The sequence below is a fragment of the Bubalus kerabau genome, chromosome 22 (assembly GCF_029407905.1).
Source record: "Bubalus kerabau isolate K-KA32 ecotype Philippines breed swamp buffalo chromosome 22, PCC_UOA_SB_1v2, whole genome shotgun sequence".
Taxonomy (NCBI): domain Eukaryota; kingdom Metazoa; phylum Chordata; class Mammalia; order Artiodactyla; family Bovidae; genus Bubalus; species Bubalus kerabau.
This window is the reverse complement of record NC_073645.1, coordinates 51,073,169-51,145,257: the sequence shown is the minus strand read 5'-3', so window position 1 is coordinate 51,145,257 and position 72,089 is coordinate 51,073,169. Positions and strand designations below refer to the sequence as shown.

Below are 72,089 nucleotides of genomic sequence, written 5' to 3'. Positions count from 1 at the left end.
TTATCATCCCCAGACTGCTTAACCAGCAAAACTGTTCAAGTCTGCAAACACAGAAAACTTTCCATGCAAGCAAATTTTCTTAGACACAATTTGTCAAAAAGTAAAAGAAAAAAGAAAACTATTAACATGTCACATGCTAAAGTAACTTTAAGGGTTTTGTAATAATAGATGCAGATGGGACCCCACCTTAAGAAAATTTTATTGCTTATAGTTTAAATTCAGGAACCCCATAAATCTTGAATATGCTTTTGGCCCTCAGATATTAAGTCTAAAAATGCAATTATAAAGTTGTTTGTCAATTTCTCCTCCAGAAGGCAATTTACAGCTGACGGGATTATGTCTATGGCATATGGAACTTTAGGCAATAAAAATCTGGAGAGCTCTTGAAAACTCAGATGCAAAAAACAAGATATCACATGATTAATTGACCCCTTTAATAAGGGATCCCTGGAGCTGGCATGATAAAGTGAAGGGAAGAAGGGCTGAAAAAGCGAACAAGTTGATGAGATGGATAAACAAGTTGTGGGCAGAAGTCCAGTCCTCTAATAATCATCCACAGGACGGGGTGTGGCGCAGAGGCAGGACACACTGAAATTACAAAACACTCCCTTCTCTCCTTCAACATACTCGCCAATGTAATACGTGAGTTCTAATAAGGAAACCAACTGGCCGCAGTTTGCCACTTTTTGAAATGAAACACTACAGCCCATTACAAGGCGGGTCCACAGTGGGCCGTGCCCACGGGCTGCCTGCACTCAGGGGCCAGGGCTGCGCTCGGCAGGGAAGAAGCGGCCGCATCCGCCGCAGGCCGCTCCTCGCCTCCTGCCCATCTGCCACTCCCTGAGGACTCGGACTCCAGCAACCAGGACCTGACCAGAACCCCTGTCCTTCCACACCAGGTGTTCTTCCTGCTCTTGGCCTGGAACCTCCACCACCCAACTGGACCCGCCTTGAAGATGGGGAGAGACGGAGAGCCGAATGCCTTGTGAAGCTCCAGGACGACCCTCCAGACCCCACCGCCGCCCGAGGATGGGCTGTCGGATGCTGACCAACAGGGTCAGGCAAGCGAAGCTGCTCAGCTGGCGAGCACATGGGGAACAAGAGATGGCTGCAGCCCGGGAGCCCTCCCCAAGCAGGCCTCGAGGACAGCAGAGGGAGCCGCAGATGGGGAGCCTTCACCAGGCTGCATGGCATCCCCACAGCACACTCAGTCCCTGGCCTTTGGTTCCTTTACCTGGAAAATAACAGGGCTGGTCTGGACAGTGCCCAAGGTCCCTCACAATGCTCAAGGTCCAGGGATCCAGGAGGTTTCGAGAGTCAGCTGCAGAGAAGCACTCAGAATGTATTAACATCTGTTCATTGGAATCCCTGCCATTCACCTGCACGAGTCTTAGTTAACATTTGAAGTAAACGTCAGCATTTCTTCAAGTCCTTGAAAAGAAGTTCACAGCTATGTCCAAACTGACGGAAGCCAACAGACAGACAGACAGACCCAGACAGCCTGGCAGAGGAGGCTGAGGTCTGAGCAGAGGTTGGGTCAGACAGACAGAATCGCCCATCTGGCTCTACCTCCTTCCCTGGACAGGCACAAGGCCACCTGCGGGCCTCGGGTTTAACTGTTCCGCCCAACAACGCCACACACAGATCATGCGGTCCAGATTCCACTTCTGCCTTTTTTTTCATTGAAGTACAGTTGATGTACAATGTCATATAAGTTACAGGTGTACAATTCCCAACTTTTAAAGGTCATATTTCATCTATGGCTTAAGAGCCCACCTGCCAATGCAGGAGACGTGGGTTAGATTCCTGGCTCAGGAAGATCCCCTGGAGAAGGAAATGGCAACCCACTCCAGTATTCTTGCCTGGAAAATCCCATGGACAGAGGAGCCTGGTGGGCTACAGTCCATGGAGTCACAAGAGTTGGACATGACTTAGTCACTAAGCACCAGCTCCATTTATAGTTATTATAAAGCACTGGGTTTATTCCTCGTGTTATAAATGTATCCTTGTAGGTTACTTTATACAGAACAGTTTGTGCCTCTTAATCCCCTACCCCTATTGTGCCCCTCCCCCTCCTCTCCACGGATAACCACTAGTTTGTTCTCTACACCTGTGAGCCTGCTTTTCTGTTATATTCAGTATTTGTCTTCCTCTGTCAGACTTACTTCACTTAGCATAATGCCCTCCAGGTCCACCCATGGTGCTGTGAATGACAAAATTTCGTTGTTTTTTTTTTTTTTTTATGGCTGAGTAATATTCCATTGTGTGTGTGCGCGCACGCACATATATACATTTTCTTTGTTCATTTATCTGCTAATGGAAATCTACGTTGCTTCCATATCTTGGCAACTGTAAATAATGCTGCTATGAATACTAGGGTGCATGTACTTTTTTGGATTAGTGTTTTCCTTTTTTTCAGATATATTCCTAGGAATGAAAATGTTAGGTCATATGGTAGTTCTGTTTTTATTTTTTTGAAAAATCTCCATACTGTTTTCGACAGTGGTTGCACCAATTTACATTCCCACAGACAATATAGGAGGGTTCCCTTTTCTCCACACTCTCATCAAAATGTGTTCTTTGTGCTCTTTTTGAGGACAGCTGTTCTAACAGGCATGAGGTAGTATCTCATTGTGGTTTTGATTTGCATTTCCCTAATGATTCGTGATGTCCAGCATCTTTTTCATGTGCCTAATGGCCATTTGGAAAAATGTCTATTCAGTTCTTCCTGTCCATTTTTAAGGAAACCATCAACAAAACAAAAAGACAATGTACTGAACAGGAGAAAAATATTTGCAAATGGTAATGATTGATAAGGGGGTTAATAGCCAATATATATAAACATACAATTCAAGATTCAAAAGCCAAACAATCCAATTAAAAAACAGACCTGGCCTCCTGACACTCACTGCGCTTGTGTCCACGTCGGGTCCCATCTCCCCCACCACCTCCCGAGAGCCAGAAGAGGGCCGAGCGCCTCTCTCCCCTCAGTCTAGCCCCACCAACCAGCCCCCAGCGCTCCAGACGGTCCCACAGACACCCGGGAGTTGCACATGGGCTCAGACAGCACATAAGACCAGCAGACAGCAGAGGGCTTTCAGCGTCACTGGTGGTGACAAGGGCGTTAGTCTCAAAATATTATCATCAATAAAAGTTTTGTTTACCTAGAAAAGATGTAAACACAGCAGAAACTCTAAGGCAAATAAGTGGCCCAGTTCTTTTTAATAAAAGCACTGCTCAGTTATACAATAACTCTTCCTAACAGTCTTGAACTGGATAAAATCAAGATCAGAAACTTAAGTGTTTTTCCAGATGAATTTTAGAAAGGAAAAACCACCATGGGGGGGAGTTACTTCTGGAGGAGCTTCAATAACTGAGAACAATTTTTTTATTCCTACACTTAAAAGTACGTATTTTTGGTGGAAACATTAAAGAAGAAATGTCTAGAATATATATATTTATATATGCATGTGTGCACACGTTAACACTCACGTACAAATACTAGACAAAAACAACTATTTGAGAAATGAACGACAACAACAGAGAGCCATCACCTCCCTACTGCAATGGGCTAAGGCGTACATTTGCCGACTGCAACGGGTTAGTTCTTAGAAATGTTTCTCCTCCTAACTGCATCCTTCTGCAACTGTTTATATTCCATTTTTAGCTGGTCTAAACAGCCTGGCAGAAACCTGCGGTTGGGATGTGCAGAATTTGCACATGGAAACTCTTTGCCTAGTGACCCTGCCCCTACATTCTGCTGCAGGGGTACGGCTCCCAGCGACACAGCTTCTTCAGGATGAGAGGAAACATCTTCCCCAAGCTGTGTGTTCAGCCCAGGAACCCCCAAGCCCAGCCTGACCTGTGTGAGACCATGTACAGAAACAGCAGAACACTTGTTGCCCCAGCTGAAGGTTTCCATGGCGGCTCCCTCAGGAGCGACGGACACACCCACTGTCCCGTGAAGGAGCCGCAGAGCAAGGGCACTTTCACCTCTGTCGGCCACTGAGGACGGAGAGGCGGGCCTTCTGGAGAAAGGCATACGAGCAGCAGCTTTACAAGCACCATCACAGCAAGAAGGCTCTAATTCTCCCAACACACAGTACATGTGAGCATTCTGCCAATGGATGCCAAAAGTTAAAGTACATGCCGGTCCAGGAGGACCAACGTTCTTCCAAGGAACCCCTCAGAATCTGCAGGTGTGCTGAACACAGTCTGTAAGCCAAGGTTTGGGTGTATATGCATGTGTGTAGATCACATGGACGGTGTCAGGGAAATGCTTCTAAATAGACATATTGGGGCTCTCAGTTCAGTTCAGTCACTCAGTCATGTCCGACTCTTTGCGACCCCATGAATCGCAGCACGCCAGGCCTCCCTGTCCATCACCAACTCCCGGAGTTCACTCAGACTCACGTCCATTGAGTCAGTGATGCCATCCAGCCATCTCATCCTCTGTTGTCCCCTTCTCCTCCTGCCCCCCAATCCCTCCTAGCATCAGAGTCTTTTCCAATGAGTCAACTCTTTCGCATGAGGTGGCCAAAGTGCTGGAGTTTCAGCTTTAGCATCATTCCTTCTGAAGAAATCCCAGGGCTGATCTCCTTCAGAATGGACTGGTTGCATCTCCTTGCAGTCCAAGGGACTCTCAAGAGTCTTCTCCAACACCACAGTTCAAAAGCATCAATTCTTCGGCGCTCAGCCTTCTTCACAGTCCAACTCTCACATCCATACATGACCACAGGAAAAACCATAGCCTTGACTATGCTATGCTAAGTTGCTTCAGTCGTGTCTGACTCTGTGCGACTCCATAGACGGCAGCCCACCAGGCTCCATCGTCCCTGGGATTCTCCAGGCAAGAATACTGGAGTGGGTTGCCATTTCCTTCTCCAGTGCATGAAAAGAGAAAAGTGAAAGTGAAGTCGCTCAGTCGTGTCCGACTCTTAGCAACCCCATGGACTGCAGCCTACCAGGCTCCTCCGTCCATGGGATTTTCCAGGCAAAAGTAGTACTGGAGTGGGGTGCCATTGTCTTCTCCAAGCCTTGACTAGACAGACCTTAGTTGGCAAAGTAATGTCCATGCTTTTGAATATGTTATCTAGGTTGGTCATAACTTTTCTTCCAAGGAGTAAGTGTCTTTTAATTTCATGGCTGCAGTCAACCAACTGCAGTGATTTTGGAGCCCAAAAAAATAAAGTCTGACACTGTTTCCACTGTTTCCCCATCTATTTCCCATGAAGTGATGGGACCTGATGCCTTGATCTTCGTTTTCTGAATGTTGAGCTTTAAGCCAACTTTTTCACTCTCCTCTTTCACTTTCATCAAGAGGCTTTTTAGTTCCTCTTCACTTTCTGCCATAAGGGTGGTGTCATCTGCATATCTGAGGTTATTGCTATTTCTCCCAGCAATCTTGATTCTAGCTTGTGCTTCTTCCAGCCCAGCGTTTCTCATGATGTACTCTGCATAGAAGTTAAATAAGCAGGGTGACAATAGACAGCCTTGATGTACTCCTTTTCTTGTTTGGAACCAGTCTGTTGTTCCATGTCCAGTTCTAACTGTTGCTTCCTGACCTGCATACAAATTTCTCAAGAGGCAGGTCAGGTGGTCTGGTATTCCCATCTCTTTCAGAATTTTCCACAGTTGATTGTGATCCACACAGTCAAAGGCTTTGGCATAGTCAATAAAGCAGAAATAGATGTTTTTCTGGAACTCTCTTGCTTTTTTGATGATCCAGCAGATGTTGGCAATTTGAACTCTGGTTCCTCTGCCTTTTCTAAAACCAGCTTGAACATCTGGAAGTTCACGGTTCACATATTGCTGAAGCCTGGCTTGGAGAATTTTGAGCATTACTTGACTAGCGGGGACACACTAGTAAAATGAAACCAGGAAAGACCTGTAATATAGTGGGTGACAGCTCCGGAAGCAAGCAGCACGGAGGAGGTAAAGCCAAGACACAGACGCTGGGCAGAGAGCAGGCTGAGCGCTTCTCCCCACTGCCTCGAGCTGCAGTGGTGAGGCGGCTCAGCCCAAAGGGACACTGCAGAGAAGAGTGCACTCAGAGGCCAGGAACCACAGAGACACTCTCTGGCTCCTGTCCCCCAGCCCGACACGAAGCTCCGTGCACTGAAAGAGGGAGACAGACACTGGGCGTGCACTTGCCAGCACTGTGGGTCTAGGTCCCTGCTGGGCCCCTTGCACAGCACTTCCACGCTATGGGGGACCCATCTCAACTTTGGATCGAGCCATTTTCACTGCAGACACCTGGTGAACCACCACCACTGCCCCGAATTCCACCAGTAAAGCTGAAACTAGCTGGCTGGGAAGTGCTAGTTTCTGAGATCAGAGACTGGAAGAAACTGGAAGTCAGTATTAGACCCCCGCGAGTCTGACGCCAAGGGAGCAGAGGCCCACAGCAATTTCAACACAACCACCAAATGGCCTGTCCCTCACCTCCCCCACCTCCATCCTCCTCCATTCTCCCGTGTCTTCTCTCTCCTTCAGTTTTCTTTGGTGCTGCTGCTTGACCAGCTCCCTACTCAACTGTCCCTCCAGATGGTCCTCTCCTCCTTGTGGCGTCCCCATAGCCTACCCCGAGAGCTGGCACCATCGCCCGGTCATGACAAGCTGGGGCCTGGGCCCTTGCACACACCTCCCCCCGCCAGGCCCCCGCGGCCCTCGGACACTGGCCCCGCTGGCCAACCACAGACAACGTCGCAATCTGGCTCTACCGTCAAGGCACTGGGCTCAGGCCTGCACCCCGGCCCCTGACCACTGCAGCCGCCTCCACGTCTGTGCACACACCCCCCCCACGAAGGACTGAATACAGCTGACCGCCCACCAGGCCTGTCCTGTGCTGGGCGAGGGCTCCGTGTAGGTGGAGCCGTCTCGCTCATTACTGCACCATGCCCGACGCGTGTCCCCACGGCACGAGGCCTGTCACACAGCAGGCGCTCATGTGCTGTGAGTGAACAAACAAGTGACTCTAACTTAATCCTAAATTTATTCAACGTTTTCATTACAGCAAGACCCACTTCTGTCGCTTGATACAGCAACTGGAAATAAAAATTCTAGATGAATCTGACACCAGACAATGCTTCAGTTCAACTCAAAAATTAAACTCATTTAACCTTTAACTCAATTTAAATTCTAAACTGATCAGCATTCAAGAATGATCCTGTACGTTCGTATCAAGGAGCTGACCTAATTACTGACACAATTTAAAGAAAATAAATTTAACAAACCAAGTGTATTTTGAGAGTTTACAGCTTAAACCACAGTAACATTTTGAAAACAAAAGCTGAACATTATTCACTAATCGCAGATGGTTTAAATACCAGAAAATATTAGATATACATGAACAACAAAAAAACTCTGGAAATAAAATCCAAAGGCAAAACATCAGAAGCATAGTCAGTGGTCTCAGACCCCACACAGCTCTATGTTCACAAAGCGGAGTGGGGGCGCCGTGAGGCCCAGAGCAGAGAGTCTGAAGGAGCGGCTCTAAGCTCTAGCCACCAAGCCCGTGTGTGGCATCATCAGCTCCGTCCCCCATGAAACCGGCACAGCATCACCAGACAAGCTTGAAACACCAACACGTAAGCGTGAACATCCTGTATGTCCGTGGTACACACATCACATGTTAGGAAGGCAAATACATGAAAGACGCACCACCATATCTGTTTTATTCTGAGAACACTAATTTTGAGCCGAAATTTTCAAATGAGACATGAACTGGTGAACATTCTACTTCAAAGACATTCACATCCAGGCAGGGAAGCCCAAGAATACTGGAGTGGGTAGCCTATCCCTTCTCCAGGGGGATCTTCCCGACCCAGGAATCAAAGCAAGGTCTCCTGCATTGCAGGCAGATTCTTTACCAGCTGAGCCCCCAGGGAAGCCCCCACATCCAGGCACCCAGCACAAAAGTGACCCCAATTCTCACTGTTAAACCCTGACCAGGCCTGTCTCCAGGCCCTGCTCCACCGCTCATGTCAAGCAGCAGCACCAGGGAAGGAAAGGTCAGCTCTGTCGTGGAGTCAGTGCTGAGAACCAGAGTAAGTACAGAGATCACGTCTTCCCCCGCAGCCTTCCCCCAGGACTCTGGGAGCAGCCCCCTCACCCCCCCCACTCCTCTGCTGACAAAGGGGCCCTTGTGTGGGGCCGCGGAGCTGCCCAGGGGCTGCACGCGGCAGCCGGCACTCAGTTCCTTGCGTGAGGCCCGGCCCATCCGAGTGGAGCCCTGACATCTGACTCCTGGCAAGCCAACCCCTCTGGAAAAGGGCTCTAGAAGAAAATGGAAATGACCTCCGAGGTGTTACAACACGGTCATAAACTCCACTGCTTCTCTCAGAGTTTAACCGCCTTTCTCTCACAATCTGAACAAGCCTTTTAACCAACTTTCCCAACCACAGCTAGTTAGAGTATGGAATAGGGTGCAGAGTGCCAACAGGCTGGCCAGAGGGGGCTGGCCAGCAGGCAAGTGACACGGGCGGCACCAAGGCAGAGGAGCCGGGAGGCAGCGGGAGGCCTGCCGCGTCCAGGCCCAACCACCACATGGCAGGGACGCCTCCCGGGGCCACGGGGGCACTGCTGACTCGGCCAATTCCACCAGAACAGGCCCTGCGAGACCACAGGTCCCGAGGGGACCCCACGAGAGCACACGGTCTAGGCCCTGTGAGCCTCAGGGTGAGGCCCACACATCAGCACCCTTTCCTTAAGGTGAGAGTTGCTCCTTGGAGAAAACGTGGAAGAGCCCTCTGGCTTTTCTGGAAACTTTTTATCTTGTATTGGGGTATAAATGATTAACATGTGATAAGTTTCAGGTGAACAGCAAAAGGACTCAGTCATATACACACACGTGACCCCCCCAAATGCCTCCCACCCGGGCTGCACGCAACCCTGAGCGGGTCCATGTGCTGCACAGGAGGGCCTTGTAGGGCCATACACGTGACATATGGCTGCCCTGGCAGCTCAGTGGTGAAGAATCTGCATGCCAATGCAGGCGAGCGGGTTTGATCCCTGGGTCGAGAAGAGCCCCCTGGAGAAGGGAATGGCTACCTGTTCCAGTAGTCTTGTCTGGCGAATCCCATGGACAGAGGAGCCTGGCGGGCTACAGTCCATGGGGCTGCAAGAGTTGGACGCGACTTAGAAACTAAACAACAGGCGACTCGGAGTTCCTTCTCTAAGTCTATGAGTCTCTTTCCATTTTCTAAGTTCACTTGTATCATTTATTTTTAGATTCGACATAATGCCATTTGCAGCAACATAGGTGGACCCAGAAACTGTCATACTGAGTGAAGAAAGTCAGAGAAGGAGAAATACTGTACGACATCCCTTATACGGGAACGCCCAAGGCTTTTAACCAGGTTACGACTGCCCTCCTGGCGAGGGTAAACCCAGTGTGGTATGACTCTCGAGTCCTGCGCCCAGTGAGGGTGCTGCCAGGAACGTCCTCCAGGGAGCACACACCGCTCAGCCTGCGTCTCCTCCTCAAGGGCAAGGCCTCGCAGCAGTCGAGGCTTCTCGCAGCTGTGTCACGGCCACAGGAGACCTGCTTCTTTGGGAAAACTGCAGTGCCAGCCTTTCAAAAGCAGGCATATGGACAGAGGGGAGGTTCAACACCTAGAGGATTTCAGGACTTTTCCCACGCTACAGAGCAAAGCACCCACTCCCTCTGCTTGAAATCAGCCAACATACCTCCTTTACTCTTAAGTGCTCCTGTACTTCAAATGTTGGAAACTTGTTTAAAAAAAAAAAAAAAACTCATTCTGAAAGTTTGGAGTTCATATTTAGAACTCATATATTTGTAGCTGTTACTCAACTGTTCATTTCTTCCTTCTAAGAGGACCCTGGCAAACTGAATGTTAAATGAACTCACCCACGGACACAGGCGTGGAAGTCTTGTCATTTCTGCCACCCTAAAATGCAGCAGTAAGACTGACAGATAAAACTCTCGCCTTGCTCTTTTCTCTTACGTGGATCTGGAAAGTTCTAAATCTCAGTGACATTTGCTTAAAAATGTCCAGTCACCCTGCTCCCACCTTTCGCCCTGCCCAGTCAACAGAAAGCCTGTGCAACAGGCTAAAAACTTAGGGGAAAGGGGAAAAGAAAGAGAAGACGGTGAAAGCCAGTGAAGCCATGAGAAGCCTGTTTGTTCTGTTCTGGGTCAGAAACCGCACAGTAACATGCACATCACTCCTTTCTGTGGTCATGTGGCACCAGCCTGTGGTGCGGGGGCCTGTACCCACTTTCTCTGCGGTACAAGCTGCAGAGCCGACCCAGGAGGAGCCCCCCAGGGCCCTGCACGGAGGGCCGGTCACCCACCATGCGGCCCTGCGGTCACCCGAAGGCACACCGTGCGCTCGCTCACCTGTGCCTCACGAAGCGGCCCCGAGACGCTGCCGCACAGCCACCCCAGACGGCCCGTGTGGGGACAGGGACTCCTCCCGAGACACTCCCCGAGAGCTCCACCTCCGCTCCCCCTCACCACGTCAGCCATCTGCCTGAAGATGCCAGAGTCTCACTTGTACAGGACCCTGGGAGTGAAGTGCCTGCACAATCTGACCTGGGCTACTGACGACCTAAGTCAGGAGAGGGACTCCCCACACGCTCCTGATAACTCAGCCCTGAGCCAGAAACCGCGCAGAGGGAGGCCCCTCGACACGGCCAGGCCCCAGGCTCACCAGGGCATCCAAGCACTTGCTCTAAAAACAGACTATTTGTGTGAAGCCACAGAGCCTGGCAAGTTCTCCTCTCAGAGACATGCTTATTAGACTCCAGAGACCTCCTTAAGGAGCATTCTGTAAAATAAAATAATTATATTTTTCAGCACACACAACACAAATCATTATTTCGAGCTACTGGAGAATAGCCGTGAGACACCTAAACTGGCTGCAGGTAACTTCCTGTGGTGCCCGTCCCAGCGCCCCTTCCCAGGAGAACTTCTTCAGGTGTTTATCCTTAAGAATACCCTTCTCTTCCTGAAAGACCAATTACAATAAAGCAAGTGCTATGTCTGTATTAAAATTACCCAATCTGTTGAGATGAATTAGCTCAGCAGCATCCAGGGAAGGTTTTCATGCTGTGCAGACTCTCAGGATCTATCCTGACCTGGAACCAGCAGACCAAAGGGCACCGAGGTCCCACTCAGCGCACAGCAGCCCCAGGCTGAGCAGGGTCGACAACCCCAGACAGACCCCCGACAGCCTCACGTTCTCTTGATGGTCCCCTTAAATATTTAAAGATAAACAGAAAAGCAGCAAATGCATGCAGAAACCAGCAGTCACTGTCCGTTCAAACCAATGGACTCAATCAGATGTTGAGTCCAACTTCCCTTCATGAAGGCCTCAAAGGTATTTTCCTTCCTTCAGGGGAGTGAGGGCGTTAGCACCTTCCAAGGTGAAAGCCTGGCAGTGTACCCGAGGGTCAACCTCCTCCCAGGAGGAACACAGAGGCCCTGCCATGACACTCTCTCAGGCCCCAGGGAGTTCTGGTGCATCCCCTTCGGCTGGCTGGCCACCCAAGTCCTCAGAGGAGGTAACGCCTAACCTCCATGCTCCTCCCAATCCTCAACACCAGAGGTGGCGAGGCCAGACACCAGGAGGCAGGGATGACAACATTGTCCCGAACTATATATTCTTATCAAGCAGAAAACAGCCTGCATGTGCTTTTAAATTTTCCAACACACAGAAAGCTTTACAATGGTTTGCTTTGGCTGGCCTATCAACTTTTTCACTTGCATTTGGTATTTTTCTAAAAAGCTTTATATAGAACAAATTAAAAAATGAAAAATAAAGATAACTCTTTGACAGACATGAAAGTACATCCACTTAGTTCTCTCTAGCCTCCCAGATTCAAAAGTCCTACTACTATTTCCATAACATTAAGTATAATCCAGGGTGGTAGAGTCCATTTTTAAGTAATCAAATACTATGATCAACTTTATGGAAAATCAAACAAGCCCAAAATAACCTTAGAAATACAAATATATCCTCCTACCCTTATTTTAGATTTTAGACATTGTGGCGAATAATGATGAATCCAAAGCTTTGCTGCCACAGGAAGACGGTGTGGAGGGCATCAGTCAAGCTCTTGCAAAAAGCCTGAACGAGACAGTTGTTAATGGAAACCTGACACTGGCAGCAAGCTACAAGAGTGGGACTATTACACCACTTTCCAAACTGCTATTCCTCACTCCCATTTTTAGGAAAGGTGAGTAATGGATCTTATGCAAAAATGAAATCAAAGACCACTGTATGAAGTCATAGGCACAAGTAAACAGACTAATACAGGAAGCAGGAATCCTACTTTGTACAGAAGGGTGGAAGGAATTCCACTACAGACAGATGCCGGGGGCCAACTTCTAACTGACCTACTGAAGAACGCAGCAAGGCCTCAGAGGAAACCGATGCCGGACTCACAAGCACTCAGGATGGAGGGTGAGAACAGGGACCACCATCCTGAGGACGCTCTGCTCAACAGCCCCTTGGCCACCCCCACCGCAGTAGCTGGAGGACACAGCCCTGGAGGGTGCAAATGGCTCTACCCACAAAAAGCAAGTGGTGGGAGAGCCCCCTAGAGGTGGGCAAGGGCAGCACCCCCTTCTCTCAAACAGCAGTTACTACCAGAAGCCTCCCTTCCAGACCCAGAGGGCACCAAACTTGACGAAAAAGCTCCAGGACACGACTCTTCTGGAAAGCAGAGGAGGGGCCACTTTCAAATTCACTTCATGTAGACAGAAAAACCCAAATGCCCAAACCTCACAAAGACATCACCAGAAAAAGTTATATACAACACCCTTCATGAACTTAAAATACACAAATCCTAAACAGCAAATTTATCTTTCAATTATTTATTTTTGGCTGTGCTGGCTTTCTGTTGCCACGCGCGGACTCGTCTCTAGATGGGCACGTGGCTTCTCTCTGAGGCGGCCTCTCTCGTCGAGGCCCGCAGGCTCCAAGCGCGTGGGCTTCAGTAGTTGTGGCCCATGGGCTTAGTTGCTCCACAGCATATGGGATCTTCCTGGACCACAGAACCAGTCTCCCCTGAGTTGACCCACAGATTCTTAACCACTGGACCACCAGGGAAGTCCCAAAATAGCATTTTTAAACCAGCAATATGTAAGGGGAAAAAAAAGATTATACCATGAATTAAATGATGTGGTACAAAGGTTCAAGGTTGATATAGGCTCCTAAAATTAACTTATTGTACATTTAAAGAACAAAGGAGAAAAACATGATTATGTTGACAAATCCACAAAAACTGTTTAACAAAATTCAACAGATTGAAGAAGCACTTTCAGAGTGAGAGGGGTCACCTACTAAAGCCAACAAGGGCAGCAGTCACCTGCTGTTCCCCCACGACTGGGAACACGTACAGAGGTCCACTGCGATGATTTTTATTCACTGTCAGACTGGAGGTTCTAGTCAGTGCAACAAAAGTAACAGAAGGCAAAAAGACCAGAAAGAAAGAAGCAAGGTGCCTTTACTCACAGACATTATGATTTTCTACAGAGAAAACCCTAAGGAAACTGCAAAAGAATCCCTGGAACTAAGAAGTGGGCTCAGTGTTACGCCAGCAGCAGCGCACTGCGGCTGCTGAGCCGCTCAGCCGTGCCCACCTCTGTGCGACCCCACAGACGGCAGCCCACCAGGCCCCCCGTCCCTGGGATTCTCCAGGCAAGAACACTGGAGTGGGGTGCCATTGCCTTCTCCAATCCAGGAAAGGAAAAGTGAAAGCGAGGTCGCTGAGTCTTGTCCGACTCTTAGCGACCCCATGGACTGCGGCCTACCAGGCTCCTCCATCCATGGGATTTTCCAGGCAAGACCACTGGAGTTGGGCAGCAGTAGTTTAAAAGTAAAAAAAAGAAAAAAAAAAAGAAAGAAATTAAGTGGATTTAGAGTATCATCAAAAAACAAAGTATTTAAAAATGTTTTACAAAATACACACAGATCTTCAAGCTGGAAACTACCAAACATTACTGAGAAAAATTAAATAGAATCTAAACAAATGCAGAGATAAACCACAATCATGAACTGGAAACATCAATTTAAGATGTCAACCCTCCCATAATTGATACATAGATTCAATGAACTCCAATCAAAATCCCAGTAGGCATTTTTCGAGAAACTGACACCTTGATTCTAAAAGTCATATGGGAAATTGAAACCTAGAAACCAAGACAATCTTTCAGAAAAAAAAGAGGGGGTGGGGGGCTTAGCACAAAGCTACCCCAAGCCGGAGCGGCACTGGCACAGAACGCATGAAGGTCAGCGGGACAGACACTGTCCACACGCACAGCCCACACGTGTATGGCCATGTGACTGCTCTTCAACAAAAGCACCGAGGCAATTCCCTGGACAAAGGAATTGGTTCCCCACTCCCTTCCCTCAGCAAATGATGCTGAAACAACTAAGTAACTTGGGAAAAATTGAGAACCTCACAAGTGAATTCGAGATGATGGAATACCTATCTAAACAGGAAAAGCTAAAATTATGTTTTTCAAATAATTGAGAATGTGAAATCAGAGCAGGCAAATATTTCTTAGGGACACAAAATACGCTGAACAGAAAGAAAAAAATAGTTGGTCTTCCTCAAAATTAAAAACTATTCACTAAAGACATTAGTAGAAAAATAAAAACATGTCCCCAAATGTGAGAAAATGATCAGTACAAATATCTGATCACCAAATTGTAAAGAGAACCACAAATTTAAAAAATACCAATTAAAAACACACAAGAGACCTGCCTCACAATGAATACTTACTGAGAACAGTGTTCAAAGATCAGTCAGCAGGAAAGGGCAGGTCACCACAAAGAGAGTGCAGACTTCATACCCACCAGGGTGACTAAACCTCTAAAAACTACCATCACCAAGCACGAGGGCACAACACAAACTCTCCAACATTCCTGGTAAAAACACAAAAATGGTGAACTGGGGAAAGTGCTGGCAATTTCTTAGCAGGTTACACATCCATTTGCCATGCAATCCAACCATGCAATTCACACCTAGGAATTCACTCAAGAGAAATGAAAACATCTGTCCATAAAGAGGCTTGAACAAGAATTCTCTTAGCAGTTTTATTAATGGTGGCACCAAATTGGGCAATTCAGCTGTCCAGCAACATGAGAATGAACAAGCAAGCTGTGGTATAGTCACAGAACAGACTGCTGCTTCTTAAAGCATGAACTACTTACTGATGCACAGAACAATGTGGGAGAACTCTGACAACATCACTGAATCAAATGAAAAAACAGTGTATGTTGTATGGCTCCATGTGTGTAAATTTCAAGAACTGGCAAAACTAACCCAACATGACAGAAATCAGAACACTGGATGCCAACGGGAGGGGCTGACTGAGCGGGGGCATGAGGGAACTTCCTGGAGTGTTTTATATCTTGCTTTGGGTTGGTGGTTGCATGGCTTTACATATCTGCAAAACCTCACTGAACTTTATGACTTAAAAATCTATGGATTTTACAATATTATGCAATTTTTGCCTTGGTTTTGTAAATGAAATTGTTAATTCTGAGTATTCACAGAGATAATTTTTATGCTATTCTAATTCTGAACTCCCCTTCCCTAGAAATTAACCACATGTAACAGACCCCTGGTTTGCCCCCCCCAACACACACACCAATCGCCTCCATGCAGAAGCCTTAACTTCAGCCAGCACCCAACCACCTCCATACTCCAGCCTGGTGTGGCCAGTGAGGTAAGACAGGAGCCAGGGCTGCTCTGAAACGGGAGGGCCTCCTCTCCTCTCCCCCGTCTGCTCGGGAGCGGGCTGTGGCACTCTGCACCCAGAGCCCAGCCTGCAGATGCCGAGGGGAAGCTGGGGGCCGGACTCCAGGGGCCATCCCCCAGCAGACTCAGCTTACTGCCCACCCACCTGTGCTTCTCCCCCAGAGAAATGGGCCGCGTCTTGCGAAGCCCTTGGTGGAGAAGCTTGCTTTCTGCAGCACAGCCTAATCCTGACTCGACGCAGCAAGCACAGAGGGCAGAAGCAAGGCTAAGCCGCGTCCTCCCTCTGCGCTCTCACTTGGGAACAGGCACTCGGGGCACTTTAAGAGGCGCTTTTCCTCCTACCTTTTCTTCCCCAAATTCACTGTGTCTTTAAAAAAAAGAAAAAAAAAATTCAACGCATAATTTCTGTGACTTACTGTGCAATGAACATGCTAAAAGACAAAACGACATTCTCTCTACTAAGTATTCGGTGCCTGTGGCTTTCTGAGCACTACAGCCAGATGGTTCTCAGAGAAACAGAGAAGACCGTATTCATACAGTTCAAAGGTTTGCTTATTTTTTAGTCTTAAAAAAAGACTATTGATTGTAACACGCAGCTCTACAGGAAAAATCTCGACAGAGGCGGCGAAAGCTGGTATTTATTACTGCACTTGCGCTCATTACGGCCGTCTCTGACAGGGGTCCATTAAATCAATTTTTATGTTTCTTATGTATTTTCTTTATCTAACGTTCCTGGCATTGTGTTTATTAGCCAGTTAAGACAAACACAGAGCAGAGGAGTGGGTGGTTTTTCCCCCTCTTCTGTCAGAAATAACAAGAACTGCAATTTTAATACAACTGCTATTCACAATCAATGAATGAAGGAAATGGAATGTTACATTTCACAAGAAAACATTAAAAAGTGCTTTAACTTTATGTTTTTACAATTAGAGAAAATACCAGAAAGCATTCAAAAAAAGGGAGAAGGGAGTTCCATTAGAAACGGTAACATGCTAAACTTCCTCTGAAAAGGGGATTTTCCACCCTTCCCCTCAGCCACACACACACGCCAATGTCAGACACCACTTCCAAGAGCCCCAGTGGGGCTCCTGATTAAGCGATTCCAGGACTCTGGAATAAAACTCACCTGGCAAACTGATGAACAGTGAAGGCTGGTCCCGATTTAAAAATCAAGACTAGGCAAGCAGCTCCCTGTCACCAAATTTCCAGAGGGATGCCCCCAGCCTACTTGCTTAAGAATCAAAGTGTTCAATGCTCACGGTACCTCTGTGTACGTACACATTAATATGTCTTGGGGCTCCTAATTCCAGGTTATGCTGCTATGGTTAATCAGAGGTGGAAGGGGCCTGGGCAACAAGCACAGGTGCTGAAAATAACACTCACGGCCCTACCATTTCTAGCGAGATGCTACTCTCTGTGATTTGTAGCGTGGGGCTCCTGTTACCCTGTGATCAGTGGCAAACAAGCAATACCCATATGCTCTCTGTTGCTCTAAACACAGGCCATGGGCGTCACACAGGACGTTCACTCACTCAGTGTCTGGGGTCTTCCCGCCATGCAGCTTTATCCCATGCAGACCCTGCTCACAACCAGAGATCTCCAACTTCCCCAGAGGGCTGTCCACCACTTTGTATTTCATTTCACAGGTCTTGTCCATTCTCCCAAGTACCTAAAGAGAACAATTACTACAGTTAAGCCTATGTGAAAGAGTTTGGTCACTTCTAAAGCATAACAGAAGCCCCAGCTATATAAGACATAAAACATCTTCTGAAGCTTGCTTTCCCATTTTTTGAATTTAATCATAATGTGTCATTTTTATAACACAGTTACTTTGGAGACAGAAAATTACCGTAATTGCACAGAACAGCAATGCATTCTCCTTTCATTTCCTTAAATTACTATCTCCCTTTCTTCTCATTTATCTTTAACCAATGCATAGTCAAAGATGAAATTAAAGCTCCTCTTAAATAGTCCCTAAAACTATTTAAAATAAAACAATTACCAACAACTTTTTCAATGACAACTAAAGACAAACCATTTAATACTTTGAATAAAGTATATTTAACAATAGAGCATTATGGAGTGAACTTACAGAAACAGTGCAATTCAACTCCGCTCTTAAAACAATGGTACCCGTGTAAGCAGGTGGCTGGCCAGGCAGACGCACGCTGGACACAGCTCTTTCGCTCTGGAAAGCACACAAATTTTAGCTACAAACTGAAGTCGCTCAGTCGTATCCAACTCTTTGTGACCCCATGGACTGGAGCCTACCAGGAATTCCTCCATCCATGGAATTCTCCAGGCAAGAAAACTGCAGTGGGTTGCCATTTCCTTCTCCAGGGGATTTTCCTGACCCAGGGATCAAACTCGGGTCTCTACATTGTAGGCAGACACTTTACCATCTGAGCCACCTGGGAAGCTGTCAGGGTAATCCCCTCTTTTCAATTTTTAAAGGGACCCAAAATGTAAGGACTTGAGCAATAGGGCAGCCCTTCATCCCTTCTCACCTCTTAGAACAGGAGGGACACAGCTGGGAACAAGATCTGTGTCTCTGACCTTCTGCATATGACCTTCTCCATTTCAGGAGAAGGGCTTCGGAGGGGGGTCTAGTGGTAATCAGGAGGGTGAGGAAGAACTTGTCCAAAGAAGCATACAACAGCTATCCTATGATGTATCATCCATGTGAATTTTGAGGGACGTTAATTTTGGCCAACTCAGCAAAGGTTTACAAGAAAGAAAAGCTGTACTAAGAGCAGTGAGAAGCCAGGACCACAGTTTAGGCTGACTGACATTAAAAACAAAGCTCTCAACTCCAGAGGCGAGGGCTGTGGGAAGCCCACCTGGCCCGGAGCAGCACTGGGCAGCTTCCTCCCCGCATGGACCCCTGCCCCGCCTCTAATACTCCTCTCTCCAGAGCTCCACCCTCAGCCACAGCGGTCTAGGGTACACCAAGCTCCCAGGCAAGGCCTCCCTCTGAGCTCGCCTGCTTACCTGCTCTCTCGACCTCTGTGTCCCGAAAACACTCCAAATGAACTTGACCAAAACTGTCACCTTGCATAAATTCTCCTGTACACAGCACTTCCACCCATCCCTGCCCTCACCCAGGCCCGGATTTGCCCCGGACGACGCGTTCCCTTGCACCTCGCCAGCTGCGCCTCCACAGGCACTCATCTCTCACTGTCAGCTCTTTCGTTCCCACCCCATCCTCCAGGACTCCCCACCAACTCTCACCTTACTGAGGAAGGGTGCCCGGCACTCATTAATTACACTTGGGCTCTTCCCACGCCAACCACCCCCAGCTAAAACACTAACGACGTGAAGGGGCCACAGCAGGGCCAGCGAACTGCAGCCCATGGACCAAACCCAGCCCAGTACCTGCTTTGTAAATAAAGCTTTATTGGGATACACCCATGCTCGCCACTTGCAGGCTGCTGGCCGTGGCTGCCTTCACGCTCCAGGGGCCGAGCCAACTGGCTGTCCTGTAGCCCTATAAGCCACAGGCGCTCCTCACACACATTGAGGGCTCCAGTCTCCGGGTGTGGACACCAGAGACTGCCCCGTCCCTGACTGTCCAGTCTGCACCACGCAGCCTGCTGTCTGCCTTACTGGGAAACCTCAGCACACCTCCACCACTCTTGCCCCAGATTCTTCTCCCTTCCCTGTGCCTTCCACCTGCTCCTAATGTCTCTTGCTGTACCTCTGTTCGCTGAACCCAGGGTAGGCCAGGCGAGAGCAGGGAAGCTGGAAGAAAACTTGAAGAGCCACAGGAACTGCAGACATGTTTAATCTCTGCAGGCTGGCACAGCAGCCGCAGCAGCAGCAGCAGACATGCTGGAGCCTCTCCTCTCGAGGTTGACCCAGCAGACGCAGCCACAAGGCAGCCGCAAGGGCATCTCAGGTGGTGTTTACACAGGGTACTGCGCATGTGCGGTGCTGTAAGTGACCTCAGCTGTTACATAACCACATATTCACAAAACATGGGGCAGGAGCCGGCAGCCACAGGGCGAGAGAGAGCCTGACCACCACCACCACCTGGCCAACTGTTCTTTCCCTATGTAAGGCCACGCTGATCGCCGCCTCTGCTCCCCAAGAGCCCAGGACAGAAGAACGAGCCATGCCTTGAAGACATCAAGCGGCATTCCCCAAACCCCATGGTGCTCCAGCATCACTCCAAAGGCTCAAGGGCGCATTAGCAGAATAAGAAGAAAGCAGCTTTGTTTCTCTACCAAGTAAGTACTCGCCAATTGTTCACCGACCCCTGCCCCCTACTCATTCCTGCTCAGAAGCACTGGCCTCCGTCAGGCTGTTTCGCAGGCAGGACTCCTGCTTACAGGCATGGGAAACGGGTACTGGCTAATTTAAGCACAAAAGCAACTTACTGAAAGACTCACAGAAGTTCTGGGAAGAAGCTCAGAAAACAGTAGGAACCAAGACTGGCCACCGTCCAGCCACAGGCGGTACCAAGCCTCAGGATACACCTGTGGGAGCTCCGGGGACTGCAGGCACGCGGCAGGCCCCGCAGGCACCGCCGCCCACAGAGAACAGGATGCTGTGACCACTGTCGTGCCCTGCTGCCTGGGCTCCCTCTCACGTGTCCCGGGACTCGAGGCCCAGGCAGGAGCTCAGAGCTGGCGTTCGGCCAGGCCCGTAGCACCTGCATCGAGCATCCAGGAAGAAGGACAGCTGCCAGAAGGGCTTTGTCCGTGTTGGACCCCCTCAAGGACACGGACCGGCACTGCTACAGAAAGTAAGACTGGCACAGTGCCAACCAAGAGAAAGGTCAAACGGTGAAGTCCTTTCCAGGCCTCAATTTTCTCAACAATAAATAGGGATAGTAATATTGTTTTCGCCAACCTCACTGGGGTATTCTGTGGGCCCAGCTGGAGAAGATGGGAAAAGCCATGAATGGGGTGGGCCACATACTCTTGCATTTGGAAAGGACCTCTGTCCGGCTCGGCACAAACCCAACCCTCACCCTTACTCCAAGCAAAGGCTGGAGAGACACGTCCAGGTGTGCAGAGCAAGCCAGGGGCAGGCAACGAAGGTGACTCAGGGCGCAGGGGCACGAGGGATCCCCCCACTTGGGAGGACGAGCGAGCTTGGGCCCCTCCTTGCTCCTCTGGGAGAAGGGCCTTGCATGTCATGCCAGCTTCCTGAGCACAGCCCAGACTGGCTGCACTTCGGAGGCCACTGGCCTGGAATGCAGGGAAAGGGCAGCCAGCCAGCTTCTTGAGCTGGAAGGGCTGCCTCTGGACCGAATAACAGCCACACACTCCAGCTCCTCCACCTCTGAGGGGACCACGAGGACTCCGAAGCTCGGCCCGAAGCCGCCGTGCTGCCCCGTGGTCTGCAGCGGCACACACCTGGCAACACAGCACTGCCCGGACCACCACCTGGGCTCAACTCACAGCCTGCGTGCGGCTGACTTCTCACTCTCAGAACCAGCTCCACCGGCCTGCACAGAGCGTGGGGGCCAACCACAAATCACGCCAAGAACCAACAAAGGGCAGCTCGTTCTTAACAGGAATAACTGGCAAGTTCAAAATCTCAGTTCTGAACAAGTGGCATGTCACTTCCAGCCATATCCATGTAGCAGATCATGTAGTTACGTGAAGTCTGAGGGAGTGAGCTCCTTAGACTTCCTTACTGGGTAAACAGGATGGAAATCAAAGCCTACTTCAGTGTTCCTGAACGTGAGGACTCCCTGAGGACTCGGGCCTGGTACCCGCGGCCCAGCCCCTCCGGCCTCAGCCTGGCTGTCCTTTCAGGAGCGCCTGTAGGCTTTCAAGCCCATTAGCAGCACCCTGCTCGTCAGATAATGCACCATAACCCACTGACGGCTACTTTGCCAGAAAAAGAAAAGCTGCAATTTTTACAAAATTTTATACCAACTCTGCCAGAAATGGCATTTGAGACTCCACAGAAGCCTGTGCACAACTTCCTTTCCTGTAGACAACCAGGACATTCTGTACAGAGTCCTTCCATGAGCAAGAGTAAAAATTAGCTGAATACTGAATCCTACTATGTAATGGATAATGTGTCCCCAGGACAGAAGCGCTGGGCCATTTGGCGTGGAGTGTGTGCTGAAGACAAGCCCAGGCTGAAATAGCAGGCGTGCTACAGGTCCCGTGGAGCTGGCAGGCCTCGCAGAGGGGTCGGGGGAAGCCAGCAGGAGAGATGGGGGTGTCACAGACACCAGGAGGGACCCTCAGAGGCTGGAACCGGGCAGCAAGAAGGGCGCGGTTTCAATAGCAGGCGAACGCATCAGGGAGCCAGGGCGTCTCAACACAGGCTGGTGGGAGGTACCGTCTGGAAAACAACAATGCCAGACACACACGGGGCTGCCATGCACACGGCGGCACAAAGAAGCTGACGGAATCCTGAGCCCTACAAACGTGGCAGGCCTGCCCAACACCCCCACAGCAACGCCCCCAGGCCCCGGAGGCCAAACCACCGCCAGCTCTGAGAGGGAATCCCATCAACGGACGCCCGCTCAGAGAAGGCCATGACTGTGACCCCAACAAGCGAGCTGCAAAGGGAACGAGACCCAGGAAACACACTGCTCACTGCAGACTCTCCAACATTCACAGCCCAAGCACCAAGCCTAGGGCCAAGCAGGCTTCTGGCAGCCTGGCAGGACTCACGGCCAGGCTGCTGCCAGGCAGGGAGGGCGGCTGCCCCAGGGGAGCACGGCCGCCTGCTGTAGGGGAACAGCTGAGAAGGTCTGGAGAACATGACATCTACACAGAGACCGGAATCACAACAAGGAGCTGGCCAGGCGAGAAGGTGTGCTTGGGAAGCCGGCCGGGTGGGGAGGGAGCCCAGCAGCAGAGCGGGGGGCCGGGGAGAAGGCCCAGCCGCTGCAGAGAGAACCGCAGGCAGATACACGGCCTCTGTGGGTCAGCGTCAAGCCTTGCTTTGTCCCTGAGGCGCCCCAGAGCTTTACGCTGGGGACAAATCCACCAGGTTGGCCTTTTCAAAGACATCCTCTGGCCGCTGTGTAAAGAATGGGTGGGCACGGAGGTTGGGAGTTGTGGTGGAGACCACGGAGACAGTTCGAGGACTGAGGATGAGCTCAACCCGTGCAGGAGAGAAGGCAGACTGCATAATGTGCCATGAGTAAGGATTAATAGTAAATGTCTAACAATACTCGAGGGCCCTACACATGAGCCCCCAGGCTCAGGGGCTCACAACTGGAATAGGACAAACGCGGTCCACTGGGGGAGGAAAACTACCCACAGAAAGCAAATCCTGCTGAACAATCTCTGCAGCCTTTGTCTAGATCCAAAAGTGCTCTGAAGTAAAAGTGTGCTTTAGACTATTAATATAGATATGGTAGAATGACTTAAAGTATCTACCTGCATCTCTTACCTGCATGTTCTGAGTTTTCTACAGTAAATTTGAAATTCTTTTCCAAGGATAAAAACTGTATTAAAATTCAACATAATATACAGAAGATGTCAGCAAATGTTCTACATTTATCATTGTCTCAATCTCACAGTCATCAAACAAAGGACTGTTACTACTTTTCTTTGTAAAATAAAAACTCTGGGGTATGAAATTTTATTTGACTTACAAAAAAATGGGGGGGGGGGGGAGTTCTTCCCTGTTAGTCCAGTGGTTAAGAATCTGCCTTGCAACGCAAGGGACACCAGTTTGATCCCTGGTCCAGGGGACGATTCAGCCTGGGCTCCACGACTGCTGAAGTCCGGACACCTAGAGCCTGCGCTCTGCAACAAGAGAAGCCACCGCCATGAGAGAGGAGCCCCCACCCGCCACAACCAGAGAAAGCCTGTGCGCAGCAATGAAGACCCATCAGAGCCAAGAACAACTAAATCTTAAAAAAAAAAAAAAAAAAAATGGTTGAACAAAATAAAGACCCAAGGAAGAAATCACCTCTCCTCCTTTCCCATCACTAGCTCCTACACAGGAGGCCTACACAGCCCCCCAGCACCCTGGGGCCCTCCCGTCCTGCCTGACCGCACCTCTGGCTGGTGAGCGCAACTCACCCGCATCTACTGCGCCTGCACACAGACACGGCTCTGGCCTCAGCGCCGGCACCGCCACTCATGCCGCTCGAAACGCCTGCCCTTCATTCTGGTACCGCGGCCTCCATCACTTAGTTCACAATCCTGCTCAAAGGTCACTGTCTCAGAGAAATCTTCCTGAAACAGTCCATCTCCTTTACCCATCCTTTCCCATTCTTTTCCTTCATAGCACTTGCGTCATATAAAATTATACTAGATTTATTTTATTTGCCATGTGTTGCCTTCACTAGGATGTAAGCTCCAATACAGGTAGCAAATGTTATGTGACAACTCTGGCCAATGAATAAGGAGAAGTCTGCTTGTTTTAACTTTAAAAAAGTTTTTGTGTGGCCAGCACCATCTCCTCCCCTCTCTCCCTTTCTTGACACTGCAGATGTGATGCCTGGAGCTGCAGCAGCCGTCGAGTAAAAGCCGAGACTACAGAGCCTCTGGCCCCGACACTGCCGTCCCCCCTACGCCAGTGCGTCTGTGGCCAGGAGACCAGAGAGCCTCCAGCCCCGACACTGCCGGCCCCACCACGCCAGTGCTGTCTGTGGCCAGACTTGTACTTGTGTGAGAAAAAGAAAGCTCTATTTGTTTCAAGCCAAGGTTGTGAGGATTTCCTGTTTTCTTCAACTTGAAAAGTGAAAGTGTAGTCTCTCATTCATAGCTGACTCTTTGTGACTCTATGGACTGTAACCCTCCAGGCTCCTCTGTCCATGGAATTCTCCAGGCAAGGATACTGGAGTGGATTGCCATTTCCTTCTCCAGGAGATCCTCCCAACCCAGGGATCGAACCTCGGGTTTCCTGCGTTGCAGGCACATTCTTTACAGTCTGAGCCACCAAGGAAGCTGACGCTGTATACTAACACTTAGAATGCATCATAGGTGCTCAGTAAATAGCTGTTGAATAAATTAGGTAATTATCCAAATCAGTCAAGTATGCTTGATGTGAGGACTCAGAAGAAGAACTCCAGGATTAATGACAGGCTGGGGTCTGAGGGCCAGAGGATTCCTGGAAGAGGTGCCTACACAAAAAGGCGAGTCACGTTTTCTGAGGGAGGGGTGGAGGAGGGGGCATTCCTGGCGGGCAGGTCTGCGTGCTAAGGCCCTGAGCCAGAGGGAGCACAGGGTGCCTGGGAGCTCGGGAGGCCGCAGACACGGGAGGACAAGGACCCCTGTCAGAGGGAGCCCACGGCAGTAGCTCCTGTAGGGACACGAGCAGGGGGACAAACGGAAGCACCAAGGACCCAAGAGCCTCCCAAGCAGGGGAGGGGCATGCGGTGTCTGGGGTGCTGTAACCACCCCGCAGGGTTATGATGCGTTCATAACAGAATCTGCTCCAGTAACAGCAGGCCATGCTGGTTTCCAAGCCAGAAAGAGGAGGAAAAGTTACCACCCAACCATCATTACTCCTAAGCACCAGCTTTACAGCTGAGGAAAACAGGGGCCTGTCCTGGAAATGGCGATCTGCAGGCCCTTCTTCCAGAAGCAGCCAAGTGGAGGCCTGGGGAGCCCCGTGGGAGGACAGGAGGAAGCCCACCATCCAAAGCCCACCATCAGTTCCCAACATGCCAAACCCACACGTGTGATCTGAGAGCGAGGCTACAGGGTCCTGCGGAGGCTGTGACAAGTCAGTTCTTTGAATATTTCCCAAGAGCCACAGGGGCCTGCTCACATGGTGGGAAACCTGACTTCCTTAATGGAGGCCCCAGCCGCAGGCAGAACCAGGCCCACACGCTTTCAGGGGGACAGCACCATGGGCCATGTTCAGGACACAGAAGGGCTAAGCAGCCAGCCCTCCCCACTTTCCACTCCCGTGATGCACAAGCCCACGACCCCACGCTTTCAGGGGGACAGCACCATGGGCCATGTCCAGGACAAAGAAGGACTAAGCAGCCAGCCCACCCCGCTTTCCACTCTCGTGAAGCACAAGCCCGCGACCCCATGCTTTCAGGGGGACAGCACCACAGGCCACGTTCAGGACACAGAAGGGGTTAAGCAGCCAGCCCGCCCCCCTTTCCACTCCCATGAAGCACAAGCCCGCGACCCCAGCCTGGAGGCCTGGCAGGCCCAGCTCCCTGCATCATCATGGCAGCCACCTAAAGCCACAGAGTGGCTGACATTAATTGGTGGCAGAAAAAAATTGATTTTTCATGGCTATTTGGAGACCTCTGAAAAAACTAAGTGAATTTCGTTTCATCTCCCTTTCAACATGAATGGTATTTAATGTTCTGAATTAAGCAGTTGGCGCCAGAGGCCGGGTTCCCACTATATCAAAAGCAAGAAACCCAGTAACAAGCTGTCTTCCTCCTCCTTTGCTTGTAGCGTTCCAGGCCAGCCACGCCTGTTTAAACACTGTCCTTCCAGAACCATCTTCACAGTCCTATATCTTCTACTTTTAACCATTTCTAGTATTGGTATCCTGCACAATGAAAATGACCAGAGAGAGGCTAGAAAAAGAAAACCTGCCTGCCTTCTTCCTCGCAGTGCACAAACACGGAGCTCAGACGTGTGCTCCTGAGGCCGCCCTCGAGCCAGTGCTCAGCCCACAGCAGAGCTCAGGCCTCCCCAGGAGCCGCATTTCAGGCCTCCCGGCCTTTCCATCTGCTACGTGTGTGAAGTGGGAGCCCGCTGGCACTGAGGACTGATGTAGGAAAGGGGTGCAACCCAGCTGCAGCTCCTTCTGACATCAATAAAGCCATCACGAAAAGATGACCAGCAACCCAGCTCCAGCTCCTTCTGACATCAACAAAGTCATCATGAAAAGATGACCAGTTTTACAATCACCCTGCTGAACAGAGGATAAGAAAAAAGGCATCAGGGAAGCACCTTTGTCCTCGTTACTCAAGATCAGCCCACCTAACAATCAGGTGTGAGGGATTCTTTTAACTAGGAAAAAAACGTGTCAAACCCCTACAAGAGAGAAAATACGCCTACCGATCACTTCTTAATAAGCCTGGCCAAAGAGGGTGGAGAAGAAAGTGGACAGGACTGGTCCCCGCCAGGTGTGTGAGTCAAGAAGGAAAACACCAGGGAAAAACCCAGGCCCGTGGCTAAGACCCAGCTCACAGTGCCACCAGGCCGGGGTCTCCACTGTGGAATTTCATCAGGTCACTTTCCACCAAAAGAGTCAAAATATGGCTCAATTATGCCCTAACAACCAAGAAGAAGGCTTCAATTTGGTTGAAATGATTTTACCAAACAAAATACTGGCACTGCCACCTGGTATATCAAATTTAGAACAGATCCAGAAGTTGTGACAAAACATCACTTCACACACTTCACATCTATACAAAAGCCTGCAAGTGGATGTTTATGGCCGCTTTATTACACTGCTAAAGCCTGGAAGCAATCAACACGCTCCTCACTCAGGGAGCGGCTCAAGTGCTGCACGAGACAACGGACCATCAGTCACTGTGAGGAAGAAACGTGGCATCAAGCCATGAGGAGACACGGAAGGAACTTAGATGAATGCTACTATGTGAAAGAAGACAGAAAAGACTGCGTACTCTGTGATCATTCCAAGTATGTGGAGACAGTAAAAAAGCCAGTGGTTCCCAGGGTTGGGGGAGAGAGGGAGGAACGGTAGAACACAGAGTAGGGTGGGGAACCGTTCTGGAGGCTACGGTGGCGGTGGATGCAGGACATTACACTGAACACAGCTGTCCAAACCCGTGCAGAGCACCACCGAGAGTACACCCTGACGTAAACAAAGGACAAAGGTACCATTGTGTGTGTGTGGGGGGGGGATGGTGGGGAGGGGCAAGGGCTGTATGGGAACTCCCTGTACCTTCTGCTCAACTTTGCTGTGAACCTGAAACTGCTCTAAAAAATAAAGTTTATCTTCATAATTAAAAAAATATATCACCCCAAAGCTTTCTGCTATGGCCCTGACATGTATGTTTCTGCATCACAGATACCCGGCTAGGCTTTCAAATGAGACCTGCTGGTGTGCGGGTCCCATACATACTGCGCTCTGCCTGTTCCCAGCATACACAGACTTTGAGAACACGCGATCTGTGCTTTTTTTCATTCTCATCACTGGAGCCGACCCTGCGTGGCAGAGCACCATCCTGATTAACCACACTTTGGTCTTGAAGAATACTCGTCACAACAACGGTTGGGGAGTCAGGGCCAGGGCGGAGCTCAGCCCCGCAGCATCACACACACGTGCGTCTTGTTAAATAAGCGTTCACCAGTCATCTAAACAACCCAGCTACAAGCAGCATGTTATAAAAACAGCTGAGAAAATGCCTGCCTGTCAGAGCTGCCGTGTTAGAGGGACGTTTAGGAAATTTGTTTACTGGTCTTTACCACCACCATTTCTAGAAAAGAGGCACCATCTACATTTTAAAACTATACTTAAAACTCAGATTTCTTTTTGTTCCTGTTAGCAAAGTAAGGTATACACCACGCAGGAAGGTAACTGCTTTTCTGTTCTGAAGCTCAAAGGCTGTTATGAATTTGTGCAAATACACGGAAATTAGTTAGGAAGCAGTTGGAATATAAACTCGTGTGTGTGTGTGTAAAAGAAACAGACCACAGAGAAAGTGCAGAAAACTAACACATGTACAACTTAACAAACTACTCCAGAAATTTCTTGGAACTTCAGGCATTTTTGAAAACTATTTCCGGGTGCAATACCAAAGCGACAACTACCGCACACCCCTCCAGCAGCTTGCTACAATGCCGCTGCAGCTTGCCAGGAACTGTGCATGATACCAGAACCATCTGCAGTGACACCAATCAAGGTCTTTCCAGAAGTGTATTAGCGACGACCATTAAAAATGTTCCCCACAAAGCTTTCCTACTAACCAAAGCACTGAAGACCAGACTCAAATCTACACAAAGCAGTGAAGTGGGAGGCTGGGGTCGCAGCATGCTCACACCTGAGTGTACACACTCTCCAGGTACACAGGGGAGCCTACCCACACAAAACTACAAGTGAAACGCTGTACACCTGCCCAGCTGATTAATTTCAGGGAAGAAAAACTGAACACCAAAATGAGAATGATACACGAAAACCACATTTTTATTAAGGTGAAAAAGGAGACTTCAAAGATGTTTCTCACTTGCTGGGTTCCCAGACCCGGGAAGCACTAGCCACTGCCCCCAGCCCCCCTCCTCTCAGGGGGCTTAGGGTGAAAGATGGGAGAAGCTCCATTCCAAGGCGTTAGTTTGAGCAGGTTATGAAGAGCTATTCTTTAATAACCAATGTACCAGGAGCCAGAAGGCCAGATGCACCAATGATCAGAGGAAGCAGGTTACAAAGAGGACCGAGGCCCAGACCTCCTGCGAGGAGCCCAGAGAGTCAGAGGCAAGATGTGAACTTTGTATCCACAGCCACTGGAGCAGGATTTGGAAACACGGCCCGGAAGTCTTAATTCTGCAGGACGACCCCTCCTTCCAGCTGCTCCTCTGCTCTAACGGGCCGGGCCTCTGAGCTCGGCTGGGAGCAGCGCTGGGCGGACACGACGCGCCAGAGGGCAGCATGCGCACCGCAGGTCTCCTCCGCGTGGCCGAGCCTGCCGCCTGGTCCTCGGGGTCCCACGCGGCCTGAGTCTGGCCGACTCAGCCCCGCACGCCAGGGCCCGGGCCCCGAGAAGGGGGACGGAGATTGCAGGTGACCCTGAGCGGCCGCTCACGCCCGGTCCCAGGTCCCCTCGCCGCTCCAGAAGCGGCACAACACCCCTGGGGGCTCCTGAGGTGGGAGCAACGGCCACGGCGGGGAGGCCCCCCAGGGCTGTGGGCGCACAGGAGCCGGCCTCCCAGGGCAGCGTTGCGGGACACCCCACTGCTGACCGCAGCCGTCCTGGGGGAGGCGCGCGCGCACAGCGGACCCTGCCTCCGAACGCGCCCCTCCACAGCTCCTTGCGCTCAAGGCTGACTCGTCTCTCCTGCCCCTTTAACCTAGAAGGCGCATCCGACGCTGTTACAAGAAGACGCCCTCGGGGTTCTGGGCACTCACCTCAGGGAGAGCAGCCGACTCCACAGCGCCGTGAACCCTGAGTCTCGCGGGAACCCCGAGTCCCGAGGAAACCCCAGGTCTCGTAAGAACCCCAATTCTCACGGGAACCTGAGTTCCGCGAGAATGCCACATCTCGCGTGAACTCTGCGTCCCCACCGGGACCCAGAGTCTCGCGAGAACTCCGCGTCCCACGGAAACCCTGAGTCCCAAGGGAATCCCGAGCACCCTGTGGATCCCGAAATCTCGCGGGAAGCCTGAGTCCTGGGGAAACCCCCGAGTCTCACAGGTACCTCAAGTCCCCGTGAGGACTCAAGCTACTCATGTGAACCCTGAGTCCCACGCGGACCCGGAGCCACGGTGCCCTGTGCACAGAATGTGACCCAGTGGGCAGGGATCCACATCAGCCACAGGATCCCAGCCACGGGCGGACACCTGAGCCCCTGACTCCCCAAATCTCACAGCATCCCCACGTCAGTCATGGCATGGAACGTCAGTAAGAACAGAGAATGAGCTGCTTATAATTTACTGTGAAGAAAAAAAATGAAAAAATGCCACCTTTTCCCTAACTTTTAACTACTGTTAGGACTGCTCGTGTGAACATCCGCCAGGAAAGTAGTCGTGCGGCGGTCTGACGGCGGGGGCTCTGGCCCGGGTCACCCCTGGGTCCTCAGCCCACACTGCCCACAGCGCCCGCCTCACAACCTGAAGACGTTCCCCAACTTGAGGCACCAACTCAGTCCCGGGCTCTGTGGTGACAGCCTGTCACGGAGCAGGAGAGGCTGGCAGGCTGGTGCTCACAATGAAGTGTCAGGTCTCGAGACAACTGTGATGTCTTGGGAAGCTTCAGCTTAAATATGTCATAGCAGAAAATAACCTCATTCTTTATCCACCCCTACAGTTGGGCAAAGTTTAACTGACTTAAGAGAATAAGAAACATGTGAGAACAGGCGGGAAGATCTGAGAGAAACACTTTTCAATCTGGCAAAGCAGCCAAACCCAAGAGATGCCTGCTGCAGAGCGGGACAGGACAGGCCACTGGCTGCAGCCACGGCAGAGCTGGGCCAGCAGGGCTGGTGGGGAAGTGCAAAGCTCTCACACTTGTCTTCCTGACAGCAAGATGTGAATCAGAATCGTCCTCACCCCCGAAGAACCCCAGAGTATCAAAGTATCAGAGGTTTGTCTGCAATCAAGCCAGGAGAAAGACGTTCTAGTCAATAAAGTTTCCCACCTGTGTGTGGATAGAACCTCTATGTTATAAACACATGCTTTTTGTGTTGCTGATGTAATTAGCCTCCACAGGGGACTCACTGTAATTCTGTCCCCTGGTTCAATAACCCAATCCCTGTTTGCACTGATTCATACAGCGCAGTGAGTACAGTTAGATCCAGACTCCATAACAGGCTCTGCCGAAATTCTCAAGAGACGGCTCCAGCAAACAGCCAGGAAGCGCATCCCCACACCTGGAAGGTGAGTCAACGCTGGCTCTTGGGGAGGCCTATAGAAATGTCCCTGCCAAAGTGAAGGTCCCGCCAGGACCCACTGACCAGATGTAGACAATTACTCCCTGACTCCACCCTTCATCAGCCTTTCCCGGGTTCAGTTCAGTCGCTCAGTCATGTCTGACTCTTTGCAACCCCATGAATTGCAGCACGCCAGGCCTCCCTGCGGAGAAGGCAATGGCACCCCACTCCAGTACTATTGCCTGGAAAATCCCATGGGCAGAGCAGCCTGGTAGGCTGCAGTCCATGGGGTCGCTAGGAGTCGGGCACGACTGAGTGACTTCACTTTTACTTTTCACTTTCACACATTGGAGAAGGAAATGGCAACCCACTCCAGTGTTCTTGCCTAGAGAATCCCAGGGATGGGGGAGGCTGGTGGGCTGCTGTCTATGGGGTTGCACAGAGTCGGACACGACTGAAGTGACTTGACAGTAGCAGTAGCAGGCCTCCCTGTCCATCACCAACTCCCGGAGTTCACTCAAACTCATGTCCATCGAGTCGGTGATGCCATCCAGCCATCTCATCCTCCGTCGTCCCCTTCTCCTCCTGCCCCCAATCCCTCCCAGCATCAGAGTATTTTCCAATGAGTCAACTCTTCGCATGAGGTGGCCAAAGTACTGGAGTTTCAGCTTTAGCATCATTCCTTCCAAAGAATACCCAGGACTGATCTCCTTTAGAATGGACTGGTTGGATCTCCTTGCAGTCCAAGGGACTCTCAAGAGTCTTCTCCAACACCACAGTTCAAAAGCATCATTTCCCGGGTGCATTCCACAAATAAGGCAAGGTGCTCAACACCAAGAAGGGCTGAGAGTAAAGAGCAGGGACATGTGTGAGCGAAGAGACTGTGTACCTGACGATGATCAGGGCCGGCAGGGTGCAGGGCATTTTTAAATGGTTGGGGAAAGTCCAAATAAAAACACTTCAGGATGTGCGAAAATGACATGAAATTCACATTTAACAGTCTATAAATAGTTTCAGTAGAATGTAGCCAGGCTCATTTTGTGTTGTCTACAGAAGCTCTAGTGAGTACAGCTGACCCTTGAATAACATTGATTTGAACCATGTGGATCCACTTATACGCAGATTTTTTTCAACAGTAAATGCTATAGGACTGCACAACCCTTGGTTGGTGGAAATGGTGAATGCAGAACCATGATATGGAGGGCTGACTATAAATTATGCCTGGATTTTCAACTGTGTGGGATGGGGGATGGGGGTGGGGGTGTCCCTAACCCCCATGTTGTTGAAGGGTCAGCTGTAGTTGTGATAGGACCATACAGCTTGCAAAGCCAGCAACATTTACCATATAGTTTATTTTAGGAAAAGTCTGCCACCTCCTGACCTCAAAGTACATAAGTGATTAACAGACTGTCCCAGGTTTTGTCCTGTGGGATCCTTCTCTCCCACCTGCTAATAAACAAATCACAAGATCCACTTTGATCACATATGCTCACCCCCTGTCTCTGACAGTACAACCTTGAGCAAGAAGTAGGTACCAAAGTTCTCTGGCATTTCTTAAGTACTGGCTTAGAAAAACCAGCCACTAGGTCTTCAGGAGTGCTAAGTCTGGCCACCACTAAGGACCACAGGATTAGGGCCTCTTTATCCCTAATAAAGAATCCGTTGCAGACTGTTTCTGCGGTGAAGGATTCTTGGGTGAGAAGTGCGCTGTGATTGATGACTTGTATCCCAAATGAAAGAGTCTTATGTTCCAGATACGCTCCGGCGGCCGAGAACGAGCCAGCCTTGATGGCACAAGGCTCTTGGAGGGACAGACACCATCCCCACCGCAAGGCCAAGCAGCCACTGACACGCACACTGCTGCTGCTGAACGATTAACCCAAGGCAGGAAATTTTATGTTCTAAATTAGCTACATTATGCCCAAAACCTATCAGTGGCTTGATAACTTGAACTATATTCTATACCTTTTACTCTTTAAACAATAATTCAGTCTGATCCCGTGGCTGAAGCCAAGATTTCCAGACCAAAAGTGCACTTTCCATTTGATTAAATACTAATAAATGCAAGAATAAAATACTAGTCTTTTATCTTACAGTAAATTCTTCAAAAACCATATACTCTAAGAATTAATTATCTCTCTGGAGAAGGAGATAGGTTCTTCCCCTCAAAGACAGCTGAGTAGTCTCAAACTCTTAATTACAACATTTAAAACATAACTGATAGCAGTCCAGGGCTTACAGAAAGATGACATCATAGTGATCTGTCAGTCAGCACGGCCTCAGGTGGAGCACTGGACAGTCGGTGAAGGGATGCAGAGAATCAGGCAGGATCTCCCTGCAGAAAAGACCGCACAGAGCTACGACCCTCAACAAAGCATGTAAGCTGGTATCATACACCCTTGGCCTTTTTCCCATGTGTGTTTGGTACTTTAAAATTTAGAAAGTATCTTCATATATTTCATCCATTAAGAAGTAAACAGAGTTAAACACTGTCCAAAGAAAGATGGTACTCAATAGAATTCACCACGTAAGGGGTTTTGTTTTCTACCTTATAAACAGGGTATCGAGACAGAGCATTGACACCAGTCTCTGTAATGGTTCTGTGCCCAGGGGTAGCACCCAGGGCCGGTGCCAGCTCACACCATGTGACCACAGTGATCTCCAGCCTGAGATTCAGCACAGGAAACCGGCCTTGGCCGTGAGGAGGGAAAGGGGACGCCCTGCAAGGGGATGTTGTTGCTCAGTCGGTCAGTCGTGTCCAACTCTGCAACCGCATGGACTGCTGCACGCCAGCCCTCTCTGTCCTTCACCATCTCCTGGAGTTTGCTCAAACTCGTCCATTGAGTCGGTGATGCCATCCAACCATCTCATCCTCTGTCGTCCCCGTCTCCTCCTACCTTCAATCTTTCCCAGCATCAGGGACTTTTCCAATGAGTCAGCTCCTCCCATCAGGTGGCCAAAGTATTGGAGCTTCAGCATCAGACCTTCCAATGGCTAGGGCTGAAGCCACAGACATGTCAGACATTGCCCCATGAGGCAGGCAGGAGGGTGCAGGAACCACACTCCTTCTGCCCAAGTGTCCTCTGCACAGGGTCCCATCCTCAGTGTAGGTGACAGAGAAACAATCCATCCTTCTAGGAAGCTGGAGGAAGACTCTGTGGAAAACCTGAAGGGAGACACCCACTCAGCACCAGTCCCAGTCTGTGGGGCCACAGGTTCCATTTGGGAACATGCTTTCCACAGGGTGCCAGCGAGAGTGGGCCTGGAGAGAGAAATGCAGAGCGGGCCCTTGGCAACCCCTCCAGTCCCATGCCCTCCTCTGCGATGGGGATACCATGTGGACTGATGAGATAGTCGGGGCTACCTGTGGGTCAGGCAACATTACCCATGGCCCCTTAGAAAATCAAGGCAAGGCTGCTGGCCTGTGGGGCAGCCAAACCGCCTCTGCCTGCCTGTGAGTTTGCCCTGCACACATGTCCTCCCAGAAAAGACGACAGGCCATAATGCAGCAAAGTCTCTGAGCCTCCCTTACCACTCTGGTCCAGAGTTAACTCCCCTCCCCTCCCCCAGCAAAGAAGGGGCAGGTCCCCTGTCTTTCCCGTGCCAAGTCAGCAGGCTGGGAACGGGTTAGAATCAGACTACAGCCCAGGACTGACCCGGCTCAGAAGTGCTGGGCCACACGGGCCAGCCCAGGACGAGGCCGTCTCTGGGTACTGAGATCTATGCACTGGAGGAAAATGAGGATGAAGCTGTGGGATCAAACCAGGTTCAAATGAAATTCATTGTTTAATATAGAAAAATCATTTTGCTCAAGTTCTCTGATTTCAGACACTTGTGATACACATAGAGAAGATATACCTAAAATCCACATTTACACACAGAATCTATGTTTCAATAAAAACAAAGACCAACTCATAACCAATTTATCTACAAATGACACAATGAGTAAGTACTCTGCAAATATTTTTCCTTGGAAATAGGGATTATTACAAAATCATATGTAAGCTATACCCAATCTTTGTTCAAATAATTGATTGATGTAATCATCTCTCTGTCGAATATTCCCACCACTATGAGGAAAAATCTCTATTGTCTATTTCAAAAATGTAAAACTTCTCACTACAAAATTTAGCTGATACATTTTATCTAAGTTACAACAGATTGCTTCAGATAATATTCACAGATGAATATCTTATCAATCTGTCATGTTAATTTCAAGGGTAACTTGAATTAAAAGAAAAATCGAGACTGTAACAGAGTAAAATATAATTAACTTTTAACTTTGATAATTAACTACTACTTTGAACACTAAGAATGCTACCTATTAGCAAGCAAACTAACATTTATAAAGAACGTTTAAAGTTTTCTCCCTTTCTACAAGACTATCCACAAGACCTGGAACACAGCAACCCCAAGGAGGACAGAAGGTGAGACGGGCGGGGCTGGAAGAGCCCCCTCCAGAAGAAAGACGCCACGCACGTGTAGTCACTGGGGCAATGACGAGCATCCTGATGGAAACACCGTCAACTTCCTCTGTTTCACGACGTTCTTGACAAAGTCAAGACGTTTTCTTTCTCGTTTTTTCCTATACAGAACACCAAGGCTGGGGCAGTTTCTGGAATTGGCTCCTGTGGTCCCCGGGGTCCCAAGACGCCACCTGATGACCCACCTCCCCCACCCACAGGGACAGCGACGTGCTGGGCACCGTCCTCCTGCCCAGGAATGGTGTCCAAGGTGCGGGTCCAGGAGACTAGGGCGGCCCAGGATGAGCCAGTGACCAAGTGCGATAGATACAACATCCCAAACTGTTTAAAAGTTACCAGATATACGTCTTCCTACGGTGGTAAAATACACATCTCTAGATTTGACGCTTGTGAGAGTACAATTCAGTGTCATCAAATCCATTCACATTATCATGTGGCTGTCACCACTAACCAGACCAAACTTCATCATCTGCCACAGAAACCCCACTTCCACCAGCTCCCCTACCCCAGCCCCAGAAACCAGCACACTTTCATCTCTGTGAAGGTGACGACTCAAGGCCCATCGTGGAGACAAGAGTCCTTGCCAGCTGTGTCTGGCTTCACTACAAGCCTCATCCATGTGGAATGCTGTGCTGGCATTCCCTTTTAGGGCTGAGCAGCACTCCATTGTGGGGAAGAGCCCCACTCTGTGGTTCATCAGTTCGTTCCTCCACGGACATCTGAGCTGTTTCCAGTGTCTGACTGCTGTGCCCATGTGGAGCCATGGTGGCACCGGTGTACACACAGCTGTTTGGGTGCTTGCTCTGGGCCCTCACCAGGGAGCAGGGCTGCTGGACCAACGACAATTCTACGTCTGACTTGGAAAGGAGCCACCGGACCGTTTCCTAGTTCACATTCCCACAATGCACTAGCATTCCAGCTTCTCCGCATCCTAGCCAACTCTTATTTATAAAGTTATATACACTTCTTCCACGTAGGAAATGTAGTGGTGTGTGGACTATAATTCGATAGATCCTCATCCCAGTTCCCAAGCAGGGGAGTACTAAAGAATGTGCTAACGGTTGGACAATTGCACTCATCTCCCATGCTCATAAGGTCATACTGAAAATCTTGCATGCTAGGCTTCAGCATTCTGCGAACCAAGAACTTCCAGATGGCCAAGCTGGATTTAGAAAAGGATGATGAACCAGAGATCAAAGTGCCAACATTCAGTGGATCATGGAGAAAGCTAGGGAATTCAAAAAAAAACCATCTACCTCTGTTTCATCCATTATGCCATCGAAAAGCCTTTGACTGTGTGGATCATAATAAACTACAGAAAGCTCTTACAAAGATCCTCTTTAAGATGGAATACCAGATCATCTCACCTGTCTCCTGAGAAATCTGTATGCAGGTAAAAAAGCAACAATTAGAACCCTGTATGGAACAACAGATTGGTTCAAGATTGAGAAAGGAGTACGACAGGGCTGTCTGCTGTCACCCTGTTTGTTTAACCTATATGCTGAGCACATCACGAGAAATGCCAGGCTGGATAAGTTACAAGCTGGAATCAAGATAGGTGGGAGAAACATCAGCCACCTCAGATATGCAGATGATACCACTCAAAGACACAAGAGCCAGTCTTCCTGAGCACCATGGGTGAGGGAAGAGGCCTTCTGACCAGAGTGCTGAGCTGGGGTAAGATTAGCTGAGATACAAGTCTATAACTATGTGGTAAATTAACCTGTAACAGAAAAATAAATGATTATGTATCAAACTCTTGTCCTCACTGGATTCCTTAGGACAAGGCTGAAGCTGGTGTTTAAATTAGAACTAAGCTGATACAAAGTAAATGTTAAGCAACAAAATCGTCCCCCAGTTAGAGCCACTGGTCTAATGGGGGGATACTGACAACAGCTGGGAATTTCCGGGCCAGGCAAGGCAGGGCTGAGCCCCAGACAGGCGAGTGACCCCAGCCCCTGGCGCAGTCACCACCGCCCCTTCGCACACCCGAGGCTCCGTGCCACTCTTACGGGCAAGTCATGAAGAATCTTCCCATCGTAACATCCAGTGTGATCCGAGGACAGGACACACGCAGAAATAAGACACCATGAGCAAGAGCAAGCAAAACCAGAACAGCAGCCCTGGAGAGAAGGGATCCCTCAGCCACAGGCAAGACGCAACACAGCCCCTTTAAAAAAAGAAGACCGTGGTGACAGGTTAATGAGGCTTACTGTGGTGACGATTCAGTGATACACACAAGCGTCATCATGTTGTAAACCTGAAATGAATATAACGTGATTTCAATTACAGCTCAATAAATAAATGAACAATCAGCTTAAACATGCCCACAAGTTCTTAAGACCAAGAACGACCATGTAAATCAGCTCCACGATAATTTTATAGCCCCCGAACTTCAGCCTGAAGTATTAAAAAATAAAAAATAAAAATACTCCATTTTTATTTTACAAGATATGTATTACATAACACTAAAGCACACTGCTTGCTATTTCATACTTACAGGCCCATATCTTGATGCAGAAAGGCATGCTAGGCTGGTCACAAAGCCCCTTCTGTATTATTGTGTTTGCATTTTCATCTAAACCAAGGGAGCCCAACAGGCTAAGATAACAGGATGCCACCTGTCAGAGGACTGGAAGGCCACTGGTGCAAAAGAGGGCCAGCAAGAGATGCCCATCTAACACAGAACCCCCTTATTTCACTTACATCTTCCAGATTCCACTTACTGCTTCTGGAAAGATTGCCACTGGCTCTATTTTGGGGCAAATCCCACGGTCTCTATTTTCCCCAGGCCTACCTGCTCCCAACTCTGCATTCTCTTCAGGAACACAGCAGACCCGTGTTAGCCTCCCAGTCAGCAGCTCTGTTACGTTAACCCCGTCCAACTCTTCCTCAAGCTGGCCTTTTCTCAAAGCGTCTTCCGTGATCTTCACTGGATATCATACGAATTACCAAATCAGAAAAAAAGGGGGAAGAAAATGAAACCTCACACCTGACACAAGTCTCAACTGGACGAAGACAACCGAATGGTGGTGGAGGGCCCCACGGTGCAACCACTGCCCACAGAGATGCCCCCCAACTCATGCAGAAACCTGGGTGTCTGCTGCCCCACGTGAGATGCGATGGTGCGGACCCCCATCAGGAGGGCACTTACGGGGGGCCGATGACATCATCATGCTTCTAGCCCTCAGTTCAGTTCAGTTGCTCAGTCGTGTCTGACTCTTTGCAACCCCATGGACTGCGGCACGCCAGGTTTCCCTGTGTCCAACACCATCTCTTGGAGCTTGCTCAAACTCATGTCCATCGAGTTGGTGATGCCATCCAACCATCTCATCCCTCCGTCATCCTCTTCTCCTGCCTTCAATCCTTCCCAGCATCAGGGTTTTTTCCAATGAGTCAGCTCTTCGCATCAGGTGGCCAAAGTACTGGAGTTTCAGCTTCAGCATCAGTCCTTCTGATGAATATTCAGGACTGATTTCCTTTAGGATAGACTGGTTGGACCAAAAGTCTTCTCCAGCACCACTGTTCAAAAGCATCAATTCTTTCAGCTTTCTTTATGGTCCAACACTCACATCCATACATGACTACTGGAAAAACTATAGCTTTGACTAGATGGACCTTTGTTGGCAAAGTAAGGTCTGTGCTTTTTTAATTCACTATCTAGGTTGGTCATAGCTTTTCTTCCAAGGAGCAAGTGTCTTTTAATTTCATGGCTACAGTCACCATCTGCAGTGATTTTGGAGCCTAAGAAAAGTCTGTTTCCCCATCTATTTGCCATTTAGTGATGGGACCAGATGCCATGATCATAGTTTTTTGAATGTTGAGTGTAAGCCAGGTTTTTCACTTCTCCTTCACCTTATTCAAGAGGCTCTTTAGTACCTCTTCACTTTCTGCTATAAGGTTATTGCTTTCTGCATATCTGACATTATTAATATTTCTCCCTGAAATCTTGATTCCAGCTTGTGCTTCATCCAGTCCAGTATTTCGCACGATGTACTCTGCATATAAGTTAAAGAAGCAGGGTGACAATATATAGTCTTGATGTACTCCTTTCCCAATCTGGAACTAGTCCATTGTTCCATGCCTGGTTCTAACTGTTGCTTCTTGACCTGCACACAGATTTCTAGGAGGCAGGTAAGGTGGTCTGGTATTCCCATTTCCTTAAGAATTTTCCACAGTTTGTTATGATCTACACAGTCAAAGGCTTTAGCATAGTCAATAAAGCAGAAGTAAATGTTTTTCTGAAATTCTCTTACTTTTTCTATGATCCAACGGATGTAGGCAAATTGATCTCTGGTTCCTCTGCTGTTTCTAAATCCAGTTTGAACATTTGGAAGTTCTTAGTTCATGTACTGATGAAGCCTAGCTTGGAGAAATTTGAGCATTACTTTGCTAGATAGTGAGATGAGTGCCATTGTGTGGTAGTTTGAACATTCTTTGGCATTGCCTTTCTCTGGGATTGGAATGAAAACTGATCTTTTCCAGTCCTGTGGCCACTGCTGAGTTTTCCAAATTTGCTGGCATATTGAGTGCAGCACTTTTACAGCATCATCTTTTAGGATTTGAAATAGCTCAGCTGGAATTCCATCACCTCCACTAGCTTTGTTTGTAGTGATGCTTCCTAAGGTCCACTTGACTTCGTATTTCAGGACATCTGGCTCTAGGTGAGTGATCACACCATCATGGCTATCTGGGTCATGAAGATCTTTTTTGTATAGTTCTTCTGTGTATTCTTGCCACCTCTTCTTAATATCTTCTGCTTCTGTTAGGTCCATACCATTTCTGTCCTTTATTGTGCCCATCTTTGCATGAAATGTTCCCTTGGTATCTCTAATTTTCTTGAAGACATCTCTAGTCTTTCGCATTCTATTGTTTTCCTCTATTTCTTTGCACTGATCACTGAAGAAGGCTTTCTTATCTCTCCTTGCTATTCTTTGGAACTCTGCATTCAGATGGATATATCTTTCCTCCTCCCCTTTGCCTTTCATTTCTCTTTTCTTAGCTATTTATAAGGCCTCCTCAGACAACCATTTTGCCAAAAGCACTGTCTGAGCGTTCCTGTTCTGAATACGCAGAACTTGATTATAAATTACTGTTCTCTTATTTACATCATAAGTTCTTCCTAAGTAGAACAGGTGGGTAAATATGACCCATGGATTTCACCTCAAGACTCTGAAGGGCAAGTTATAAAGTATGTGTTTAAACGGGGACAGCGGGTTGGACGCTGTTGCCATTAGGGAGATTGCCAACACAGATGCAGAGACGGGGAGCAAAACACATTTACAAGAACTTTATTTAAACTCATTAAAAAATTAACAATAACACTTAACCTTTGATGTCTAAATGATTTAGTCAAATATTTTATCTAAGCCTGTAACTTTCAGATGAGGGACAGTGTAAAAAGAGAATAAAACATCTGAGCCCCCTGGATCTGACAGAATTCCAAGCCTGCTTCCACCTGAGTAAGAGAAGAGCTGAAGCCAGAAACTGCTAAATAAAAGGCAATGCAACTAGGCATAATACAATAAAAGATATTACCTTCCAACTGCATTATTGTTGCCAATTATAAGATTCACTTCAACTTAATTTCAAAAGCACAATCACCCTCAACAGAAACAGTCTCTTTTTTAAATTTCAAGGAGTATTACATTAAGGCAATAACTCACCTTCCAGCTATAATATCACCCTCCCTTATTGCAACACTACATTTCAAAAATACTTCTCATCGACAAGTCAAGCTAATCCGGGTTAATTTTATTGTATTTTGGTGCCATCTCACATTTGTGTGCAATTACCTTTATCATTTTATTGCCCAGGCAGAAAGTAATCAGAACAATTATTTGAAAATGGAGGTTTATAAATTCTAAATCACAGTTGCTGGCATTTTTGATAAAACAGCAGCTTTATCTCGGGAAGTGGCAGGGACACGGGATAAATCACGCATCAGTCAAGTGTGGCTGACCCCCAAGCGCATTGCACAATATCAGAAGTGCTTCCGAAGAAACTTCCCAGCCTCATCCATCATCCTTCATAATACGAAAATAGCTACACACCTGAAGAACAGAGGCTAGAGGATAATAAAAAAAAGAAAAATTTCCAGGCAGCACAAGCAAAACCATTAACTGCTCTCCCTTTTAAACTGTGAGATACGGTCCATGCACATAAACAAATACGACTCCACAGTAACCTTAAATATCTGTACTCATATTCATCAACTCAGTTTTAAATATAAATGAAATATGGAGTCGAGTCATAAAGAAAAAAGCACGTTTCCCGCCTGCGGGCATCTTTATTCTGCTTGGGTGCGGCTGCTGTGTGGTCATGCTGCCGGGTCTCCACCTCTGTTCTCTAGGTCTCATTTTCTCCAAAAAGTCTACTGCATTAAAAAAAAAAAAAAAGAATATAACTTGATTTTAAAGACGAGAATAAAGGCAGAAAGCCTTGAGTCCCCACAGCTGTTTTCCTTAAGTCAATTACAAGTGACGTGGGGCTCAGGACATTTAGGAAGGCAGGTGGCCCAGTCCTCGCTTGTCACATGGGGGACAAATGGCCTTAGGACTGGGGTGCAGCCTTCCTTAGGGAGAGACAGCCACCTCATCCCACCACACCTCTGGCATGCCTTCACCATACCTTGCTTTAGCTCGTTTTTATAGAGCAAAAGAAAATAACCATGTGATCACCTGTTTCCTTTTTAATAAAGCAAATACCGCCAAAAAAGAAGACTTCTGCACATTTACATAGGTGACCCCATGGCATTGGATACCAAAGGTCTAGCTGGGTAGGAACGAAATTTATGAGCTGCACATGCCTGGCACTGTGCCAGCTGCTTTACATACATTATCTCATTCACTCCTCCCAGCAAACCTCAGGTAGAGCCAATGACTTGAAGACGAGAAAACAGATTGGGAAGGTGAGCAACAAGCCCAAGGGCACAGCACAGAAGTAGCAGGTGGTATTCAAGGTCAAATCCAACACACTTCAAGGCCTGGATTTCTGTGGGGCTGGCAACTGCCTCCCAGACGCAGACACATCCCACCGTGCCAGTAAGGACAGGCTCAGCTACTCTGCAGTGACAGACACCACCGAACAGCCCCTGTGGATCCAGGTGGCTCACAGAAGGAGCCTCCACGGAGGGCCTACCACATCTCCAGGTCCCACACTGACCCGGCAGCCATGCAGGAAGGAGTATGTGGGAATCAGGCACCGGCATGGAAACGCTTCAGCCCTCCTAGAACAGCTTCCAGACATCGCCCAAAGGTGCTCACCAATTTTCAGTCTTCATCTGATGAAAACTCACAATAAGTTTGATTTCTATCAGCTAAGTTTTATGGTCCTTTCCCACCAGCAAACTCAATTCCAGTAAAAGGAAAAAAAAAATAATCATGAAACAAGGAGTCAGGTGTAAGATCCTATATAACACAGTATTTGTAAAGATATCAGTCCTGAATATTCATTGGAAGGACTGATGCTGAAGCTGAAACTCCAATACTTTGGCCACCTGATGTGAAGAACTGACTCACTGGAAAAGACCCTGATGGTGGGAAAGATTGAGGGCAGGAGGAAAAGGGGACGAGAGAGGATGAGATGGTTGGATAGCATCACCGACTCGATGGGCATGAGTTTGAGCAAGCTCCGGGAGCTGGTGATGGACAGGGAATCCTGGCGTGCTGCAGTCCATGGGGTCGCAAAGAGTCAGACATGACTGAGTGACTGAACTGATATAGTACTTTATATATATCTCTCCAGAAGACAGGAAAGGCCAGGGGAGACTGATGTGCTGCAGTTTATGGAGTCACAAAGAGCTGGACACACTTAGCATGTGAACAATAATAATATGCTGCTGCTAAGTCACTTCAGTCGTGTCCGACTCTATGCGACCCTATAGATGGCAGCCCACCAGGCTCCCCCGTCCCTGGGATTCTCCAGACAAGAACACTGGACTGGGTTGCCATTTCCTCCTCCAATGCATGAAAGTGAAAAGTGAAAGTGAAGTTGCTTAGTCGTGTCCAACTCCTAGTGACCCCATGGACTGCAGCCTACCAGGCTCCTCCATCCATGGGATTTTCCAGGCCAAGAGTACTGGAGTGGGGTGCCATTGCCTTCTCCTATATTAAAAAGCTGCTGCTGCTGCTAAGTCACTTCAGTCATGTCTGACTCTGTGCGACCCCATAGACGGCAGCCCACCAGGCTCCCCGTCCCTGGGATTCTCCAGGCAAGAACACTGGAGTGGGTTGCCATTTCCTTCTCCACAATAACAATATAGTATTTTAATAAAACACTTGATTTTCCACACCTTGAAGTATGAATACTGTGTGACCCCCAATATGTTAATGTAGAATCAGACCTTGAAGAAGGTTTTCTTGTTTATCTAATTAATTTTCAATGTTTCTGTTTACAACAAAGATTCATGAATTTAGTTAAAATGTACCAATTTGACAAAAATTGGAAAGAAAATAAGCTTACAGAAAACAAAAATAACCTAAATTAATAGAGAATCCTATGAAAAGTAACTACTATTCTTCATATAAAATAGTATCAGAGGACCTCTGTTGTTTTATTTCTTCTCAATGTATGACTTTTATATATTTGACAATAAGCTAATTAGCTGGTCAGTTTACCTGAAAGCATGCCATCTATTCTGAAAACAAAATGACTTCATTTTCTGTCCAGGTCAAGCCTGAATTCTTAACCACACTGACACAGGTAATTAAATGAATTCTGCAGACTACGTTTTGTGAAGCAAGCACAGGAAATACCCTCCTTCACAAACGGGATTTCATCTACCAAGCGATCCCTGAGGTAGTAACAGCCAATACGATGACACAGGTTCACCAGAGTCTGTTTAAGAAAAACCCGTAAGTGAGTAAGTGCATTTCCATCAGAAGACCCAGGTTTCTCGCTGCCGGAGACAGGTGGTGGAGAAACTGCACTCTGTTGGGCTGGACTCAAACTGCAGGCACCAGGGCAAACTGACAGTCTGTAATATACACAGAGGTGACGGGGGCAGAAATAAACGCAGTGCCTTCTGACGTGCATGCGGTCAGCGCACACACACAGATGCCCTGGCTCCACCCACTCAAAGGGGTCAGAAGCACCAGCACCTCAACAGCAACGAGCACACCAGCGCCCAGACCTTGGCTTCTAAACCTCACATTCCAGGAAAAGGAAAGGAGGCTCCCTGGAGAAGTGGGTAAGTCCAGGACTGGGGCAGGAAAAACACAAGATAAGCTGGGATTACACTGCGGGGCCAAAAAGTGCTAGAAGGTAGCACGTCAAAAAGAGGCACCAATCTCAGGGGTGTCCAAAGGCCATGTGACTAACAGCATAAATCATGGTAGTGTCAGACTACAACCCATGGTATAAGATAAATATCCATGAGTCCATATTAACAGATAGTTCAGTGAATAAAGCAGTAAGCGGGAAAGAACAGAGAGCTCTTCACTCACAAGAATTCCAATTAGTAAAAGAAGAGAAAATGAAGGAGACACATGCCATCAGGCCAACAACACAGCAGTAATTGTTGCAGACAAGATACAGCAATGAATGCCGAACCTAGCAGGTGAAAGCTGAGAGCTGGGGTGTGTGCATGGCCTCACAACATCTCCCTCAAGGTGTGAGCTGCAGAGAAGGACACTGTAACGCTACAGCTGGAGAAACACGAGCAACGCCACCTTCACCCCGTGCCCGTGCCTCGCGTCACCTGTAAGTGGCACCTGGACACCACACATGCCGTGATGCCTCGTGGGGGTCCTCATCTCTGCGCTTTCCTCACCAAAAATGTGAACTTCGATCTAATCAAGAGAGCACATCACAAACCCAAAGGAGAGGCATTCCACTGTATAACTGACTGGTCTTCTTCCAAAGTGTCCAGGTCACAAAAAGAAGGAGAGAGGGACCCCACGAACTAGACAAGGGGGAGCCACGACGACTGAATGCTGTGTGGGGTCTTGGACTGGACAGCAGAACAGAAAAAGGACACGAGTGGAAAGACTGCTGGAATTCAAACAAGGCTTACAGTATCACACAACACTAATTAATGCTGATTAATATGCTAATACCTTGTACATTAATTCCCTGGCTGTGGGAACTGCATAAAGTTATGTACAAGGGCCATGGAAGACAGTAACACTATGCAAAACTAGCTGGATGGGGTACAGAAATGAGGCTAAAGTTATTCAAAATAAAAAGTCAAAAAAGCCCCCCAACTCCACTGACACCCATGTGCATGCAAGGTCTATCCTGACCCTGAAGACCTGGCCGTTCAGAAACAGGGAGACGGGAGCCCGCAGGGTGAGAGGCGTCTGCAGGCCTGTATCACCCCCACTGCCCCAGGCGGGGAAGCCCGGTGGACAGGCATCAGCGTCCCCAGTGTAAACCCCTCCTGCAACCTCGGGTTCAGAACCATGACGCTGCATATTTGCCTCTGAAAAGCGTTGATACAGAGATCCAGGTCTGGGGAGGGGGGTGTGAGCTGTTGCTGGGAAATAAAAAGGTTAAATAGATCATAAATTAAGATTAGCGTCAGCTGGCCTATCACATTATCAGCAGCTTTCTATCACATTATAAATCAGACTAGAGATGGGGCACCTCCTATTTAAAATCAGTAGCCACTCCGAAGATCTTCTCCATAGCTTCTACCCCAATAGGTCTCTCCAGCCAATGAAAAGGGAAATGCAAGGCCATCAAGACCAGCACATTAGAGGGGAGTAATTAAAAGGGGAAAGGGGGCAGATTATACATGAGTATATGTAAAGCAATACAAAACACTGCTTGGGGAGGAAATTTCTCCCTGTATTTTTCCCCAGAAATACCCCGTCCACAGAGACAGCCAGCACCAGCACTTCACCTCCAACAGTCGCACGAGCTGATGAGACGGCAGCCAGGAGACTGGCCCAACTTCACAACCCCACGCGAGTGCGGGGTCAGGCCGCGTAACTCGGACAGAAATAATGGCTGGAGAGGGCCGCCAGTATTTTACCCAGACATTTTTATAAGGAAGCCCAAGGTGGAGAGCACAGCTAGGGTAACTATACGAATTTCAATTTTACTAAAATGTTATGTCCCTTGAGCCAAGGTATTAATCTTGTTATTATACAAAAGCAGTCTCTTCTCACTGGCCATTCATTCAACTTGAATGAATTTTAAAATGTACTTGTTGTTGGATCATGTGAAAAAGGCAAATAAAAAGTATGCATAACTAAGGAGGCTCAAACTAGACTAGGAGGTGAGGGGGTGGCTGGAGAAAGATGGAATGACAAAGAAAATTCCGCACATCTGTGCCTCCCCTGCCTGCCAATGCAGGGGACATAAGAGACTTGGGTTCGATTCCTGGGATGGTAAGATCCCCTGGAGGAGGTGGCACCCCACTCCAGTATTCTTGCACAGAGAATCCCATGGACAGAGGAGCCTGGTGGGCTACATATAGTCCATAGGGTCACAAAGAGTCAGACACGACTAAAGCGACATAGCACAGATGTTTATAAAACACCAAGCGTGACCCCAAAGAAACAAATGACTAATTTTCTCTTCTTCAAAACGATAAGGATAAAATTAAAAGGGAGTCTCCAAACAACCAGACCGCCCTGGTCACCCCGTGCCCTCTGGATCCAGCCACTCACAGGGGCAGACCTGCCCCTCACCCCGGCCATGCCCGAGCACCGACAGAGAGCATCGCCTCTGCCAGTGCCGGACACGGGCAGACCCCGCGCGGTCCCGACAGAGAGCATTGCCTCTGCCAGCGCCGGACACGGTAGACGCCATGGTCCCAGGAAGGTTCTGGGAAGGCCATCACACCCTCCGTGACCAGACACGGGGCTGTTTCTGCGGAAACTCACACCCGGATGAGGCCCTGATGTCACTTTAACGACGTGCAGAAGCTCTGCCTAGAAAACGGGGAGGAGTCCTGGCGCAGAGAGATAAGCAGGGCAGACCAAATGCCATCCGCGTCTGGCAGGGGCAGCGCACCCGTTATCGTTTCTCCCCCACACAACGTGGTCAACTGTAAGGGGTTATTATACAAGACGGCTCCAGAATTTTGGAGCAGGCCCGACTGCAAGGTGAGAATTAATTGTCCCTCTCTACAAGCAAACAGGAATTTAAAAGTTTAGGAGGTCATCCATCATCTGTAATGAGTCATAATCAGTGAATGAGCTGCAGAGGATGTATCTTATCACTTGGCCTATAAAAGCTTCTGATCTATGGGGTAAAAAAAAAACAGCTGAACTTTAATAAGCACTCAATTGTAACAAATAAACCCAAACACCTAATTACCAAGTGACTATTTATAGTTGCTAAAATAACTTAACCCAGTTTCACAAAGAACATATTTTAAGATTCATAGAAAAATCCTGCCCAGATCCAGCATTCGATACTACATTTATTTTGCCTGCACCCAGAGGATCAAGAGATCTGTAACTCTAAATTACATTATTTGTACCGTAAATTCAAAGAGAAATTAGTCTCATTTACAAACAGCAATTACTTATAACAGAAAACTGAATTGCAAATTTAAATTGTTAGTTTTGACAAAAATCCAAAACCTGGTTAAAGGAACACTGTGAAGCTGACAGAAGAGCCCACGTGTGGTGTCAGCAATGGGTCAGTTTACTTAAATGGTTGTGCACGACAAGCGAACTTCCAAAAAAACCCTTATTCTTCTCTAATTTGGCCTACTTTGTATTTTTAGTGTCCTGTTCAAATTCCTCTCCCCGAGGAGGGGATGTCCCTATTAAAACAGCACAAAGAAGGAAAAAATCTGTAATCTGTACAACAAAAAAGAAGAGATTTTAATGTTCATATTTTTAAATTTAGTGATAAATTAAAAAAATAAAAACAAGAAAACCAAATGTCAGAATCAGAATGGTCTCTAAAGCCCACTATGTAACATTAAACAAACATTTAATCCATCTAGGGTAGTCGTGTCCAACACAGCAGCTACGAGTCACAGGGCAGGGGGGCACTGGTTTAAATTTAAATGACTTAGAATAAAAATGTAAAATTCAGTTCATAAGTCACGCTCGTCATACTCCAAGTGTCCAGTAGCCTCAGGTGACCAGTGGCTCCCACACTGGCTGGCACGGGTATATTCTATCACAGCTGAGCGTTCTGTTGGCAGTGCTGGCCAACCCAGTCATGGCACATCACAGAAACTGAGGCCCAGGAGGTCAAGGGTCGACCTGCTGATAAACCAGGAGCCGACCACTGAGCGCTGGCTGCTCCCTCAGTCACGACGCCCAACGTGAGCCCAAGCTCCAAGCAGTGGGGGCCCTGTCTGCCGAGTTTAGAGTCAGACACCGACCCAGCACATCCCCACCCAGGAGATGAGACCCTGACCCTGACAGGTGGGTGATGCTTTGGATGAAAATATGAATACATTTATTCATTATATAATGACCATAATACTTCTGGATCCAAAACTACAAGATGTAGTCCTCAAAATCAAGAAGCCCAGAGACTAGTTAAGAATTTCTCTAAGATATAGGAAAACTTCCCTACTTGGTTGTATTCTCAAAAATACCACATTAAACATCTTTGCACGCAAAATTTTCTTTAGGACAGAGCCTCAGACATGAAACTGCCCTAAATACCCAATAATGAAATCATGTTACACCTTTATAATGGGATACCATGTCATCCCTTCTTAAAGAGATGGGAATACCAGACCCACCTTACCTTCCTCCTGAAAAATCTGTATGCAGGTCAGGAAGCAACAGTTAGAACTGGACATGGAACAACAGACTGGTTCCAAATAGGAAAAGGTGTACGTCAAGGCTCTATATTGTCACCCTGCTTATTTAACTTCTATGCAGAGTACATCATGAGAAACGCTGGGCTGGAAGAAGCACAAGCTGGAATCAAGATTGCCAGGAGAAATATCAATAACCTCAGATATGCAGATGACACCACCCTTATGGCAGAAAGTGAAGAGGAACTAAAGAGCCTCTTGATGAAAGTGAAAGAGGAGAGTGAAAAAGCTGGCTTAAAACTCAACATTCAGAAAACTAAGATCATGGCATCCAGTCCCATCACTTCATGGCAAATAGATGGGGAACCAATGGAAACAGTGACAGGCTTTCTTTTCTTGGGCTCCAAAATCACTGCAGCCATGAAATTAAAAGATGCTTGCTCCTTGGAAGAAAAGCTATGACAAACCTAGACAGTGTTTTAAAAAGCAGAGACATCACTTTGCTGACAAAGATATGTCTAGTCAAAGCTATGGTTTTTCCAATAGTCACATATGGATGTGAGAGTTGGACCATAGAGCTGAGTGCTGAAGAATTGATGCTTTTGAACTGTGGTGTTGAAGAAGACTCTTGAGAGTCCCTTGGACTGCAAGGAGATCCAACCAGTCCATCCTAAAGGAAATCAGTCCTGAATATTCATTGGAAGGACTGATGCTGAAGCTGAAGTTCCATACTTTGACCACCTGATGTGAAGAACTGACTCATTGGAAAAGACCCTGATGCTGGGAAAGATTAAAGGCAGGAGGAGAAGGGGATGACAGAGGGTGAGATGGTTGGATGGCATCACCAACCTGATGGACATGAGTTTGAGCAAGCTCCAGGAGTCGGTGATGGACAGGGAAGCCTGGCGTGCTTCTGTCCATGGGGTCACAGTCGGACATGACGGAGCAATGGAACAGAACTCATGTCATCTCTGGAAATTATGTTGGCAAAGATTTCAGTTTCACAGATAAGCACTTATGAAAAAAAATCAAGTAAAAGAGCTATACACAACACTGGGATTATCCCACATACAGAAATTATCCCGTGTGATATGTGTATGCACATACGTGCATACACGTGTGCATGTGCATACTATACAGTCAAGAGAAAACAGAAAATACAAGCAGAAGAGTGTATTTCCAACATACTGGTATTAACAGACAAGAACTTTAGAATAATTATGGTTGTTGTGTTTAAAAATAGGAAAAGACAGACAAAATGAATGAGACGAGAATTTTAAATACTAAATTGAAATACATTATAAAAATATGAAATGGACATTCTAGAACTGCAAACACAAAGTTTGGAATTCAGAGCTCACTGGATAGGATTAACAGGAGATGGAATGGTGTAGGAAACGGGGTCTGTGGTCGATGAGACAGGCCCGCAGAGAGAATGCAAACCACGGCAGAGGAGGAGAGCAGGAGAGTGAGCAGCGAACAAGAGCCCCCGAGCCGCGAGGACACAGGAAACGGGACAAGCTCCATGATTCACCCCCAGAAGGAAAGGAGCAGATGAAGAAGGGACATATATGGATCAGTGCATCGAGAATTTTCCAAAACAAGTAACAGATACCAACCCCGCGATTCAAGAAGCTCAGCAAACTCCAAACAGGGTTCAGTATGAAGAAAACTCACAACCACACAGTTAATTAGTTCCAAACCACAGAGAAATGGAAAACCAGAGAGAAAAATCTTAAAAGCAACCAGAGTAAAAGGTTCCCACTACCTTCAAAGGGGCAACAGCAAGGCTGACAGCTGATGTCTCCACAGAAGCCTCAGAAACCAGAAGAAAATGAAACGAAATATTTAAACTGATGAAACAAAATACCAAGCAACCGAGTGTGTGTGTTGCTCAGGGCTGGGGAGGGAGAGGAAGCACCCAGACAAACCCCACTCAGTGAGGCGGCGACAGGTGTCCTGCTCAAGACTTTCACTCCACGGCTTACATGTGTATCTCATACGCTCCTTAGTGGGTTTCAAACAACACAAAATTTTAAAAAGTAAAAAAGGGGAGGACCAAAAAGGGAGGGATGGAGAAGGCAATGGCACCCCACTCCAGTACTCTTGCCTAGAAAATCCCATGGACGGAGGAGCCTGGTGGGCTACAGTCCATGGGGTCGCTAAGAGTCGGACACGACTGAGCGACTTCACTTTCACTTTTCACTTTCATGCATTGGAGAAGGAAATGGCAACCCACTCCAGTGTTCTTGTCTGGAGAATCCCAGGGACGGGGGGAGCCTGGTGGGCTGCCGTGTCTGGGGTCACACAGAGTTGGACACGACTGAAGCGACTTAGCAGCAGCAGCAGCAGCAAAGAGGGAGGGAAAGAAAAAAGGAAAGAAAACATCTGCATCAGAAGAACAGGGAAGATCAAATTAATGTAGCAAAGAACCCTGAAGTCAAAATTCCACAAAATGGAAAACTGACAAAACCTGGAAACGTGCACCTTGTGACGGGAAAGAGCAATGAATACTTTTTCCAGAAGCTGAATATTATGCTAAGAGAAACTTTCAAAACTTAATCATCTGAGACTGAAAAAAACAAAACAAAACAGATTAGTCTCCAGCTGGAAACCAACACACTATGGATATCTGTACGTGCAGACTAAAATTTGTATGTAACTGCAAACTTTGTGAGTGAACACACTTCCCCTTTAGTTCCACAAGAACTGCAGACACGTGGCATCAATGGGGCGCCGTGAGCACTCACACACGACAGGAGGCACCGCCCAGCGGGGGACGCGCTGGGCACCATCAGAGCAGTCACGGCCACGCGCTCCGAATGCTCGCGTGGCACCCCCGAAGCAACCCCCACGTCCTCACACGCTTCTGTGAACACAGGCACTCTCTGTTAACGTCTAGTTTATATGGGAGTACAGTTGATCGACGATGCTGTTTGCTTCAGGTGCACAGCAAAGGGGACGCACACACGTACCCTGACCTTCCTAGGTGTGCACAGGGCTGTGAGAGAAGCACAGCAGAGGCAGCCCGGCCTGCGGCACCACGTGCAGAACAAGTCACACGTGCCCCCAGGCAAGGGGTTCAGTTCTCACATGCAGAGCTCCCTGCATGGCCAGACAGATGGCAACACAGGGGTTAATGCTATCTTGAAGTGAAGTGAAGTGAAGTGAAGTCGCTCAGTCATGTCTGACTCTTTGTGACCCCATGGACTGTAGCCTATAGGGCTCCTCCATCCATGGGATTTTCCAGGCAAGAATACTGGAGTGGGTTGCCATTTCCTTCTCCAGGGGAACTTCCCGACCCAGGGACCGAACCCAGGTCTCTTGCATTGTAGGCAGACGCTTTACCATCTGAGCCACAAGGGAAGCCCATGCTGTCTTAAGCTCTATTAAACATCAGCGATGAAGGTCCAGGCTGGCCTGAGATACACCTGCAGTGCCTGTAGATTCAGCTGGGAGAAATGCACTCTTTCACAGTCTGGTCTCCTCTTAGACAGCATGAAACACCAACGTGACAGTCCTCAGCAAACCACCTTTCTGTTGACGCCACACATTTAAAACCACAGCGGTGACAAGAGAAAAGTCATCTGAACTGAAAATGCCCTTAATTTTCTCTGACTTCCCAATTCTGTCCTTTCCACATGGAGCTAGCTGGAATCATCCTCCTTTGGAGGTGGTGGTCATTTAGTCACTAAATCATGTCCGACTTTTTGTGACCCCACGGATGATAGCCCACCAGGCTCCTCTCTTCGTAGGATTTCCCATGGAGAATACTGGAGTGGGTTGCCATTTCCTTCTCCAGGGGTTCTTCCTGACCCAGAGATCGAATCCAGGTCTCCTGCATTGGCAGGAGAATTATTTACCACTGAGCCACCTGGGAAGCCCCTCCTTGGGAGTAAAACCCCAAATAACATGCTTTAAATTTCTTGACAGAAACTCAACTTATTTCTCCCAACATCACCGAACACCTATGTGTCACTCACCCATGAGTCACTCCCAGCCTTGACCTGGATCTACCTCACATAAACAGGAAACCCCCCAGGCCCTTTAAACAAAGGAAGTAGGTGGATACACAAGGAACGGGAGCATCGCGAGGCCAGCAGGAGAGGGTGAGCCCCCTCAGGACTTGGCTGCTCCCACCTTTCATCCAGGGGGATGGTGGGAAGATGAGGCGTCACCAGAGCCCAGAAGGCAGGGCCACTGGGAGGAGCAAGAGCCACAGGTGGCCAAGGGCTGCCGGGGTGGGGCCATTCTGAACAGAGACAAGTGGATGCAGAGATCAGACAAGGAACGGCCGTATCTGCAGTCCTGACCTGGGGCGCTCCACTCTCCCCCAGCGCCTCTCATGTCCACCAGAAGTCAGAGCTGAGCAAGACCAAGTGGGATGGCTCCAATGGCCACTCTGCGGCTGCCCTCTGCTTCCACAGGACATCGGGTGACACAGACCCGCCCTGAGACACCCACTGCAGTCAGGCCTCTCCCTGTGCCCTGCCCCTGAGTCAAGGAGGGCCAGCAGTGTGATCCCCCTGGACCATCCTTCTTAGGTCCCTAAGCAACAATGTGATACGCTTGGCTTCCACTGAGGACTCACAACCAAACAAAATCAAACCAAAACATTCCTGAATTTTTTAAAAATCACTTACCATCCCTTATTCTAAAATTCCTAGACAAACTTCTCCACAGGAAAAGGTCTCTCTCTCCTGAATGGTGACAGTCACTTACTAAGGACATCCTCTTCCCTTTTCATCATGGCCACCTATAGGCTCCATTTCAGGTTCATTTGGACCCTAGAAAGCTATCCTTGGGCTTCTCTGATGGCTCAGATGGAAAAGAATCTGCCTGCAATGCAGGAGACATGGGTTTGATCCCTGGGTCAGGAAGATCACCTGGAGAAGGTAATGGCTACCCACTCCAGTATTCTTGCCTGGAAAATCCCATGGACAAAGGAGTCTGGTGGGCTACAGTCCGTGGGGTCACAAAGAGTCAGATACAACTGAGCGACTGACATGTTCCCTTCAAGCTATCCCCAGTCCGGGTTTCCTGCCATATTTAATTTTCTCTAGTAGCACATGGTCCGCTGGCAGCCACAATGATCTAAATACAGCCAAGAATCAGAAAACAAACAGAAAAGTCTCCTGTCAGCCAAAATGCTGTCACAAAATCCATGCACCAAAGGTCCCAGACTCTGAAGCCAGCCTGCCTGGGTTAAAACAGCTACTATGAATATGTCTCATATGTTCAAGAAGATAGAAGAAAACATAACATTATGAAAACACATAAGATGTAAGAGAGACCCAAATGGAATGCAGATATAAAATAGACTATCTGAAATGAAAAATTACCTGATGTGATTAACAAAGCACATACAGCAGAAGGGGGGGGAAGTGAGTAAAAATGAACATACGACATTTTTTAAACTATCCAGGAAGAAAAAGGGAAAAAGACCAAAGAAAATGAGCACCGCATCAGTAAGATGTGAGACAACATCAGGCAGTCTAAGCTAAGCTAAGTCGCTTCAGTCGTGTCCGACTCTGTGCGACCCCATAGACGGCAGCCCACCAGGCTCCCCCGTCCCTGGGATTCTCCAAGCAAGAACACTGGAGTGGGTTGCCATTGCCTTCGATACATGAAAGTGAAAAGTGAAAGTGAAGTCGCTCACTCATGTCCGACTCAGCAACCCCATGGACTGCAGCCTACCGGGCTCCTCCATCCATGGGATTTTCCAGGCAAGAGTGCTCGAGTGAGGTGCCACACACATGCAACTGGGAATCCCAGAAAAAGGCAGAAAATTATTTGAAGAAATAATTACTATTTATTCATATTTGATTAAAACCTATACTCACTATTGCAAGAAACTCAATGAAACCAAAGCAGGAGAAAACATAAAGAACTAAACCAAGGCAAATCATAAACAAATTGCTGAAAAGAAGTCATAAAGAAAAAACCTGAGAAGTGGTCAGAAGACGTGGGGGAAGACGATCACACACAGAGACACAAAATTAAGAGGGACGGCAAACTGATCATCAGAAACTATGCAAGGCAGGACACAATGGAACGTGTTTAAAGCATGAAAACAGGAAAAAAGAAAAGGGTCAATACAGAATTCTGTGACAGGCAAAATATCTTTCAAGAATGAAAGTCAGAATAAAGCCTTATTCCAAAAACAGAAAAAGTAAGCCAATTCATACACTAGTAGACCTTTATCTGAGAAACACTGGTGCACGTTCCATAGGCATTAAAAAGGACTGCCAGATGGAAATTCATAGTTCCTAAGAGTAGAGAACATGCAAGGGGTAAGTATGCAAATAAATATAAGTTTTTTCAATTTTAATCTCTTTAAAAGACAACTGACTGCCTAAAACAAAAATAATAAAAGTATATTTTGGAGTTTATAACATATGTAGAAATAAAACATACTAAATAACTATAATCCCCAAAATAGGATGAGAGAAATTGAAATATACTCATGGAAGGTTCTTACACTGTACATGACGATGAATAATATGATGTGAATGCAGCCTATGATGAGCTAATTATGACCATTACACACCCTAGAGCCAGTAAGAGCCAATGCACATATGTGGTAAATTGAAATAATTTTTAAAATATATTCAGAGTCTGAACAAAGGCAGGAAAATGGAGGGAGAAGAGTGAAGGAACAAACAGAACAAGGAGAAAACAAATATCAAGGTGGTGCCCTTGAACCCAACCACACTGATAATTACATAACATGTAAGTAGTCTGAATACTTCAATTTTAAAAAGACCTTATGATTAGCAAGCTGTCTATAAGAAAGATGTGTTAAGTGTAAAGATAAAATGTGAAAGAATGGGAAAACATTCACCATAGAAATGGTAATGGAAAGAAAGCTGGAGTGGCTATCTGAATATCAAACACATAATTTCAAAACAAGGAAATTGCTAAGACTAAAGGCCATTAAGAGTAAAAGGGTTAATTCACCAAAAGGATGTAAAAATTCTAAATAAGCATGCACCTAATAAAAGACTTTGAAACAGATGAAGCAAGAACAGAGAACACAATAGGAAACAGACAAATCTCCAGCCACAGTTGGTGATTTCAACGCTCCTTTCTTATAATTTATAGAACAGGGAGACAGAGAAGCAGTAAGAAAATATTAAATACAACACTTGAGCAACAAAAAATGTTTGGCATTGCTTAAATGAATTAGTAAATACTTAAAACTTTTTCAACGTTGCACTGATGTATGACTCTGGAGTCTCTAGGAAGTTTTAGGAGTGCCAAGTTGCTGAGCCCAAACAGTGATAGGAATACAGGAGTGGAGGGACGAGTCCTGTGATCTCGCCCTGCCCACCCACCTGCTCTCTCCATCCGGAAAACCCAGGGCCTTTCACAACCCGATTGCCCACCTGCAAACACGAGGAAGAGCAGAGGTGCACCTGTTTCCCCACCCGACGCCCAGAGCACAAGGAGAGGGACATGAGAGCACCCCGTGTTACCAGAGGAAAACGCCTATTTGCCGCATCTTCTTAAACACTGGCTGCCACCCCCACCGCTCCCATCACCTGCAGAAACTTTCCCACACAAACCTGGTCACATTTCTCTAGGAGACTTGCTCCTGAACCACCACTAGAGAACTTGTTTCTATTTTGGCTTAAAGCTGGAAACGAGGAGGAGGGTGAAGAAATAATGCTTTGGTGGAGCAAGTCAGTGTAGGAACGTGAAAACAGTTAAAACTCACTAGATTTCTGGTCAAGATGCAAGACCACCGTCCCCCCAAAATCAAGCAATCTATTCTAATTGGGTTCCCATGGTAACTGTACAATTGGGCTTTTCGATATAACACCCCGAAGTCCCAATGCACACTTCTAAAATATACTTTGAACAGCCTGAAGTGTTTTCACGTTACGGTGCTCGCAGACCAACGACTGCACGTCCCCGCCCTGCCCGCCAGGGGCTGGGCACACTGGCAGCGGTACCAACACAAGTCCCGCAAGGAACACAGGACACCAGAGCAGGTATATGAAACGGGTCACATGCTGGAGCGCCAGCCAGTCTGCTCTGGGGACAAACCGGTATGACTACTGTCACAGAACCCTGTTTACGGACGCACGGCACACCACGAGGCCCTCTTATTGATTTCAAGCTTAAACAGAATCAATCACTAATAATCACAAGAGGGGCCTCAAGGTTAATCCTATTCTTAGACTCTCAGTACGGAATGAAACGACAAGCATAGCTGCGCTGATAAATAAAACATAACTGTGGATGCGAACCCCCATTTCAGGTGTCAATAGTATGGTACTAAGCACAGCCCACAATGCCACCCCGGACCCCAGCCTCTCCCCCCGGGACACAGCAGTCTCTCCCAGCCACCGCTGGGCCCCGAGTGGACCACGGAGCACAGTGCTGGTCATCCTCTGAAGACACAAAGGGTCGAAGCTCAGAAATGGTGAAAGTTCACAACTTCAGCATTCCTTGCAACAATCCTAAAAATACCCGCACGTTTGAGACATTCTGCAGAACCACAACACATACTGTGGCTTCTGGCAGACTGGCAACCTGGGCAGAAGTAAATCTAAGTCTCAGCTTTATTTACTACATCCCCTCACCGATGGCCACAGTTTTAACATGGGCCAGTCTGGTGCACGTGTGGGCTGGCAGGCTTCCAGGGAGAAGTGCCCTGCTTAGTCTGCAACTCTACAGAGACATCCAAAAATCCTCAAGACAACTTAGCATGAAAAGCAGCAAATTGCATGGTTCTTAGGGTCCTCGCTAGAGCCCAGTAGAGTGACCATGTGATGCTCCTCGGTTCCAGCAGGAGCACAGTACAAACTGACCCCGAATCGAGAGAAAATAGAAAAGCAACAGAAACTCGCAACCAACAGGCTGAGGCTGTAGGCCACTGCTATCAGCCCTCTTCATGCTCAGGAAACCCAGTCGCCCAGCATTTGCTCCAGCCCCGCCTCCCAGCCTCCCTCAGGGCCAGGGGCCTTGACTGCTTTCAGCAGGGTCCGCCTGCACCAGGATAAGACCAGGCCTGTCCATGGTCCACTGGCCCTCTGGTGTCTTGACCAAATCTGCCAGATTTCCTTTCTAAAATCTCTGGGATCCTGGTAATAAGGCTTGGGTTTCTGTTCATCCTGTTTTCTTTTATTCTGATACACACCTTTCGGGATGCCAAGAGCTAAACCTGCAAACAATCCTATTTTTGAACACTGATTACCAAGTTATCTTTATCTCCAAATGCCAGCTTCATATGCAAACCCCTCATGAGTTCTGTGCTTTTGAAGTAACATTATTTAGTCTGCACCTCACCTTATATTAGTCAGATCGAGCTGCTATAACAGAATATCACATACTAAGTGGCTTAACAGACAGAAATTCATTTTCTCACAGTTCTGGAGACTGGTAAGTCCAAGATCAAGGCTCCAGCTGATTTGGTTTCTGGTGAGGGCTCTCTTCCTGGCTTGTAGGCAGCCACCTGCTGCCGGTAAGATCACCCTCTCTCTTTTCTCATAAGGCTGCCAATCCGACTGGACTGGGGCCCCTTCTTCCAACCTCAGTTATTCTAAACAATCCCCTAACGTCCCCATCTCCCAATCCAGTCACAGTGGGGGTCAGGGCTTCAACACGTAGATTGTAGGGGCACGTTCTGTCCACAGCAACCTGTGCCCTGCATCAGGCAGAAGCCCCACACCAGGCCACGGAGAGTTTCCAAGACAGAACACCAGCATCAAGAGACAAGAACGATACAAGTCAATCAGAAACCCGAGTGTACGTGTGATGGGCCCGAGGGGAGGAGACATTACAGGGGTTGAGGAGGCTTCCAGAAGGGCGGGGCCATGGGAAGGATTCAGGGAGAGCCTGGGAGCAGACATGGTCTACCATCAGGCTGAATCAGAAGAGGATCCCCAGGCAAGACTCTCTGGAGCCTCCCACTCATTCACTCTGAGATTGAAGAGCTGATGCATAGGTTTCGAGAGAAGCTGCCAGAACAAACATGGAGGGCCTTGGGGCTAAAAGCGGCACCAAAAGGAGCTTCACAGGCTCATGTTGCTCTGGGGCCTGGGTGGGAAAGAGGGGTCCCCTTGGAGCATCTCTGCGCCCCTACCTCCAAGAGGAGGAGAAGGAAGCAGTCCTCGCTGCCTGCGTGCCAGCTTACAGGGCCCTGTGGGGCAGCAGTGCTCAGGGACAGAAGCAGGGAGACAGCCTGGGGCGCACCAGGCAGAAAGGACCCAGGCGGCAGAGGCTGCAGCCAGGCAGCACCTCCATCGGTGGCGGAGGGACAGGAGACGGGAAAGGTCAGCCACCTGAACCCAGAGTCCACGAGGACGCTGCTCTCCATCCCAAGAGACAGCCTCCAACCTGAGAGCTGACAGAGCCGACCTGGCCCCGCACAGAGAACCTGCCTGGCTTCCAACGGGTGATGCTCCCGTTGAGCTCAGCCCCAGGCAGCCCGGTGCCAGGGCCCCTCTGTGCTGAGCCGTGCACTGGGCAGAACGGAGCAGACACCCACACCGCCAGGCCTCGGAGCTTCTCTAAGAAGTAGGCTCTGCCACACGAACACCAGGGCAGGACTGAGGCACGTCAAACAGCTGCCTCCACATCTGAAACCACCAGAAACATGACTTCCAGCCAACGCAAAAGAGTATCTCAGTAACCTTCTCCAGAATCCACCCCGCCTGGATTGTCCATAGCCATGTGTAAAAGTACCTTGGGCCCAGAGATGGCCTCTGGAGAGAACACCACGAGGAAATCAGAACTGTGACCTTAGGGGCTCTTCTGCCTGACAAATGGTCCAGAGGATATCCCTGGACAGCAGCAGGTTCTCAGTCCAGGACAGAACAGCGGGTCCAGGACACGTTCTCATCACACTCAAGGCAAAAATAAACAGGGTAGGAACACCTAAGAGGAAGTCTTTAAAGCCCGTACTTTTAGTTTAGGGAAACTGAACCCCTGATTGTGACTCAGGGCCCACGTGGGTCCAAGCTGGTGGTGGGGAGCCAGTGAGCATGTCGCCCCCAACCCAGGGCTGAGCGTGTCCAGGGCTATCAACCACTCGGCCTGCCCGGGGTCCCCAGTGTCAGCCCAGAAAAGTCCCACGTCCCATTAAACTGGTGGCTGCCCAGGACGGACAGAACGCATGGCTCTCCGGAGCCTGTCCTTCTGGGGGCAGAAGGCGACCACACCAGTAGTCAGAGAGGTGGATAATGCTGCATTTCAGGAATATTTCATTTTAGAACCTGCATTTGGTTCTAAGTAACTGTTCTTGCAACAAATTTCAACAGCCCCCTGCCGGGCGCAGCCACCCTCCGGTGACCCCCCCGCCCGCTGCTGCCCTCCTCCCCAGCAGCCCCTGCCCCCAGGGCGGCCCGGAGACGGATGGTCGGTGCGGGTCCAGCAATCAGCCAGCAGCCGCCTCGACTCACCATCCATCTGACTCGACAGCTTAATCTGATGATAACACAGTGGTGACAGAAACAGATTCTTCTGCACAATAAAGAACAGCACACATGGGCTTTCTCGGGATAGCTGGCTGAATTCACTAACTTTTGGGCATACATCATTTCTGTGCCTCACCCTTTATTCAAGGAACTTCCACTTGAGTGTGGAAAGCCTCACAAGCAAGGGTTGCTGTTCACTTCCAGGACACCGGCTCCTCTGAGTCCCTGTCCCCCGGCACTGCCTCTCCAGTGTGCCAGAGCCCGGTGACAAGTACAGCACCTGGCAACCTCGGGCGGAGTCTGGCTGTGGGCATGTCGCCAGGCAGCACCTGTTTTCCCCCTTCCCCTGCCTCCCCCGACCACATCCACTGGGACCACCAGGGACCACCGGGGCCTCCCTCCCTGGCCATTGCCTCTCATCCTCCAGCATGGGCTCCCCGGCCACTCGGCCAGTCCCACGGTCCATGACCTGCATCTGAAGAGGCTGAGCACGCACCTTATTGGTAATCTACATTCTGATGTGACTGCAGAGCCCAGTCTTGACAGTTTCATTGTACAGATTCTGTGACTACCTGCAGGAAAGCACAGGTAACCCCATGGAGCACAGGCTGGGGATGGAGAGGCCTGTTAACGAGCCTCACTCCTCCCCGCTGACATTTCTGGCTGAACAAACAGGTACAGTAAGGCAATCTCCCAGCTTCAGCACCCAAATGCCAGGCCCAACAGACAGGGCCAACTCCCCTCCACAGCCAGCTTGCCCCCACTTCCCACTTCCCGGAGGACTGTCTTATGGGAATAAAACACATACACACCGAATGCTGGCTCTTCTCTTTAACAAAGGGGATCCTTAACTTGGGCCTCTCCCCCAGCTGTCCCCCCATCACCCCACACTCCCCACCAGAAACGCCCCCAGATGGACCCCAAAGCACGAGCCCAACAACTCCAGGTGACAGCACCTCCTGAAATACAGGCATGTATCTTTACCCCATGTTCTGACCCCAAAAAGGACTTTTGACAGTGCCCGTTTCATGGCTGCAAAGGCGGCTTGCAAGGTGAATGGGAAACGCTGCTCTAGTTATAAATAAACCTGGGCTGATCACTCCTACCCCAGGGCCCTGTGCAGGCCAGACACTCACAGGCAAGACAAAGACCCCGAGTGTCCCCCTCAGCAGTGACCTCGGGAATTCCCTGGGACCGACTGGGTGAAGTTCCCAGCAGGCCTTCAAAAAATGTATGAGGGTATCACCATTGCACTGGCCAGAACCTTCTGGAATGCTACTCTATCAGGCTGAACCCGACATGAGGGTAGAGACCCAAAAATAAGGCCCATTTCCCCATGCACACAAAACTCACTGCAGATCAAATTCTGACAAAGCTCACCAACCGGACCTCGTTACCCTTTACGCGGGAAAGTGAAAGTGAAGTCGCTCGGTTGTGTCCAACTCTTTGTAACCCCATGGACTATAGCCTCCCAGGCTCCTCCGTCCATGAGATTTTCCAGGTGAGAATACTGGGGTGGGTTGCCATTCCCTTCACCAGGGGATCTTCCAGACCTGGGGGTTGAACCCGGGTCTCCCATACTGCAGGCAGACGCTTCACCGTCTGAGCCCCCAGGGGAGTCCACAGAGGAAGACAGTGTCATATGCTGGTGTCGCTGCTGGTTCCCGGCTGTGGCCGTAGAGTCGGAGTCTGTGTCTGGTCCTCCAGGAAGTTCTTTCAATTTAACAGGTGGTTAAGGTTGGGCCTCCTGAAGACAGTGGCTTGGGGCCATTGGAGCCGGGTGGTGCCCACTGGGAGCGCGCTCCCTAAGCCCCCCTGCCTGCTCCAGGCCCACAGAGCACAAGCCTGCCGCCGGCAAAGCACCCCTGCACACTCAGAGCTCTGCCACAGAGCGGAAGCACCTTGAGGCCAGCCACCTCGGGGGCTCCCAAATCATCCACTGCAAAACTGCCAACAGGCATCTGGGCAAACCACCTCCTTAGAGACGAAAGGGGTTTTAGAGACTTGGCAAATCAGGACCAGGCTTCATGACCCTCCAGACCCAACAGGGCCACAGACACGCGGGTTCACAGACACAGTAGAGGGGGAGCCCAACCGAGACCCCATCCCCAGTCCTGCCTCCACCAGAGACGGTTTTGCAACTGAGTTAACAAATACGAGCAACAATTATCATTCAGTGTTCTCCGCGGGCCAGGCCTGGGCTGATTCCCCCAGATGGAATTCTCTCCCAAAACCCCACAACAGCCCTAAGAACGACAGTGCCATTCTCTTGGGTTTTGGAGAAACCAAGGCTTAGAAGAGATTAAGTGACCTCACTCAGGTCACGGATAGTAACTAACAGAACTAGGTCCAAACTGACTCAGTCTTGTTCCCAGTGGCTACAACCTTAACCCTGTGTGTAACACCCCAAGTGAGGGCTTGGGTAGTGTAAACGTGTAAAACTAGGATGCCGACTGGTTGGGGTGGGGTATACAGACAAGAATACTGATTGGAGGAGGGGAAAACAAGGATCCTGATTGGACTGAAAGTAAAAGACCCTGATGCTGGGAAAGATAGAAGGTGGGAGGAAAAGGGGACGACAGAGGATGAGATGGTTGGATGGCATCACCGACTCAATGGACATGAGTTTGAGCAAGCTCCGGGAGTTGGTGATGGACAAAGAGGTCTGGCATGCTGCGGTCCATGGGGTCACAAAGAGTCGGACACAACTGAGGAACTGAACTGAACTGAAAAGCAGGATGCTCACTAGACTGGAGGGAAACAAGGATTCTGGTTGGTTCCTCACCCTTTTTACAGTTAGTCTCATCGGTCTATGAGTCTATGGTTCCAAATTAAAATTTCTATCCAGGTTGTGCTTCATGCTTCACAAACGGCCATCCATGACTTCCCGTGCTAACACTCGTCCAGGGGGACCAAGTCCGTGTGATCACGGCCATCCCGTAGAAGAGGAGGCAGCTGGGGGGTGAGCAGCTGCCCAAAGCCACGCAGCCAGGAAACGGCATCACCGGAACCCCTTCCGTGGTTCTCCCACCCACAACTCCAGCACTTCATCAGTAAAAATTCAGTTCAGTTCCCCAAAAATGCATTCAGTTGTACATATGGAAGTTAACCCTGACCCAAGACCATAAAAATGCTTGTACCCAGAGGGTGAAAAAGACAGGCCAGCCATTCAGAAGGAAAGATGGGCGTGAAGTACAACACTGCGGTCCCTGCTTAGCATTTGTTTGTAAAACTAATGCCAAAGTTTTGGTAACATTTGCATCTTCTGTCATAACCATAAGACCGAACACTATAAACCTAGGATAACATGTCGGGTTTGCAATTCGAAGAGATTCACACGCCTCTGAGGACTTACAAACCATAGACAGACCCACAGGCATGGGCGACTCAGAACAGCGATGCCGGCCGGGGTATGTGGGCCGCAGAGCTCTTCTCCACTGCGCTCAGGGGGGTGGTGGAGACCCCCAAGACTGCCCGGGAGATGCTCAAACGTTAGGGCCCCCTGGCGAGCTTGCAAAGATAGCCTCCTGGGTTCTGACCCAATAATCTCCTTTTTAACCAGCACCCTCGGTAATTCTGAGACCAGCAGGCTCAGACCACCTCTGAGAAATGCTCTGCTACAGCTCACGAGTGTCTCACTTCAAGAGGAGCAACGAAGCCCACGTTTCAGGGGGTGGCTCTTACTTCTGACACCAACAAGAGGGCGGGATCTGAAGGGGACACCCTCAGCCCCTTACAATCCTATGCTTTGGGGGGTAACCTGTAGCTCAGAGTTTAAAAAACAAATGAGAAATAACTACCAGTTTGTTTTTTTAATTAAAGTACAACATTTAAATGTCTTGTCCCATATCCTGCCCTGAAATTCAGTTCCCTTTCCCACCCAGCTAAAACCTCTGAACATCCAGAGCTGGAATTGCCCGATCCGTCAATAAGGTAAGAGTTTTCTAAACTACTATCCATATGACTCAATTTGTCAGTAAAAACTGCCACCAGCGCTGTGCTTGCAGAAAAATGTCCATAAATGCATTATTGCGACTGGCAGATCGATGTCTATAATAAAAACAAATAGATTTAACAAGTGCTGGCTTTTATGAGTCGTGCCATTGGTGGACCGCACATTCAGTTTCACCCCTAGACTTCTGGGAACAGGCAACAGAGCCTGGCTGATACTCTGCTGACTTCACAAGTGTTCCAGGTAGGAAATTATTCTAACAAGAGAATTTTCCACGTAGGAGAGCAAGCATGCTAGGCATTTACTGCTCTCTCACAATTCGTTTCACGGCCACACACAGACACACATGACAGTACGTTTAACAGCACTAAGAAAATGTTTCTGCAGAATTTTTAACTGGTTTTATCACAGCTGTGTCACAGGCCACAAGAGCTGACTCCAGGTTGGGGAGACGGGGTATACAAGGGGGACATGAAGCCTGGAGACCCCCACTCCTCTGCTAGGCCTTCAATCTAACTGAAAACAACTTGTAGTATCAGAAACAAGTGTCCGCATTTAGCACGTGGCCAAGGATGTCACAGGCTTTCTAGGTGGCCCAAGTAGAAAAGAACCCGCCTGACGATACAGGAGACATAAGAGACACAGGTTCGATCCCTGGATTGGGAAGATCCCCTGGAGCAGGAAATGGCAACCCGCTCCAGTATTCTTGCCTGGAGAATCCCACAGTCAGAGGAACCTGGCAGGCTCCAGTCCGTGGGGTTGCAAAGAGTCAGACATGACTGAAGCGACTTAGCACACACATACACAAGGATGTCACTGCTGTGTCAGTGGCCCCTGGGGCAGCCTATGCGTTTAGATGTTCAGCTGGAGCAGATATCATGAGGGTGGCAGCCACAGACTGGCTGAACTGCCAAGGATTCTGAGCACTTTGACATGACACTGTCTCTGACCCACTTATACGTGAGCCACGTCTGCCAAGACCACTCTGGGTCCTTCAAAGGTTACAAAATGTCACAAAAATGCTTCATTCCTTTCCTTAAGCAATTCATTTTAACAGTGATATAAAGGAGTAAGACATTCACTGGATCCCATATAGTCTTGTGGCTTTCGCCAAACCTTACAACCCTCCTATACAGTAAGTTTAAGTGCTGCAGTCCATGGGGTTGCAAAGAACTGGATATGACTTTGTGACTGAACAACACTTGTTAAGAAAACTGAAAAGAAAACTAGACTATTTCTTTCCACTGACCAGCAGATAAGCAGCAGTTCCCCAAATGCCACAGAACACACACCTTGCAGTATTTCATCTCGAACAGTGGATGTCAAACATTCATCCACCAAGCCGAATACAGGGCTTCCCTGGTAGCTCAGTGGTAAAGAATCCACCTGCCAATGCAGGAGATGCAGGTTAGATCCCCAGATTGGGAAGATCCCTGGAGAAGGAAATGGCCACCCACTCCATAACTGTTGTCTGGGAAAGCCCATGGACAGAGGAGGCTGGCGGGCTACGGTCCATGCAGTTGCAAAGAGTCAGACACAACTTAGTGACTAAACAACAGCATGCCCAAGTCAGGCCTCCAGAGCTAACGGAATGGGAAAACTGATGTCAAAGAAGTGAAAACTGGCCACCCCACATAGCTCACACCTTCTTCCCTCACCCAGACAAACTACGAACACTTTCAGACCAAGCATGGGCGCTGGCTTGGTTCATTTACCATGAGTATATATGAAAAGCTCACTTTCCTCCAATGGTAACACTGGGTTGGCCAAAAAGTTCATTTGAACATTTTTTTGGCCAACCGAATATTATGTTTCTATATCTCTGATTTTTAAATCTTCAGGTTTCATTTAAGTGATAATCTGTGGTAAGACCCAAGCTCATTCAGCAAACAGTTGTATCAGAAACTACGCAGGAAACGGGGTCAGAGGGGACTGTGACAGGAGCCAAAGGAGCCCCAGACACAAGCCTCAAGCACCCAGAGGCCCCTCAAGATGTCAGAAGCCTCAGGGAAAGTGGCCAGAAAAGAGGAACCTCACACTGGGGCCAGGAAGGCAGGTGGGGTGAGAGTGAAAACAAAGCTGGCAATAACACGACAGATGACTACTGGCAGACTGAGCGAAAGTGAGAGTCGCCCAGTTGTGCCCAACTCTCTGTGACCCCATGGACTGCACAGTCCATGGAATTCTCCAGGCCAGAATACTGCAGTGGGTAGCCTTTCCCTTCTCCAGGGGATCTTCCCGACCCAGGAATCGAACCAGGGTCTCCTGCACTGCAGGCGGATTCTTTACCAACTGAACTATCAGGGAAGCCCAGAGAGACGATTTACTGGCAAAGAGAATTCAGAAATCACTGTTTCGCTTCCTGCTTTTCCTACAAAGGAGAATATAAGCTGAAAATGGCATCGATGCCCCCCAAAAGGGGAGTTGAAATAACAACAGTCTTGGTTTGAATCACTGGCCTCTAAATGTTTGTCCTCTGCAAAATAAGAATAAAGACAATTTGGAAGTTTATTAAAAAATACTGAGAACTGTAAACTGTTTGGTGTTCCGGAAAAAGCAGGAGGAGAGGCCTGGAGGAGGAAGTCCACAGGAACGCTTGCCCAGGCCTGCCTTCCCCTCCTCCCCACAGGAAGGACACAGGGGCCCTGAGTGAGACGCCCGTAAGGGAAACCGTGGAAGCGCAGGCCTGAGCTGAAGATGAGGCCCAGGTGAGGCTCCACTGGTACTCCAGCAAGACCAAAGCAGACAGGAAAAGGAGGTTTAAGAACCTTCACAGCTGAGCATGAGTAAGATGTTAACCACTGTCCACACCCGGGGTTTTTATTTCTTTAAACCTGGATCTCTGACAGTGAGGCCTTTTTAAAGCAGCATCTGGTAACACTAGTTAGGTCTACTTTGTGTGATACAGATTTGCTTTAATGGCAAGAATGCTCACTGAGAAAAGTACCTTCATAGAGCTCTGCCCTTGAGGCCTGCTTCAACCCTGCCCCCAGACTGTAAGAGACTCGACTCTCCCACTCAAATCCTAACGCAAACCAAGAATCCAAGGAGAAATGAAACGCCTCCCAGAGCCAGGCCAGCTCTGCTCACGGGCTCTGGACCTCAGCAAGTATGGACCTGGCGTCACTGCCTCCTGGGACAAGCTTGAGTTAAAAGGTTATCAACCACCAGCCGCGGGTGGGAGGCAGCAGCTCTGACATCCTTTTCCTAAAGACGATCGCCCCAGGGCCTGCTAAGCTTTGTGTTGTCTTCTCTACCTCCCTGAGTGTTTTCTGCACTGGGGGACTCATGAGAGCAACTCAGCCCCCGCCCACCATCACGCCCTGGGCTGGGAGAGGAAGAGGAGCACCTTGGCTGAGATACTCATAGTGCGGACGCCGAGTTCGAGGCCAGTCTAACTCTTAGCTCTTTATGTTCAACACCTCCATGTTCTTCCGCAAATAGCAGCGGTAACCCTTCTCTAGACAAAGGAGTCTCCCTCTGCCTGGTGACCATCCATGCAATCAAGCCAAAGCTGTGCTCATGTATACAAAACGTGCTTCCGGAACAAAGTCAGCCAGGAGCTGAGACACAGAGAGAAACACCACGCTTTGATTCATCATGAGCCCAGGGAGTGAGGAATACAGTTGAGAACTGCTCTGCTGTGTTTATCGCGTCCTTGGGAATTACCGTGCTCAGTGTATGTGGCTCTTAAACTTCCACTTGGTCAATCCACGTGTTAGTGTTTACAGACGCAGTGAGTGCACAGTGTATACAGAGGCGGGCCCTCCTCTCACACCAAGAACAGGACATGAGGCCTCTGCACGGGCGGTTTGCTAAGGGCCTCCTGCAAGGAGGGCCAGAGAAGGGGCTTCTGGAAGCTTCCTGGGAACAGAAGGCTGGGGACCAGTGCAGAGCAGGAGGGCTTTGCAGGTGTTGACCAACTAGAGGTTTGGCAGGAGCAGCACAACTCCCAGGCCAGGCCACTGTCATTGTACTTGGAAGAAGAACCCCAGGCTGGGAGAAGGCTGGGAACCCCTGGTCGCTCCTGGGGCCAGCAAGGGGCGGCTGGGGGTCCGAGCAGGCCCCACCACCATGGCAAGGGGGGCGGGGGGAGTGCCCGGAGGACCACTGGGGGCTGGACTGCCCGACGGGCTGCAGACGCCTGCTCTCCCCGGGGAGAGCCCCGAACTTTGGCGGGAGGTGACCCAGACAACTCACCGCGCTGCCTAAGCCGCCAACCGCAAGGAGCTCAGAGCGCAGGACCACGCAACGCCGAAGGAGCGCAGGAAGCCCGGGGGACGGGCGCGGGGCGGGGGCGGGGCCGAGGCCTGGGGGCGGGACCTGGCGGCGTGCTCGGGGCCCGCGCGAGCCGGGATTCGGCGGAAGCGCGGCGAGGACGCTGAGGGGCGGGACCAGGGCGGGGGCGGGGCCTGGGCTCCAGGGCCGCCGGACGGGATGCGCGCGGCGGCGGGGGCGAGACCTCGGCGGGCGGGGGCGGGGCCGAGGGTGACGGGGCGGGGCCGAGGGTGGGCCCTGCCGCCCCGCCTGCGCGCGCCTAGCCAGGTCGGAGCATGCGCAGTGCGGCGGCGGCGTCCGGGCCGACACCTCCCTCTGCGCAGGCTCGCTGGCCGGGTGGCGCCGCCTGGCCAGGTTTATGCTGGCTGCCAGGCCGGCTTCATCCTCCCTGCTAGGGCCTCGCTATCACTTTGCTGGTCCTTCCTACCCGGCAAGAGCTGGGCCGCAGCGCCTTCCTGCCTGTGCCCCCTGGGCGCTGTCTCAGCTCCTGCGGGGTAGGAAGGACCAGCAAAGCGAAGCACGTTTGCTGTTTGTTCTGGTTTTTTTCTGTTAGCTCACTGTGAAATTTTAGAACGTTTTTTCAGCTTCTCTAATCCTCGAAGTCACCATCTCTGGGGCTTCTCTGGTAGAGACTCCACCTTATATGCAGGAAATCTGGGCTCGATCCCTGGGTCGGGAAGATCCCCTGGAGGAGGAAATGGCAACCCACTCCAGTATACTTGCCTGGAAAAATCCCATGGACAGAAGGAGAGGAGCCTGATGGGTTACAGTCCATGGGGTGGCAAGAGTCGGACACGACTTAGAGGATCTTTGTAATAATTCTCTGCACATAGGGCTAATAAACATCAGGGACAAGAATACACCAGTCTTCCTATAATCTGTACCTACCAGGACCCAATCAGAACTGGGATCCCAACAGAACTGAAGAGGGAAAATAACACAAAAGCTTGATCAAGATGCTTACCAACATCCTAACAAGTGTACTGTGAGGCAGTTGGACAGTTCATACATGTATCTTACTTTTCTTTTTATCTGAATAGTATTTTAGTATGAATTCCTAAGCCATTATCAGCATTTCTGATTCCCACCCCAGGAAAGAGAGACCATCTTGGTGCCTGTTTACGTGGATTATGTGGCGTTGGGGAAGTCAGGTGAGAAAGAGTGAGGGGAGGGCAGCATCCAGGGGCGAGCGGGCACCTGGCTATGCTCAGCAGGACCCCCTCCTGGGGAGGCTGAGAGATGTTCCAGCCACCTCCACAGGGAGGACTCCAGGGGCAGAAGCCAAGGGAGGACACAGGAAAGGCCACCACCAAGGACTGGTCCTGCCAGAGACTAAGACTCTATCTAGAATGGGACTCTCCCCTGAGCAGAACTACAATGTGCATTCCCTGTACTTACTGGTAAGTTCTTTCCTTCTTGGTGATAATTTTCAAAAACTCAAATCGTTTTTTTCAAAAGCTCCCCTCCGCCTCATGCCCTTGTCCCATCACACCCGATCCTCATCCACAAGGATGGCTCCCAATCATGGAGCTAGCTTACTGTGTGAGGTTCACGGGGTTCAGGAGATGCAGGATGCCGTCTCGCTATGCAGGCCACCTGATCTCGCTGTAGGATGACAGCGTTGCCCAGCTCGGTGAGGTTCCTTTGGGCTTTGCCATCCTCAGATCAATAAATCATACCCATTCTTCTCTGGACACGGGTTCCCATGAATGACTTTTTACAAAAGAGGTGGAAAACCCCAGAAGCCTTTGCTCTGATTTCTTCACAGACCTCCCTGGATGTCCTTTACCATAAGCCAGCTTTCTTGTGGGCACTGGAAACAGTGTTCATTTGCATCATTTCTTTAAACATACAAATAGATACTGGGTTAAACAAATGAACACGACATGTGATTGCTTCCAATGATTTGCAACCCAAGAAATTTGTTTAATAAGCCTCTTTCCAAGCTGCTTTGTGACATTAGAGACCATTTACAACAAAGCTGTCTTCAGTAGTCAAACTTAATCCTTACTACCCTGCCTTTGGGAAAAGAAGGGATTTTATAACGATCACTTAAAACCTTGTGTGGTTTGAAAGCCCTGAACTCTGGACAAACGTGTGAAAGTCTTGGAACAAAAGAAGCATTACAGAGCTCACCACTCGCCACTTTGTTTTACATACGGTTTTCTTTAGGACCGCATCTCCAGTGGAGAGTTGCCTATTAACACAATTGATTTTCTCAGTCCCAGTGTTCTATAAAGGTCGGAGCCAAAAGCTGGCCGGAGTCAGCATGCTGGACCTGGGTGATGTGGTTAACCAGCCTGAGAGGACAGGAGCGTGGGGTGTTCTGGAGGGGGGAAAAGGAGACCCTCAGGACCTGGGGGTGGGCTCTGGTTGTCTCTGATTACACTCTGCTCTGCACCAGTGCTCGGCACAGCTGGAGCCAGTGTGGTGTGGCTGTAGCACAGGAAGTCTTCTAAGAGGGGAAGGGGGCTTGGGCTCCATCCTTCGGCAGGGGGGAGGGGAGCAGGTGGAGGAAGGCAGGTGCAGCCTTACCTGGAAGGTGCCACACGCTCAGCTCTTGCATTCCTACAAAGAGGCAAAAAGTCCTTCTGCCCCTTCTGCCCAGGGGCCCCTGGGTGCTTCTGTTGACAGCTGGAACTGTTTCAGGCTCACCTTGGGTTCCGGAGGGCTCTTCCAAAGGCAGCAGGAGGCCTCCATTCAAGACTCCTCCTGAGACCTGTGTCAGCTGGCCTGCTTGCTGCAGGGCTGGAGACACTGCGTCTAATGGGATGACCCCCACGTGCGCACAGCTGAGTGATGCAGACAGATGAGGACATGGGGTTTGTGGCTGGGGCGGTGGGGCGGCACCACAAGGCCCCTCCCCGCACCAAGATCCCCTGCGTGCCTGGCCCTGAGCAGTGGGTGGCCCCACATGGAGGAGACCTGATGAACAGCCAGGATCCCTGCTGGGGTTGAAGGCCTGATGTAAGGAAAGGCCTGGAAGACAGTTAGTGGCGACATTTTCATTGTTTCCCCCCGCACCCCCCCACCGCACCCCCACGACACACAGGTGAAGGACCGCTGTTT

General features: G+C 49.2%; 1 protein-coding gene and 1 long non-coding RNA gene across 5 annotated transcripts in view; both read right to left on the bottom strand.

The window, feature by feature from the left end:
* The window catches only part of MGMT (O-6-methylguanine-DNA methyltransferase), a 226,224-nt gene extending 205,963 nt beyond the window's left edge, over positions 1-20,261 (bottom strand). For 2 of the 3 annotated variants that reach the window (XM_055561052.1, XM_055561053.1), the window contains exons 1-3: positions 19,436-20,261; positions 17,831-17,926; positions 17,271-17,407 (exon numbers count right to left, since the gene is read on the bottom strand). In XM_055561052.1, coding sequence (XP_055417027.1) covers positions 17,271-17,407; positions 17,831-17,926; positions 19,436-19,663 — 461 coding nt within the window. In that variant the 5' untranslated portion in view covers positions 19,664-20,261. The remainder of the gene's footprint in view (positions 1-17,270; positions 17,408-17,830; positions 17,927-19,435) is intronic. The other variant, XM_055561051.1, reaches the window with a different exon arrangement.
* A 13,186-nt stretch (positions 20,262-33,447) lies between these two features.
* LOC129637061 (uncharacterized) lies at positions 33,448-69,028 on the bottom strand. 2 transcript variants are annotated; one of them, XR_008707330.1, is made up of 6 exons: positions 68,943-69,028; positions 38,478-38,612; positions 37,894-37,940; positions 34,853-34,945; positions 34,094-34,362; positions 33,448-33,531 (listed from the first exon to the last, which is right to left on the bottom strand). It is a non-coding gene; the product is annotated as an uncharacterized LOC129637061 (long non-coding RNA). The 2 variants fall into 2 exon arrangements; XR_008707331.1 differs by lacking the exons at positions 33,448-33,531; positions 34,094-34,362; positions 34,853-34,945 and adding an exon at positions 35,010-35,781.
* Positions 69,029-72,089: the final 3,061 nt, after the last annotated feature.